The following is a 72,089-nucleotide window of genomic DNA, read 5'->3' as shown; positions in this document are numbered from 1 at the left end:
CCATTAACATTGTGTGATAATATTCATCTGAAAAATAAAGGACTTTAAAAAAGAATGCACTGAATATAACAATCTCTCCTCACATGGATCATACAATTTAGTGTGTTTTAATACTTGTTATGTGTCTGTTTATGCCACAGTGGGCTGAAATACCTTGTTTATTGAAATGTTACTTATCCATATGTTACTGAGTATGTAGTTTCAACTGGTACAACAAAGAGCCCCAAGAATGTGGTGCTCCAACAAGACCATTTACTTCTCAGTTAAATAATAGTAAAAAAGGAAATGAGCTATTCCCAGCAAGTAGATTTTGTTCCACAAAATTGTCCAGAGATCTGGGTTCTCTTCATATTGTTACCATAACAGTCTCTACAAAATGCTCATTAGAAATAAAATGCAAGCCAAACCAGAAATTTAAAAATTTCTACTAACTATACTAGAAGATAATATAATCTTAATTTATTTATCCCAATATTTCAGATCTTTTCAACATGAGATCAATATGATCAATTATTGAAATATTTTACCATTTTTCCTACTATATCTTAAAAGCATGTATATACTTTATATTTGCAACTCCTGTCAGTTTGGATTAGCCACTCAATTTGGACTAGTGTAGCTGTAATGTACTGCCCTTATGTAAATGGTGAAAATTGGCTCATGATCACTATAGTTAGTAGCACTCTTAGAGCTGGGCAGGAAGACCTGCTTCTTTGTATTCTGTGCTGCAAATGGTCCTGCTCATCACTCTGTGCTTCTCAGGATATGGCGGCAAGCCCAAGAGCAAGGGTTCATGTGTTACCAGAATTCTGTGCTTCTACCTTTAGACTACAGAGTACTTGGGAACTCCGTATTCCCTTCCAAAACTTTCTTGCTTACAGGGCCAAGACTGTCATTCTGAAAGTAAATATGCAGTGTGTGTACCCGTTAACCTAAAGGAGTACTATTTGGTTGGGGTATAGATGGGGCTTAGACATGAGATCTGGAGTATTCATGCATGTCTACAGCCAATCTTTGCAGAACAGTGCATGAGACAGGAGTAGTATGCTAATCAGTCAGGGACCTTGAGCTAGGGGCAAGGTTTCCAAGTATTCCTAAGTTGTTACACAGAAAGTGGATAAGTGGAAATTCTAGATTTAAACCTGGCCTTCCAGGTTAAGAAGATGAAATTACCAAGTGAGAAGGCTAGAGAATACTTTATATAACTGTTATAATCTCTTAAATATTTATACAGGTATGCAGGTCTCCATTTTTACTCTTACCTCAGTCCTTACAGATGTTAATGAAGTGTTTGACCGTATCTGTACCCCACATATAAGGGAGAGACTAAAAGAGGAAAACGTATCCCCACTCATATTAAGTGTAATATTCAGAAATTTCAGCCATGATCTCTACTTACAATCCATGATGAAAGCTTAATTACATAGATTCAATTAACTGTGAAAGAAGTGAGGATATAAAGTGTTGAGCTGAGAAGCCATGTGGCCAGTTAAAATATATCTGTAAATGTATTAAATGCATAAAAAGGAAAATGAATATTGGGAAACAAATTAGGTATACGGTAGGCTATAGCAGATACCTCTAACTTTCCCATCAGATTTCATGGTGCTTAGTAATCACCCATACCACCAAAAAGTTGAGTTTACTGTGGAACAACTGAGCTATCATATTGCAGTGTAATGAATCTTGTAATAGGGTGTTAAACATAACCCAAGTTGCTTTGAAGGGCTGATAAGAGCAGGAGCCAGTATGTTTTTTGGCAGAGGAAAACTTGTCTAATTATATTGTTTTATCATAAACACATGATGGTACTCCGTATTTGATGGATGAGTTAGCTTTCATTAAACCCATTAACAACCATGCCATAATTCTTTGCTTTTACACTGAGTCATTGAATCCTAGATCCTCAGAATCCGTAGAAAAAGTTACATCCATTCAGCTTCTTAACCAAAAGCTAATCCTTTATAATGATGGTTACATTTCCTCTAAGTTCTTTTAATTTCTTCAACTACTAACAATGTATTCTTAATTACTCTAAGCCCTGAGGACATTCTGTGTATTCCTCTTAGAGGCACATTATACCATGATACACTTAGCTCTTCTCATCTACGTTTCACTTGCTAGATTGTGGACAATTCAAGACTTGACTGTATCATATTCATCTTTATTTTCCTAGCAGATGTCCCAGAAGACAACACATAGTAAATACTTAGTAACTGAAAATGTTTAAACGGTTTGTAAAAGATATATCTTTCAAATATGTGAAAGATATAAAATGTTCTTCTGCTTTCAAACTAACAAATTAACCCAGACTTCTCTATAAGAGACCAGAGTTCACAAAGCAATCTAGCACCAGTTCCTCTAAATCTCCATGAAGCAACACGAGGGTTTAATATCACCTGCATGTACAGGAGTTGAACTCCATGTGAGGAACCCCAAAGTTATGAAACTCCAAGTTTATATAAGGTGGTCTGCTTATTTGTTCCTCTGCCCCTTAGGGGAGTTAAGAGAGAACTTTGTTCCAGAATATAAAGAAACTTCCTTTTTGCTCTCCATAGACCCTATTTTTAGCCTTCCTTCATCACCCTGAAATGTAAACCCATGGTTCCAAGGGCAAGACCCTCCAAAGCAATACACAGTATGACTTTCGTTTTTAATTTTTTTTAAATTTACATCCAAGTTAGCATATGGTGCAACAATGATTTCAGGAGTAGATTCCTTAATGTTTCTTATTTAGCCAATCCCCACGCCCATAACTCCTCCAGTAACCCTCTGTTCTCCATATTTAAGAGTCTCTTCTGTTTTGTCCCCCTCCCTGATTTTATCTTTGCTTCCCTTTCCCTTATGTTCATTTGTTTGTATCTTAAAGTCCTTAAAGTGAGTGAAGTCCATATATTTGTCTTTTTCTAATTTTGCTTAGTGTAATACCCTCTAGTTCCATCCAGTTAACTGCGAATGGCAAGATTTCATTCTTTTTGATTGCTGAGTAATACTCCATTGTGTATATATACCACATCTTTATCCATTCATCCATCGATGGGCATTTGGGCTCTTTCCATACTTTGGCTATTGTGGATAGTGCTGCTACATAAACATTGGGGTGCATGTGCCCCTTCAAAACAGCATACCTGTATCACTTGGATAAATACCTAGTAGTGCAATTGCTGGGTCTTAGGGTAGTTCTATTTTTAATTTTTTGAGGAACCTCCATACTGTTTTCCAGAGTGGCTGTACGAGTTTGTATTCCCTCCAGCAGTGGAAAAGGGTTCCTCTTACTCCACATCCTTGCCAACATCTGTTGTTGCCTGAGTTGTTAATGTTAGCCATTCTAACAGTGTAAGGTGGTATCTCATTGTAGTTTTGATCTGTATTTCCCTGATGCTGAGTGATGTTGAGCATTTTTTCATGTGTCGGTTGGGCATCTGGATGTCTTCTTTGGAGAAGTGTCTGTTCATGTATCTTGCCCATGTCTTCACTGGATTATTTGTTTTTTGGGGGTTGAGTTTGATAAGTTCTTTATAGATTTTGGGTACTAACCCTTTATCTGATATGTCGTTTGCAACTATCTTCTCGCATTCCGTTGGCTGCCTTTTAGTTTTGCTGATTGTTTCCTTTGCTGTGCAGAAGCTCTTTATTTTGATGAGGTCCCAGTACTTCATTTTTGCTTTCATCGCCCTGGCCTCCGGAGACTTCCTGAGTAAGAAGTTGCTGTGGCCAAGGCCAAAGAAGTTGTTGTCTGCTTTCTCCTCAGATTTTTATGGCTTCCTGTCTTATGTTGAGGTCTTTCATCGATTTTTGAGTTTTAGTGTATGGTGTAAGAAAGAGGTCCGGGTTCATTCTTCTGCATGGCGCTGTCCAGTTTTCCCAGCACCGTTTGCTAAAGAAACTTTTTCCCATTTGATATTCTTTCCTGCTTTGTCAAAGATTAGTTGGCCATACATTTGTGGGTCCATTTCTTGGTTCTCTATTCTGTTCCATTGATCTCGGTGTCTGTTCTTGTGCCAGTACAATGTAGTCTCGATTACAGCTTTGTAGTATGTAGTATAGCTTGAAGTCCAGGATTGTGATACCTCCTGCTTTGGTTTTCTTTTTAAAGATTGCTTTGGCTATTCAGGGTCTTTTCTGGTTCCATACAAGTTTTAGGATTATTTGTTCTAGCTCTGTGAAGAATTCTGGTGTTACTTTGATAGGGATTGCATTGAATATGTAGATTGCTTTGGGTAGTATTGACATCTTAACAATGTTTGTTCTTCTAATCCAGGAGCATGGAATATTTTTCCGTGTTTTTGTGTCTTCAATTTATTTCATAAGCTTTCTATAGATCTAAGTGTATAGAATTTTCACTTCTTTGGTTAGATTTATTCATAGGTATTTTATGGTTTTTGGTGCAAATTGTAAATGGGATTGATTCCTGGATTTCTCTTTATGTTGCTTCATTGTTAGTGTATAGGAATCAACGGATTGCTGTGCATTGATTTTAGATTGAGTCTTTGCTGAATTTATGGATCAGTTCCAGCAGTATTTTGTTGGAATCCTTTGGGTTTTCCATATAGAGCATCCTGTCCTCTGTGAAGAGTGAAAGTTTGACTTTCTCTTTGCTGATTTGGATGCCTTTTATTTGTGTTGTCTGATTGCTGAGGCTAAGACTTCCAATACTATGTTGAATAACAGTGGTGAGTGGGCATCCCTGTCTTGTTCCTGACCTTAGGGGGAAAGCTCTCAGTTTTTCCCCATTGAGGATGATATTAGTATTAGGTCTTTCATATATGGCTTTTATGGTCTTGATATATGATGCTTCTATCCCTACTTTTTTGAAGGTTTTTATCAGGAAAGGATGCTGTATTTTGCCAAATGCTTTCTCTGCATCTACTGAGAGAATCGTGTGGTTATTGTCCTTTCTTTTATTGATGCCTTGAATCTCATTGACTTACAGATATTGAACCAGCCCTGCATCCCAGGTATGGATCCCACTTGGTTGTGGTGAATAATTTTTTCAATGTATTGTTGGATCCGGTTGCCTAATATCTTGTTGAGGATTTTTGCATCCATGTTCATCAGGAAAATTGGTCTGTAGTTCTCCTTTTAAGTGGGGTCTCTGTATGGTTTTGGAATCAAGGTAATGCTGGCTTCATAGAAATAGTTTAGAAGGTTTCCTTCCATTTCTATTTTTTGGACCAGCTTCAAGACAACAGGTGTTAACTCTTCCTTAAATGTTTGGTAGAATTCCCCTGGAAAGCCAACTGGTCCTGGACTTTCGTTTTTTAGGAGATTTTTGATTACGAATTCAATTTCTTTACTGGCTATGGGTCTGTTCAAATTTTCTGTTTCTTCCTGTTCCAGTTTTGGTAGTGTATATGTTTCTAGTTATGTTGCTCATAATATTCTCTCATTATTGATTTATTTCTGCTGTGTTGGTTGTGATCTCTCCTCTGTCATTCTTGATTTTATTGGGTCCTTTCCTTTTTGATCAAACTAGCTAGGGGTTTATCAATTCTGTTAATTCTTTCAGAGAACCAGCTTCTGGTTTCGTTGATCTGTTTTTTTTTTTTTTTTTTTTTTTTTTTTTTGGTGTCCATATCCTTGATTTCTGCTCCAATCTTTATTGTTTCCTGTCTTCTGTTGGTTTGGGGTTTCATTTGCTGTTCTTTTTCCAGCTCTTTAAGGTGTAAGGTTAGGGTGTGTATCTAAGACCTTTCTTCCTTCTTCTAGGAAGGCCTGGGTTGCTAAATACTTCCTTCTTTGGACTGCCTTTGCTGCATCCCAGAGGTTTTAGACTGTGGTGTTATCATTTTCATTGGCTTCCATGAACTTTTTAATTTCCTCTTTAATGTCTTGGTTGGCCCATTCATTCTTTAGTAGGATGTTCTTTGATCTCCATATATTCATTGTCTATCCAATTTTTTTTTCATGTGGTTGATTTTTGAGTTTCATAGTGTTGTGGTCTGAAATTATGCGTGGTATGATCTCAATCATTTTGTACTTGTTGAGGGCTGCTTTGAGTCCCAGTATGTGATCTATTCTGGAGAATGTTCCATTTGCACTGGAGAAGAAGGTATATTCTTCTTTAGGATGAAATATTTTTTTTTACTTAAAAATTTTTACTTTTGAGAGATAGAGACAGCATGAACAGAGAAGGGGCAGAGAGGGAAACAGAATTGGAAGCAGGCTCCAGGCTCCAAGCTGTCAGCACAGAGCCTGATGCGAGGCTTAAACGCATGAACCATGAGATCATGACCTAAGCCGAAGTCAGATGCTCAACCAACTGAGCCACCCAGGCACCCCTAGGATGAAATGTTCTGAATATAGCTGTTAAGTTGATCTGATCCAGTATGGCATTCAAAGCCATTGTTTCCTTGATTTTCTGGTTAGATGTTCTGTCCATTGTTGTAAGTGGGGTGTTAAAGTACCCTTGTATTATGGTATTCTGTCAACGTATTTCTTTATGTCTGTGATTGTTTATATATTTGGGACACCATGTCAGGGGCATAAATGTTTACAACTGTTAAATATTCTTGGTGGATAGACCCTTAAATTTTATGATATAATGTCATTCTTAATCTCTTGTTACAGTCTTTATTTTAAAATCTAGATTTCTGATATAAGTATGGATACTCCAGGTTTGTTTTGGCAACCATTAGCATGATAGATGGCTCTCCATCCCCTTACTTTCAATCTCCAGGTTTCTTTAGGTCTAAAGTGGGTCTCTTGTAAACAGCATATAGATAGATCCTTCTTCTTATCCATTCTGTTACCCTATGTATTTTGATTGGAGCACTGAGTCCACTGATGTTTAGAGTGAGTACTGAAAGATGAATATATTGCCATTGTGTTACCTGTAGAAGTGGAGTTTCTGGTGATGTTCTCCGGTCCTTTCTAGCCTTTGTTACTTTCAGTCTTTTTTTTTTTTTTTTTTTAATCTTTTCTCCCCTCACAGTCCCCCTTAAAACTTCTTGCAGGGCTGGGTTAGTGGTCACAAATTCTTTTAGTTTTTGTTTGTCTGGGAAGCTGCTTATCGCCTTCTATTTTGAATGACAGCCTTGCTGGAAAAAGAATTCTTGGTTGAATATTTTTCTGATTCAGCACATCAAATATATACTGCCAATCCTTTCTTGCCTGCCAAGAATCTGTGGAAAGGTCTGCTGCGAACCTTATCTGCCTTCCTTTGTAGGTTAAGGACTATTTTTCCCTTGCTGCTTTCATGATTCTTTCCTTGCCTGAGTATTTTGTGAATCTGAGTATGATATGCCTTGCTAATGGTCGGTTTTTTGTTGAATCTTGTGGGAGTCCTCTGTGCTTCCTGGATTTGATGTTTGTGTCTTTCCCCAGGTTAGAAAAGTTGTCTGCTATGATTTGCTCACATATCCCTTCTACCCCTTTTTCTCTCCATCTTCTGGGACCCCTATGATTCTGATGTTTTTCCTTTTTCATGAGTCCCCGATTTCTCTAATTCTTAAATCATGCTCTTTTGCCTTAGTCTCCCTCTTTTTTTTTCTGCTTCATTATTCTCCATAAATTTGTCCTGTATATCATGGGTTTGGTGCTCTGTTTCATTCTTGCTGCCATGGTATCCATTTGAGATTACATCTCAGTTATAGCATTTTTCACTTCATCCCAACTAACTTTTACTTCTTTTTTCTGCACAGAAAGGGATTCTAATCTGTTTTCAATCCTAGCTACTGTTCGTATTCTAGGTAGTATTCTAGTGATTCTAAATTCTGGTTCAGACATCTTGCTTGTATCTGTGTTGGTTAAGTCCCTGGCTGTCCTTTCTTTCTGCTCTTTCTTTTGGGTTGAATTCCTTTGTTTCCTCATTTTGAAGGGAGAAAAGGTATTAATAAGGTAAAGTTAAAGGAAAAAAATCTAAAAACAACACATGCACATACACAAACACACACACACAAATGATAGATTCCAAATGTGTTTTTGTCTAGTTGAAAGGAGCTTAGTAGATTAGAGAAAGGGGGGGGGGAAGTTTTGAAAACTTGAAAAAAATTACAATGAAATAGAATAAAATGGAAGTAAAACAGAATTTGAAAAATTTATAAAGTAGAGAAAAATATTTTTAATAAAAATAAATGAAAATTTTGTCTTTCTGTATTCAAGAAAAAAATGAAAAAAATAGATGGGCCAGCAAACAGACCGAAATATGATTTGAAATTACATCGCTTGACCCCAGATGTCAAACTATATAGAACTTTATAGTCCATAAACTAGGCAGGCACAGAGACTTGTGGTGTTCCTGAAGAATGGTTGGTCCAGTTGGGCAGGGCTTAGTGTAACGGCTCCATTCTCCACTAGATGGAGCTGCTTGGTTTACTGGGCTGGATTGTTGTAGCGCTTGTAGGTGTGTATGCACGTGTGTGAGAGATGAAAATGGCATTACCCAGCTACCCAATCTCTAGTATCAGAACTCTGTTCTCCCCAATCAGCAATTGTGCACCTATCAGTTGTCTCTGGCTTCTGTCTACTCCCTGCTTTACACGGTCTGTGACCAAGTCCTCAGGTTGCCAGGTGGCACCTCCCTCCTGAGTTTTATCTCATGCTGCTGTGTTTTGTGACCCCTCACTTATGAGGGACTGTAGCTTGATCCACTTAGACCCAGAGGGTCTCACTGAACAATGGCCAGGTGCTTGCTGCACCCACGAATGTTCATAGGACCGTGTTGCTGCTGATGCCCAGAGGCTGCAGCTGGGCACCAGCCTGCCACAGAAAAATTTCATGCAATTGTGTAGCAGCAGTGTTTCAGGGATTATGGAGAATCAGAACACACATCTGGCACCAGGCTTTACCCTTAATGACCTTGTTCCGGCACCAGCGAATGTGGGACCAGGTGGCCACACAGCCTTTACCAAATGTCCTTCCAGCAGGGGAACTGCCTCTCCCTGTGTGGACCAAGGATTCCCAGATCTCACTGTGCTCTTGGGGATTCTCTCTTCCCACCAGAGCACCACCAGCTATTGAGCTGTGGAGTTTGACTCTGTGCTACCCCTGTTGATAGCCTTAATGGAATTTAAACCCTCTCCTTTCTCCTTTCTCCCTTTTTAGTTCAGTCCCTGTAGCTGTTTCCACGTTTCCACTTTCTCTCTAGCTGCTTTGGAGGGGGTATGCTTTTCCTATACTCTCCCCCGTCTCTGTCTTCTCTCCACAAGTAAAAACAGCTCCCTGCCCTCCACAACTTCTCTCTCACCCACTTCACCTCTGTGCTGCATACCTGCTGAATTCTGTGGTTCAGGTTGTGCAGATTGTTGTGTTAATCCTCAAATCAGTTTGCTAGGTGTGCAGATGGTTTAGTGTTGATCTGTCTGTATTTCATGGACACGGGACTCAAAACTATACAAACAACAAAAAACAAAAACCCTTCCATGCTGTTCCACCATCTTGGCTCTTCCACAATCTGACTTCTAAGAAAAGCTTATAATTTAGTCCTCCTTTAACCAAGAAGCCAAAATTCTTTGCTTAAGTCTTTACATGGGGGGATGTGAAAAATAGTAGTTTACCAACCTAGTTGATAATGGTCCTTAATTTTTTAGACTTATGTAAAGTGGCTTTGGTTTCTAATACTTCAGAAATAAAATCTAATATATATATTCTTAATTTGAAGATATGCTCATGTGTCTCATTTCCAGCTTAACGGCCTCCCAATTCCTTCCTCAACTTTCTCTTAATGTAGCATCCAGAGTTCTTTTATAGAACTTCTTGTGATTGAGGTGTCAGTATGTATTTTGTAAAGAAAGAATTTTCCCATAAACCTATTTAACCTGCAGACAAAATATAAAATCCCATGATATGGAAAAAATGGTATTAGAACAGACTGGTTTATGTGCATCAGGGATGTCTAGTTAGACTCCTTTTAACCTCTGTACTTTTTTTTCTTTTTTTGAGAGGGAGAGTCTTATCACACGTTTTCCCTCTTTATTTCCATTACTGCAAGTATGTCTTTTAAACATTTTACCATCTTACATACTTTTCTTCCCAGCCTTCATTTTTGAGTATACAGTTCAGCAGAGATGGAACTTGTAAGTTAATATTACATTACAATGTGACAAATGCTATTAAAACCTGGAAAATGGGCTTTCCTATCACACTACGAATTCAAGGATGATTTCCTAGCAAGAGTGATGCTTGAGTAGAGTTTGAAGGTAGACTAGGATTTAACACTAGAACACAAACCCAATCCAGTGAAGTTCTTTCCACAATCTCACAGGATAGACCTCTCTCCAGTGTACCATAACACACCTCACATTTTTATCTCCTGCGAATAGCCCTCACTGTCCACATTTCTAGCAATGTTCTGTTCACGGTTACTTAGGTATGTTCTAAAGTCCAAGGCTTTTCTCTATTTCTCTTCTTTTTTTCTTGACTCTCCCTAACATCATCCATAATGGTCCATTCACGGCAATGCAGGCTTTATCTAGCACACAGCTTGAAACTTTTTCAGCCTCTTCCCCCATCTACCCATCATCCAGTTCCAAAGCTGCTTCTACATTTTAGGTATTTGTTACAGCAGCATCCCCCCCCACACACACACATACTTCTCAGTACCAGTTTTTTAGTCCGTTCAAGTTGCTATAACAGAATACCATAGATTGGATGGTACAAAGAACTGACCTTTACTTCTGTTATGGAGGCTGGGAAGACTAAAACTAAGGTGCCAGTAGCAGATTGTGTCTGAGAGTCCACTTCCTCCTTCATAGATGGCTTCTCATTGTGTGAGAAGAAATGATAGAAGGAACAAGGGAGTTCTCTGGGACCTCTAATTCATTTTAGTTTTTTAAACTGTAATTTCAGCAGAGTTAACATACATTGTTGTACTTTCGGGTATGGAACATAATGATTCAACAATTCTATGCGTTGTTGAGTGCTTACCATGATGAGTGCACTCTTAACCCCTTCACCTATCTTACCCATCCTTAACTGACCTCCTCTCTAGTAACTATCAACTTGTTCTCTATAGTTAAGAGTCTGTTTTGGGGCACCTGGGTGGCTCAGTCAGTTGAGTGTCTGACTTCGGCTCAGGTCATGATCTAGTGGCTGATGAGTTTGAGCCCTACATTGAGCTCTGTGCTGACTGCTCAGAGCCTGGAGCCTGCTTTGAATTCTGTCTTTGTTTCTCTCTGCCCCTCCCCGACTTCTGTTCTGTCTCTTTCAAAAAAATAAACATTAAAAAAATTGAGTCTTTTTTTTTTTGGTTTCTTTTTTTCCCCTTTTGTTTCTTGAATCTTACATGTAGTGAAATCCTATGGTTGTCTTTCTGACTTATTTTACTTAACTGTATGGGTCTAGAGAGTATAATGCTATTTCAAATGACAAGATTTCATTCTTTTTATGGCTGTGTGTGTGTGTGTGTGTGTGTGTGTGTGTGATCTCACATTTTCTTTATCTGTTTATCTAACCATGGACACTTGGACTGCTTCCATAATTTGGTTGTTGTACATCATGCTGCATTAAACGTAGGGGTGCATACTTCTTTTTGAATTGGTGTTTTTGTATTGTTTGGGTAAGTACCTGGTAGTGGAATTCCCGGACCCTATGTTAATTAAAATTTTCATCATTTGAGGAACCTCCATACAGTCTTCCACAATGGCTACAACATTTTGCATTCCCACCAACACTGCATGAGAGTTCCTTTTTCTCCATATCCTTGCTAATGCTTATTTCTTGTGTTGTTTATTTTAGCCACTCTCATTTAAGGTGGTATCTCACTGTGATTTTGATTTGCATTTCACAGATGAGTGACATTGAGCATCCTTTCATGTGTCTGTTGGATATCTGTATGTTGTCTTTGGAGAAACGTCTACACATACTTTCTTCCCATATAAATTTTGTGTGCGTGTGTTGAGTTGTTTCAATTCTTTATATATCTTGGATCCTAACACTTTATTGGCTATGTCCTTTACAACCATCTTCTTCCATTCAGTTGGTTGCTTTCAGTTTTCTTGAATGTTTCCCTTGCTGTGCAGAAGCTTTTTATTTTGTAGTTCCAATAGTTTCTTTTTGTTTTTTTTCCCCCTCTTCCCATAGGAGACCAAGGTCAGAGACCTTATTGTTGTGTACTCTTTTCTAGAATGTTTATGGTTTCAGGTCTCACATTTAGGTCCTTAATCCATTTTCAGTTTATTTTTGTGTGCTATATGAAAATAGTCTAGTTTCCTCCTTTTGCATGTAGTTGGTCAGTTTTCCAAACACTGTTTCTTGAAGAAACTGTATTTTTCCCATTTCATATTCTTGGCTCCAGTGTTAAAGATTAATTGACTATATTATGGGTTTATTCCAGGGTTCTATGTTCTTTTTCATTGATCTAATTTGTTTGTATTTGTGGCAGTATGGTACTGTCTTGATTGCTATAGCTTTGTAGTATAGCTTGGTACTTGGGAGTGTGAAACCTTCAGTTTTGTTCTTTTTCAAGTTTGCTTTGGCTATTCAGGTATTGTATGGTTCTGTACAAACTTTAGAACTATTTGTTCTAGTTCTGTTAAAAAAATGCTATTGGTGTTTTAATAGGGATTGCATTAAATGTGTAGGTTGTTTTGGGAAGGTTAGACATTGTAACAATTTTCTCCCAATCCATGAACATGGAATATTTTCCATGTGTGTTTGTCCTCCTCAATTTATGTTACCAGTGTTTTATAGTTTTCAGAGTATAGGTTTTTTGCCTTTTTGGTTAGGTTTGTTCCTAGAGGTCTTTTTATTTTTGGTGCCGCTGGGAATGGAATGGTTTTCTTCTGCTGCTGTTTCATTATTAGTGTATAGATATGCAGTGGAGATTATACTTTTAAAAAATTCTGGGACCTTACTGAATTTATTAGTACTAGGAGGTTTTGGGTTGAGTCTTCAGGATTTTATATATATATATATATATATATATATATATATATATATATATATATATATATATATATATATAATATAGTATCAAGTTGTCTTCAAATAGTGAAAATTTTTCTTCTTCCTTACCAAGTTGGATGCCTTTTATTTCCTGTATGATTGCTGTGCCAAGAACTTCTAGTACTGTGTTGAATAAGGGTGGTGAACATGGACATCCTTGTCTTACTCCTGATATTAGGGGAGAGAGGCTCTGTTTTTCCCCAGTTAGGATGATGAAAGCTGAAGGTTTTTCATAGGTGGCCTTGGTTATGTTGAGGTATGTTCCCTATAAACCTACTTTGTTGAGGCTTTTAATCATGAGTGGATGTTGTACTTTTTCAAATGCATTTCTTGAATCTATTGAAATGATCATATTGCTTTTATTCTTCTTGTTGAGGTATCATGTTGATTTGTGAATATTGAACTACCCTGCATCCTGTGAATAAATTATACTTGATCATGGTAGATGACTTTTTTTTTTTTTATGTATTATGGATTCAGTTTGCTAATGTTTCAAGGATTTTTGCATCTATTTTCATTACAGATATTGTCCTGTAGGTGGTGTTGGTTAGTGTCTTTTACCTGGTTTTAGTATCAGGGTAATGCTGTCCTCATAGAATGAATTTAGAAGTTTTCCTTTCTCTATATTTTTGGAATAATTTAGAAAAAAGTTAATACCTATTATCAAATGTTTGATAGAATTCCCATGTGATGCTGTCTGATCATGGAATTTTGTTTGGGAGTTATTTTTAAATTTTGATTACTAATTACTGGTTCTTGGGTTTTGTTCTTTTTTCTAGCTCTTGTTTTGAAGTAGTTCTGTATTGCTCTAAACTTCTTAGAACAGCTTTTGCTGCATCACAAACATTTTGGACCATTGTGTTATCCTTTTCACGTAACTCTATGTATTTTATTTCTTAATTTCTTGGATGGCCCATTCATTGTTTAGTAGCATGTTATTTAACCTTCATATACTTCTGTCCTTTTCATATTTTTCCTTGTCGTAGATTTATAGTTTCATAGTATTGTAATAAGAAAAGGTATATGTTATGATTTCAATTTTTTAGTTGTTGAGACTTGTTTTGTGGTCTAATACATAATCCATTCTGGAGAATGTTCCCTGTGCACTTGAATAGAATGTGTATGCTGTTTTGGATGGTATGTGCAGAATAAGACGATTAGATCCCTCTGGTCCACTGTGTCATTCAAAGCCACTGTTTCTTTGTTGGTTTTTCTATTTGGATGATCTATCCAGTGATTTAAGTGGGGTGTTAAAGTCCCCTACTACTGTATTAATATTGGTCTATCTGATTACTAATGATGAGATGCTTTATGTATTGGGTGCTCACATACTGAGTACATAAATATTTACGATTGTTATCTTATTGGATATTCCTTTTATGTTTCTACATCCTCCTTCTTTGTCTCTTGTTAGTCATGGATGGTGCCTGAGATTTCACGAGATTTGGCCCTGGGTCACACAAGATGTGTCAAAATGGGAGCCAGGCTTCGTTTCAGGAGAGCAGTCTATTTTTTCTGACCTAAGTATTGTTACCCCAGCTTTCTTTTTTACTTCCATTTGCATAATAAATACTTTTCCTTCACTTTGTTTTTCTTTTTGAGAAAAAGAGGTGGGCAGTGGGTGACAGAGGGGTGGAGGGGAGAGAATCTTAGGTAGACTCCATGCTCAGCACAGAGCTCAGTCCCACGACCCCAGGATCATGACCTGAAATCTAGATATAATTTAGAAATAATCTAGAAATAATCAAAAATCTAGAATTGGATGCTCAACGAACTGAGCCACCCAGGTACCCTACCATCCCTTCACTTGTTATCTTGTGTCTCTAAGTCTGAAATGAGTCTCTTTTGGCAGTGCATAGATGGGTCTTTCTTTTCTGTCCTTTTCTTTTCTTTTTTTTTTTTTTTTTAAATCCATTCCATCCCTTTTATTTCTTTTGATTGGAGCATTTAGTCGATTTTGGTTCAAGTTAATAACTGATAAGTATTGCCATTTTTTTCTTATTCAGTTGTTTGCTTTGTATTTCTTCTCCGTTCTTTCTTCTCTCATGGTTTACTTTCTTTGGTGATATACTTGCATTCTCTTTATTTTTGCATATTTATTACTGGTTTTTGATTTTCGATTACCAGTAGGTTTGTATATAACTTCTTATGCATATAGAAGTCTATACTAAGTTGATGGTCACTTAAGTTTGAATCCATTCTTTACTCCTCTTCCCCCCACGCCATACATTTTATATATGAGGTGTCACACTTCACAATCTATTTTGTGAAACCCTTGGCTGAATATTGAAGATATACTTAATTCTACTGCTTTTGTGTTTCCTACTCCTGCTTATGGTCTTTCATTTCCACTGAAAGAATCCCCTTTAATATTTTTTAATATTTCTTGTAGGGCTGGCTTAATGGTCATGAATTCCTTTTAACTTTTGTTTTTTCTGGGAAACTATATATCCTTTTATTTTGAATGACAGCTTTGCTGGATAGGGTAGGGTATTGATTGCAGGTGTGTGGTGTTTTTTTTTGTTTTTTTGTTTTGTTTTGTTTTGTTTTTGCCAGCACTTTGAAAATATCATGCCATTTCCTTCTGGCCTGCAAAGTTTCTGCTGAAAAATCAGCTGATAGCTTTATGAGATTTCCATCGTAGGTAACTGTTTTCTCTTGTAAAATCCTCTTGATCACCACATTTTACTAGGTGTCTTGGTTTTGGACCTCCATGGGTTGATTGATTTTTATTTTATTTTTTATTTTTGGTAGGGGCTAAATGTGCCTCCTGAATTTGGATTTCTTTCCCCTGATTTGGGAATTTTTCAGCTATTATTCAAATAAACTTTATGCTCCCTTTCTTATTTTTCTGGGATCCCTATAATGTGAATATTACTATGCTTGATGGTGTTGTTGAGTTCCAAAAGTGTATTTTTTTTTCCTCCTGTTCAGCTTGATTGTTTTCCATTACCTGCCTTCCAGGTGCTCGTTCATTCTTCTAGTCTATTTTTTTCTATCTAGTGTATTTTTAATGTCTCTTACTGGGTGCAGTAAACTATAAGTGAGTTCTTTATGATTCTGTGTGTGTGTGTGTGTGTGTGTGTGTGTGTGTGTGTGTGTGTGTGTTAAGGGTCTCACTAAGATCCTCTGCTCTTAAGGCCAATGAGTGCTTTTTATGACCATTACTTTAAATTACTTTAAATTGTCAAGTATATTATCTCCATTTCGTTTAGCACTCCTGTGATTTTTGTCCTCTTCTTTCACTTGAGACCTGTTCTTCCATCTCCTCATTTTGTGTAACTCTGTGTCTATTTCTCTGTTAGGAAAGTCTCCTACATCGCCTGTTCTTGAAACTAATGGCCTTAGGAAGAAGATACCCTGTAGTGGCCTGCAGGACCATGTCCCCTGTCCACCAAGATCTGGTGCTTTAGGGGTGTCTCCTCTCTGGGTTGCATGTACCCTAGTGTAGTGACGGAGCTGCTTTTGCCTTCAGTCTGGTTGTCTGAAATGGCTATCTGCCTGTTGGTGTGGTTTGGTCTTTGTTTTGATAGTAGGCCAGTCTGGGGTCCTCTTGGTCTTAAGTTGAGTCAGACCAGGTATTTGGCAGAGATGGGAGATTTGGTGGCATGGGACTGCAGGGCCTTTTCCTTGTGTTGTCCCCTGAGAAGATTTTGTTGGGTAGGCCCTGCAGTCTGACCAGATGTCTGCCCCAGCCTACTGCTGGGGATGCAGTAGTACTGGCATGTGTGGTTCTGTTTCACTCTCCTTGGGTGGGGGTGGAGGGGAGGGCTCTTGGGAGTGGTGCTGGTCCCTGTCTAGGCTGCTTACACATTGTCATGCTTGTGACACTGCTTTGAATTTTCTGTAGCCATTCAAAGGGTGTATTAAAAGGGGTCAGGTTGACAGGAGAATAGGTGTGGTGTAGTGTTTTAGGCCTGTTGTGAGAGGGGAGCCGGTTCCACTTTCCAATAGGATTCCGGGGAGTTGAGGCATGTCTGCGTGGGAATGCAAGGGCAGTGTTGTGTGTTAACCAAATGGGTGGAAAGTGTTGACACTCTGTTTCCCACAGATATCTGTGTGCCTAGGCTGGGGAGTACGGGAGGGAGAGGGACACTCACCAGGTCCTCTGCTCCTGGAGAAATGTACTAAAGATCCCTGCCCCTGTAGCACATGCTCTGAGATTAGTAAATCTCCTTCCCATATATCCCAGGTATTTTTCAAACTACTGCTTCTATGATGTCTCTCCCAGGGCCTATTGTGCTAAGGGTGGAGACTTGGGTCCACTTGCCCTCCTGGCTCTCCAAGAGTGGAGCCTACTGATTTTTAATGTTCCAGATGTGAAGTGCCACGGACTGTGAGAACTTGGGAAACTATGCCCTTCTGCTTCTAATGTGGGTTCCCTGTGCCTGGGGTGCTTGGTATGAGGGTCGGTTTTATCCCTGCTGTTTGCTCCCATGGCTTCACTCTCTCCTGCAGACAGTCCCAAAAATCCATTTGACTCCAGACCAGGTCTTTGCCCTTTCAACTGTTAACTGCCTCTTCCCTACATTTTTAGCTGTGGAGAGGCTGTCCTGCCAGTCCTTGTATTATAGTCTAGGAAATTTACATTGATATTGGTGTTATGTAGTTGTATCCAGGAGTTGAGTTTAGGGTCCTCCTACTCTTTCACTTTCCCTGGAAGTCCAGGAATGCATTCTGTGGGTCCTCTTTATGAGGATGTGAATCCCATTCATCAGATTTCTGCCATTATGACCTAATCACCTCCCAAAGAGCCCACCTCAAATTCCATCACATTGGGGATTAGGTTTCAACATAGGAATTTGGGAGGAACACAAACATTCAGTCTATAGCAATCGCAAATTAGAACAGTTTTATATTTACACAAAGATTTTTGGTCGATTTTTTCCCCCTGCGTTAGAAACTTCCTAATGATAGTAATTATAGTATACTAGGTACAACGCTCCAATTATGTTGTATAGTTGCTATGTATGGAATTAGTAATATATCTTAAACAGTACATGTAGTATTTTACATCTGTATGTGTAGATCAAGAGGTCTAACTACACTTTAAAAATGGAACTACTTCAAAATGAGCTCTAAAATACATCAAAGGCTGTAGGAAGGTGGGGGAGATCGGCAAAATGGGGGAAGGAGAATGGGAGGTACAAGTGTCCAGTTACAGAATTAATAAGTCCTGAGGAAAAACACATTATAGGGAACATAGTCAATGATACAATAATAATGTTGTATGGTGATAGATGGCAGCTACACATGTGGTGAACATAGCATAACATGTAGAAATGTTGACCTGTTGTACACCTGAACCTAATGTTACTACTATACTCAAAAAACATTAGATAGATTTTCTAGGATACATTTAATTGCTAGACATAGATATTATATAATCTGTCACTTCAACAATGTTTCCAATATTTTTGTATTCCTTTTATCAATGCCAGTAAGTGGATTGACCACCCTATACAGAATATCATTTCTCACCTTTCAATATGCCGGTGTTTAAATTAATTGAACTTCAGGAATAACTTATGTTACATTTCCAGTTTAAGATAAATACATTGATATAACCTAATGTCTTACTATTTCGTTAGTTTAACAATACTAAATAATTGTCTAGGTTTTTAATGAGTAATATGTGGAACTATAGTTATTAATGGATTTCCTAAACGTTTTAGAATAATTATGAAGCATGCTTTCAATGCAAAATGTGATTTTATATGAAGATAAATATTTTTTAATTTAAACTGAAAATATTTGAAGATTGAGAGTCAATAAACCTTCAGGTAGCTCCAAAGTTAATGCCTAATAAGGAGGACTCTAAAACCTACCAATGTGGGGTGCCTGGATGACTCAGCCGGTTGAGCATCCAACTTTGGCTCAGGTCATGATCCCGCGGTTCGTGAGTTCAAGCCCCATGTCGGGCTCTGTGCTGACAGCTCAGAGCCTGGAGCCTGCTTCAGATTCTGTGTCCCCCTCTCTCTCTGCCCCACCCCTGCTTGTGCTCTGTGTCTCTTTCAAAAATGAATAAACATAAAAAATCTTAAAACATACCAATGCTATAAATCTTTTTGGTTAGTTTAGAAAGTATAGAAAAGGTTTCCTTTCACTTGTCTACCAGTTGTGGATTAGAAAAACTTGTGCAAATCCTTACTAGTTTTGTCATTGAGACCTCAGAAATCTAACTTAATCCCCATTTGACCAAGTGAGATGACATTTTCTAAGAAGTACATTAATTACACAAATATTTATTTTACTTTAGGGAAAAAATCCATTTGGTATATGTTTTATAAATAGCAGGGAAGAAGAAGAACCAGAACTCTACACAATCTTATGACCACTTTAAAAAGTTTCTGAATTCCATTGAGTTAGAAGAAAATACAAAGGATTTATATCTGTATGCACCATCCAAGCATCATTTCTCTATTGTATAGGTAGGATCTCATAAAATGGATTTTCCTACAGTAAGGGTGTATTTACATATGTTATGTGTGTTTTTACAAAGTTGAATGTGATTGAACTTATGTGTTTTGTAGAAAGAGTATGTACTTTGGAATTCAAAATTGTTAAAAAAAAATGGTAAATCTTCTAAATCTTTGGCAAACAGTTGAATTTGGGGACAACTCCATTTACCTTCGAAGGCCACTAAAAGATTATTATGGCTTTATTAAAAGTAATCAAAACAATAGTTTTTACTAATTCAGAAACAGATTCTGAGATTAAAGTTGAATTATTATCTAGGATACAGTCCACTCTGGTGACGGGTAGACGTTTTTTTGAATCCTTGCTAAACTATATTATCTTGAATTCTCCACTATGTGTCTAAGAGTGTGTGTGTGAGTGTGTGTGTGTATATAAAAATGCATATTTATCTCTTTCGCCCTCTGCACCCCTCCGCGCCCCTCCCCCTCAAACTTAAAAAAGTGTATATATTTATACTCAAAATACACAACATAAATGTAAATGAGAAAAGCATATGTATATATTTTAAGTTATTGAGGTTAGTTGACATACAAGGTTCTGTTACTTTCAGGTGCATAATATAGTGATTCCATAATTCTGTGCAGTATGTGATGTGCCCTGTAAGTATAGTTAATGTCTGTCACCATATATTACAATATTGACTATATTTGCTGTGCTGTACGTATTATCTTTATCACTTACAAGCAGAAATGTCTACCCATTAATCCCCTTCCTGTATTTTTTCCCATGCTCCAACCCTCTCTTCTCTGGTAGTTGCCAGTTTGATCTCTATTTCAGTCTGTTATTGCTGTTGTTCATTTGTTTTATTTTGGTTTTCTTTGGTTTCATTTATAAGTGAAATCATAAAGTGACCTATTCCACTCAGCATAATACACTCTAGGTCCATCCATATTGTCATATGGCAAGATTTCATTCTTTTTTTATGGCTCAGTAATATCCCATTGCATATGAATACCACATCTTTATTCACTCATCTGTTGGTGGGCACTTAAGTTGCCTCCATGTCTTGGCTGTTGTAAATAATGCTGCAGTGAACACAGGGGAGCATATATCTTTTGAATTAGTGTTTTTGTTTTCTTTGGGTAAATACCTAGCTGTGGAATAACTGAATTATGATCTTTTTAGTAGTAACTCTTTCTTAGGGATCACCATACTGTTTTCCACAGTACTTACACCAAAAAATAAGGGGCACACCTGGGTGGCTCATTTGGTTGAGGATCTGTTTCTTTTTTTTTTTTTTTTTTCTCAATGTTTGTTTTTTGAGAAGGGGGTAGGGACAGAGAGCGGGAGACAGAATCCCAAGCAGGCTCTGTTCTGTCCCCATAGTCTGATGAGAGGCTTAAACTCACAAACCACGAAATCATGACCTGAGCTCAAATCAAGAGTTGGAGGTTTAACCAAGTCACTCAGGTGCCACTGGTTGAATAGGACTCTTGATTTGGCTCTGGTCATGATCCCAGGGTTGTGGGATTGAACCCTGCCTCAGTCTTCATGCGGAGTGTGGAGACTGCTTAGGATTCCGCCCCCGCCCCCCGCCCCTCTCCCTCACTTGTGCAGGGGCTCCCCCTGGGGCAGTGGCTCCCAAAAGTGCTTGTTCCAGTTCACATTTTCACCAACATTGCCTGGTGGTTCCCTTTTCTCCACATCCTTGTCAACTCTTATTTCTTGTCTTTTTGATACTACCCATTTTAACAAACATGATGTCATTGTGGTTTTGCTTTGAATTTCCCTCATGGCTAGTGATGTTGAGCATCTTCTCATAGGTCTTTGGCCATCTGTATATCGTCTTTGAAAAAAATGTTTATTTAGGTCCTTTGCACATTTTTAAACTTTGTTCGTTTATCTGTGTGTTGAGGTATAGGAGTTCTTGATATATTTGGGACTTTAATCCCTTATAACGTCTATCATTTGCAAATATCTTTTCCCATTCAGGAAGTTGCCTTTTCATTGTTTCCTGTGTTTTGCAAAAGCTTTTTATTTTGATGAAATCCCAATAGCTTATTTTTGGTTTTGTTTGCCTTGCCTGAAGAGAGATCCATAAATAGGTTGCTAAGGGTGATGTCCAACAGATTACTGCCCAGGTTTTCTTTCAAAAGTTTTATAGTTTCAGGCCTCGCATTTAAGTTTCTAATTTTGAATTTTTCAATTTTTTTGAATGTTTATTTTTGAGAGACCAAATGAGCAGGGGAGGGACAGAGAGAGGGAGACAGACTCCAAGCTCTGAGCTGTCAGCACAGAGCCTGACAAGTGGCTTTAATCCACGAACCCCGAGATCATAACCTGAACTGAAGTCAGATACTTAACCATTGAGCCACCCAAGTGCCCCCTGTTTGGAGTTTATTTTTGTGTATGGCATAAGAAAATGGTCTAATGTCCTTCCTTTTCACATAGCTGTTCAGTTTTTCCAGCCCCGTTTACTGAAGAGATGGTCTTTTCCCCATCGTATATTACTGTCTACTTTGTCATAGATGAATGAACCATAAAGGTAGGAGTTTATTTCTGGGCACTCTATTCTGATCTTTTGATCTGTCTGTTTTTGTGCCAGTTACAATACTGTCTTGATTACTATAGCTTTACTACATGTATATTTTTGGAATCTGGGGTTGTGATACCTCTGGCTTTGCTCCTCTTAAGATTAGTTTGGTTATTTAGGGTTTTTTTTTTTTTTTTTTTTTTTTTTTTTTGTGGTTCTGTACAGACTTTAAGATTATTTTAGCTCTGTGAAAATATTATTGGTATTTTGATTTGGAATTAAATTCTAGATTTCTCTTGGTAGTATGGGCATTTTAACCATGTTTTTCCAATCTGATTGTAATACCTTTCTATTTATGTCCTCTTCAATTTCTTGGACTGTCCTATAGTTTTCAGAGTATAGCTCTTTCGCCTATTTAAAGTTATTTCTAGGGATTGTCTTTGATGAAATTGTAAAGGGGATTATTATCTTCCTCTTTCTGCCACTTTATTAGTGTATAGAAGTATCACAGATTTCTATATTAAAATTTTTTTCATCCTGCAACTTTACTGAACTCATTTATTTTCATAGATTTTTAGAGTCTCCAGGTTTTTTTTTTTAAATATGATATCCCGTCCTCTGCAAATAGTGACCATTCTTGTTTCATACTAACTTGGATAACTTTTTGTATTTTTTGCAGCTAGGACTTTCAGTAATATGTTGAATAAAATTGCAAGAGTGGATATCCTTGATTGTTAACGATCTTAGGGGAAAAGGCTTTCAGTTCAACATTGAGTAGGATGTCAGCTGTGGGTTTGTCCTATGCGGCCTTTATTATTTTGAGTTCTATATTCTCTCTAAACCCACTAATATTGAAAGTTCTGATCATGAATGGTTACTGAATTCTGTCAAATGCTTTTTCTGTGTCTATTAAGATGTGAATTGTATCCTTCATTTTGTTAGTGTGATACATCACATCATTTTTGTAAATATTGAACCATCATTGCATCCCTGGAATAAGTCTCTTGACTGTGCTGACTGATCCTTCTAATGTATTGTTGAATTCAGTTTGCTAATATTTTGTTGAGAATTTGTGCATTGTTCATACAGAGAGATTGGCCTGTAGTTTTCTCTCCTTCATTTCTAATTTTCAGGGCCTTTAAAAAAAAGTTTGGTAAAGTTTTAATCTATTTTATTTCCTTTTTAAAGCTTTTTTTTTTATCTTTTCTATTTTAATGTTTGATTTATTTCCACTCTGATCTTTATTGTTTTTCCCTCCATTATTTTGGGGCTTCATGGTTACTTTTCTAGTCCCTTTAGGTGGTAGGTTAGTGTGTTAGAGATTTTTCTCATTTCTGAAATTAGCTGTACCGCTATTAACTTCCAACTTTGTACTGTTTTTGTGTGTATGTGCGTCACAAAGATTTTATATTATGTTTTCATTTTCATTTGTAAGTTTAATTTTTCTCGTTGACTTCTTCCTTGACCCATTGTTATTTAGTAGCATGCTATTTAGTCTCCGTGTGTGTGTGTGTGTGTATGTGTGTGTGTGTTTCCCATATTTTTGTTGTAATTTCTAGTTTTACACAGTTGTGGTCAGAAATGATGTTTGATAAGATTTCAATCTTAAATTCATTGAGTGGCTTAACTCATTTTATGGCTTAACATGTGATCTATCTTGAAGAATGTTCATGTGCACTTGAAGAAAAGAATAAGCCTGTATTAAGGAAGGTTTTGTCTATATCTAGTCCAATATGTCCTTCAAAGCCACTATTTCCTCATTGGTTTTGTTTGGATGGCCTGTCCATTGATGTAAGTGGGATATATGTATAGCTTGTATATGTATTCTTGTTTGTCTCCTCGTGTGTGTGTTCTCACATAGTTTTTCTGTGTTTTTTCTGTGTTTTTAAATATGTAATGACCTATGGCAGTAAAGAGAGCAAGACAGAGTTAATACCTTTATGAAAAGAATCTTAAATGATGATTAAAAAAAATTTATCTTTGGGAAGGCAGGGGAAAAGTACAGGGTAAAGAAAAACCTGCAAGGGGATGTTCCTGGTATGTACTTAAAATGGCTGCAATTAAGCTCTCTAGAAAAAGCATAATATGAGAAAACAAAAATAGGCACTAAGGAGTTTGAAAATCGTGAAATCAGATATTCTGAAATTGGACTTCTTTTCCTTTTATCTTTTTAATATGTCAGATGTACTCCCTTGGACATTTGCCTGAAAGTGTTCAAGACTGTTTCTGAATATATACAATGAGGTTAATAGTGGTGCCAACAGCATTGCAATGTAGATAATTTAAATATCAGCAAAGTGTTCATGTGTTCACTCTTAATTTTATAGGGTAGCTTTTTTTGCCTTTATTTTTTATTTATTTATTTTGAGGATAGCCTCAGACAAGGAAATACTCACAGGTACACATGAGAGCTCATATGTACACATGCACATGGGCAGGTGTTGAGATTATGTCAATATGGAGGCTAAGCGTTTATCTTCTATACTACTTTCTTACAGATAGTTTTTAGTCAAGTGACTTTATTTTTTTTCAATATATGAAGTTTATTGTCAAATTGGTTTCCATACAACACCCAGTCTCATCCCAAAAGGTGCCCTCCTCGATACCCATCACCCACCCTCCCCTCCCTCCCACCCCCCATCAACCCTCAGTTTGTTCTCGGTTTTTAACAGTCTCTTATGCTTTGGCTCTCTCCCACTCTAACCTCTTTTTTTTTTTTTTTTTTTTTTTCCTCCTTCCCCTCCCCCATGGGTTTCTGTTAAGTTTCTCAGGATCCACATAAGAGTGAAACAATATGGTATCTGTCTTTCTCTGTATGGCTTATTTCACTTAGCATAACACTCTCCAGTTCCATCCACGTTGCTACAAAGGGCCATATTTCATTCTTTCCCATTGCCACGTAGTACTCCATTGTGTATATAAACCACAATTTCTTTATCCATTCATCAGTTGATGGACATTTAGGCTCTTTCCATAATTTGGCTATTGTTGAGAGTGCTGCTATAAACATTGGGGTACAAGTGCCCCTATGCATCAGCACTCCTGTATCCCTTGGGTAAATTCCTAGCAGTGCTATTGCTGGGTCATAGGGTAGGTCTATTTTTAATTTTCTGAGGAACCTCCACACTGTTGTCCAGAGTGGCTGTACCAGTTTGCATTCCCACCAACAGTGCAAGAGGGTTCCCGTTTCTCCACATCCTCTCCAGCATCTATAGTCTCCTGATTTGTTCATTTTGGCCACTCTGACTGGCGTGAGGTGGTATCTGAGTGTGGTTTTGATTTGTATTTCCCTGATGAGGAGCGACGTTGAGCATCTTTTCATGTGCCTGTTGGCCATCCGGATGTCTTCTTGAGAGAAGTGTCTATTCATGTTTTCTGCCTATTTCTTCACTGGGTTATTTGTTTTTCGGGTGTGGAGTTTGGTGAGCTCTTTATAGATTTTGGATACTAGCCCTTTGTCCGATATGTCATTTGCAAATATCTTTTCCCATTCCGTTGGTTGCCTTTTAGTTTTGTTGGTTGTTTCCTTTGCTGTGCAGAAGCTTTTTATCTTCATAAGGTCCCAGTAGTTCATTTTTGCTTTTAATTCCCTTGCCTTTGGGGATGTGTCGAGTAAGAGATTGCTACGGCTGAGGTCAGAGAGGTCTTTTCCTGCTTTCTCCTCTAGGGTTTTGATGGTTTCTTGTCTCACATTCAGGTCCTTTATCCATTTTGAGTTTATTTTTGTGAATGGTGTGAGAAGTGGTCTAGTTTCAATCTTATGCATGTTGCTGTGCAGTTCTCCCAGCACCATTTGTTAAAGAGACTGTCTTATTTCCATTGGATGTTCTTTCCCGCTTTGTCAAAGATGAGTTGGCCATACGTTTGTGGGTCTAGTTCTGGGGTTTCTATTCTATTCCATTGGTCTATGTGTCTGTTTTTGTGCCAATGCCATGCTCTTGATGATGACAGCTTTGTAGTAGAGGCTAAAGGCTGGGATTTTGATGCCTCCTGCTTTGGTCTTCTTCAAAATTACTTTGGCTATTCGAGGCCTTTTGTGGTTCCATATGAATTTTAGGATTGCTTGGTCTAGTTTCGAGAAGAATGCTGGTGCAATTTTGATTGGGATTGCATTGAATGTGTAGATAGCTTTGGGAAGTATTGACATTTTGACAATATTCTTCCAATCCATGAGCACGGAATGTTTTTCCATTTCTTTATATCTTATTCAATTTCCTTCATAAGCTTTCTATAGTTTTCAGCATACAGATCTTTTACATCTTTGGTTAGATTTATTCCTAGGTGTTTTATGCTTCTTGGTGCAATTGTGAATGGGATCAGTTTCTTTATTTGTCCCGCTGTTGCTTCATTATTAGTGTATAAGAATGCAACAGATTTCTGTACATTGATTTTGTATCCTGCAACTTTGATAAATTCATGTATCAGTTCTAGCAGACTTCTGGTGGGTCTATCGGATTTTCCATATGTAATATCATGCCATCTGCAAAAAGTGAAAGCTTGACTTCATCTTTGCCAATTTTGATGCCTTTGATTTCCTTTTGTTGTCTGATTGCTGATGCTAGAACTTCCAACACTGTGTAAAACAACAGCGGTGAGAGTGGGCATCCCTGTCGTGTTCCTGATCTCAGGGAAAAAGCTCTGTTTTTCCCCATTGAGGGTGATGTTAGCTGTGGGCTTTTCATAAATGGCTTTTATGATTATGTTCCATCCATCCCAACTTTCTCGAGAGTTCTTATTAAGAAAGGTTGCTGGATTTTGTCAAAGGCCTTTTCTGCATCGGTTAACAAGATCATATGGTTCTTATCTTTTCTTTTATTAATGTGATGTATCGCATTGATTTGTGAATGTTGAACCAGCCCTGCATCCCAGGAATGAATCCCACTTGATCATGGTGAATAATTCTTTTTATATGCTGTTGAATTCGATTTGCTAGTATCTTATTGAGAATTTTTGCATCCATATTCATCAGGGATACTGGCCTGTAGTTCTCTTTTTTTACTGGGTCTCTGTCTGGTTTGGGAATCAAAGTAATACTGGCTTCATAGAATGAGTCTGGAAGTTTTCCTTCCCTTTCTATTTTTTGGAATAGCTTGAGAAGGATAGGTATTATCTCTGCTTTAAACGTCTGGTAGAACTCCCCTGGGAAGCCATCTGGGCCTGGACTCTTATTTGTTGGGAGATTTTTGATGACTGATTCAATTTCTTTGCTGGTTATGGGTCTGTTCAAGCTTTCTATTTCCTCCTGATTGAGTTTTGGAAGAGTGTGGGTGTTTAGGAATTTGTCCACTTCTTCCAGGTTGTCCAATTTGTTGGCATATAATTTTTCATAGTATTCCCTGATCATTGCTTGTATCTCTGAGGGATTGGTTGTAATAATTCCATTTTCATTCATGATTTTATCTATTTGGGTCATCTCCCTTTTCTTTTTGAGAAGCCTGGCTAGAGGTTTGTCAATTTTGTTTATTTTTTCAAAAAACCAACTCTTGGTTTCGTTGATCTGCTCTACAGTTTTTTTTTCTATATTGTTTATTTCTGCTCTGATCTTTATTATTTCTCTTCTTCTGCTGGGTTTAGGCTGCCTTTTCTGTTCTGCTTCTATTTCCTTTAGGTGTGCTGTTAGATTTTGTATTTGGGATTTTTCTTGTTTCTTGAGATAGGCCTGGATTGCAATGTATTTTCCTCTCAGGACTGCCTTTGCTGCGTCCCAAAGCGTTTGGATTGTTGTATTTTCATTTTCGTTCATTTCCATATATTTTTAAAATTCTTCTCTAATTGCCTGGTTGACCCATTCAGTCTTTAGTAGGGTGTTCTTTAACCTCCATGCTTTTGGAGGTTTTCCAGACTTTCCTGTGGTTGATTTCAAGCTTCATAGCATTGTGGTCTGAAAGTATGCATGGTATGATTTCAATTCTTGTATACTTATGAAGGGCTGTTTTGTGACCCCGTATGTGATCTATCTTGGAGAATGTTCCATGTGCACTCGAGAAGAAAGTATATTCTGTTGCTTTGGGATGCAGAGTTCTAAATATATCTGTCAAGTCCATCTGATCCAATGTGTCATTCAGGGCCCTTGTTTCTTTATTGACCATGTGTCCAGATGATCTATCCATTTCTGTAAGTGGAGTGTTAAAGTCCCCTGCAATTACCACATTCTTATCAATAAGGTTGCTTATGTTTGTGAGTAATTGTTTTATATATTTGGGGGCTCTGGTATTCGGTGCATAGACATTTATATTGTTAGCTCTTCCTGATGGATAGAGTCTGTGATTATTATATAATGCCCTTCTTCATCTCTTGTTACAGCCTTTCAAGTCTAGTTTGTCTGATAAAAGTATGGCTACTCCAGCTTTCTTTTGACTTCCAGTGGCATGATAAATAGCTCTCCATCCCCTCACTCTCCATCTGAAGGTGTCCTCAGGTCTAAAATGAGTCTCTTGTAGACAGCAAATAGATGGGTCTTGTTTTTTTTTTTTTTTTTTTTTATCCATTCTGATACCCTATGTCTTTTGGTTGGCGCATTTAGTCTATTTACATTCAGTGTTATTATAGAAAGATATGGGCTTATAGTCATTGTGATATCCGTAGGTTTCATGCTTGTAGCGATGTCTCTGGTACTTTGTCTCACAGGATCCCCCTTAGGCTCTCTTGTAGGGCTGGTTTAGTGGTGACGATTTCCTTCAGTTTTTCTTTGGGAAGACCTTTATCTCTCCTTCTATTCTAAATGACAGACTTTAGTCAAGTGACTTTAAAGTGTTTGCAAAAGATTATAAATATGTTTCTTCTTTGAAGCTACTTTTGACCCCAATAGTCAAGATAATTGGGAAATCAAGACAGAATGAAGTTGCAAAGGCCAGAGAGCAAATGACAAAAGTTACTTTCAGTCAAAACAGGTGAATATGCCAACTGGTGAGGTGAATGTCATGGCTGATGGACTTTTCACAAGTCTAAGGGGGGAGAAAAAGATTTTCAATGTTTGCATCATTTTTAATAGTTTAAAAAATGAACAAAGTATTTTAAAAAGTAATACTTCCGGGGCGCCTGGGTTGCGCAGTCAGTTAAGCATCCGACTTCAGGCAGGTCACGATCTCGCGGTCCGTGAGTTCGAGCCCTGTGTCGGGCTCTGGGCTGATGGCTAGGAGCCTGGAGCCTGTTTCCGATTCTGTGTCTCCCTCTCTCTCTGCCCCTCCCCCGTTCATGCTCTGTCTCTCTCTGTCCCAAAAATAAATAAACGTTGAAAAAAAAAATTTAAAAAGTAATACTTCCCAAGTAACTTAATGACACTCCTCCCAAATGAGCTGCTTGCTTTTTTTTTTTTTTTTTTTTTTTTTTTGCTTTAGCATCCTATCCTTGGTTTTCAAATATGTCCTCAAGATACTTGAGTACAGTTTTTAAGCATTATGCTCTTGTTTCCATTTTAAGAATTGAAACATGGACATGACAAAGTTATTTTGCTTAGCTTGAAACTCCTGGCTTTATTTTCCCTTCTTGAAAGATAGAACTAAAATTATTGTTTTTTTTTTTTCCCCGTTGACAAAAATGTCTTAAATCAGCTCCACATATCCATACACAAATTGGATTAAACATTTTTTTACTCTTTATAGGTAGAACACATTTCATTCTTGCAGAATTGAAGGATGTTAACTTCTAAACAAGATTGCTGACATTAGTGGGAATGTACTGAACAGGTCTTGTCCCTTTCTACATTCTATTCTGTCAGAATATAATTAAGCAATTAGACATGACAGTGTGTATTGTAATGTAGGAATAACACCAATCCTTGGATATGTTGCGCAGTACAAGACTGAATTTCATTAGTTCTCCCAACCACCACCTTGTAGGTGTGTGTGCACGTGTGTGTACACACACACACACACACACACACACACACACACACACACTCTTACAAGAATAAACCTTACCCTTAACTGAGAACTTCAACAGAACAAGTCCATGTCAGGGGAGTTTTGGTGGATTATGGTAAAATGTAGCAAAGCAAAGGCTACATGGTGGGTGGTTATATTTTTATTTACAAAAATATGATATCTGTTCATATTTTACCTTCAGCTATTATGAAAGTCCATTGGTATACTAGAGCTGCTATTTTAATTCCATCCAAATGAATGAATTTTCTAGTGTCACAAATTTCCAAGCATACATTATAAATACAATGCAAATTTTAGTTCTTACATTTCAAGTCATTGTTTCATTTGAAGTTTTGATTCTTGTCCCTGCCTAAGTTAAAAATGGTATCAATGAATTTATCTGTTCTAAATATCATAACTAAAAGAGGTATATTTCCATATGGGTTTGTTTGAAATTTTAAATTTATAAAATGAGTATATGTTTTATAAATTTAAGATTTAGTTATATTTTTAAAGGTATGAATGTATGCATGTCCAAATTTGACCATACCTTCAAATATAACCATGTGAATGTTATGTAATATTAGAAAGAAAGATGACAGGAGCTTAAATTTTTAAGTCTTTAGAATTTTAAATTAAGTCATCTAGTTGCAATAGAAAAGTATGAACATTAACAAAATTTTAAAATTAGTTTCTCTTAAGGCAAAGACTCATCTTGAACTTCTAAAGAATATTTCATTTTACAAGATTTACTTACAAGGGTATTTACAAGAGTAAACTTACAACGGACTGTGAAACTACCAAACAAATTCTTTACAGGACAGTTTTGTGTGTATGTATTTGTTTAAATGTGTGTGTACATAAACATATACCTATCTGTATATTTATAGACATATATTCAAGTCTGTACATAAATTTACTTGAGACAGTGCATGAATGTATATACACGCACACCTGTATATACATAATGTGTATGTATGGGCACATGTATTACACTACAGGTAGAAAAAATAGACCTCTAGGCTAAATCAGATGGAATTCAAAAACATCTATTACTTGAGGTGAAAATTCTCTGAGAAGATTATTAACCACTTGTGAGACATTGAGCCAATTACTAAACCTCTCTATTAAATATGTGTTGTTGGCTCTGTTGGGATAGGTGTATCTAGAATATTGGCCAAATGTAATAAGAATAAAAGTTACTTCATGGGCATGAAATTATCACAGTCTGTCACAATGATTATTTAGGTATTTCAAGACCTAACTTGAGAAATCTCATTTTTGAATTTTTACTTTGAGTAAAGTGGGACAGTGGGGTATGGACAGGTTGAGGGGTTGGAGCCTTGGCTCAAGTACAACCCGTCTCTTTTGGCCTCTCAGGGGCGGAGGCAAGGGGGTATACCTGTTTCTCCTTTCATCATCCTGAGTGTGGTTTGTCTCTTTTGCTCGCTTGAGGCACCCTCTAGCAGTGGGCCCAAAGAAATAAGAATTGGGTCACGTTAGTAATTCTGCATATGAGTGAAATACTGATATTTCCCTTTAAAACTGTCACTGGACACTATAAAGACAAAAGGTAAAAATCCATGTCTATTTAAATTTAGTTCTTAAAACCATATTAAATAGGAAATAAGTTGAAAGAAGGAGGAAATGGGAGAGGAGTGAGGGACACAATAAGGAAAACAAGTTTTGTGTATACATCTTAATGACAACTTTTAAACAAGGAGTCAGACATATTTATTTTGCACAAGGGCCCAAAATTTGGGTTGCTGGCTTTAATAAGAACCCAAAATCTTGTGCGCATATTAATTTTTTTTTCTAATTGGAGAGAGAGCACACGTGGGAGGGGCAGAGGGAAGAGAGGGTGAGAGAGCATCCTAAGTAGGCTCCATTCTGTCAGTGTAGAGCCTGACACAGAGCTCAAACTCCGTGGGATCATGACCTGAGCTGGGATCAAGAGTCCTATGCTTAACTGAGCCACCCATCTGCCAGTATAAAGATTTTTTTTTTAATTAAAGTACATTATGTGACAGATTTGGGCTATAATGTATTTGATTTCACTTTATTATTTTCCCATTTGGATTTTTTTCAAAATTTTTTTCTCCTTATTTTTGTATGCATGCATTACATACACAAATGTTTGGTCAAAGTAATAGAATTTTCATTTATATATATTTTTTAATTTTTTAATTTATTTTTGAGATGGAGACAGAGCATGAACAGGGGAAGGGCAGAGAGAGAGGGAGACAGAATCTGAAGCAGGCTCCAGGCTCCGAGCTGTCGGCACAGAGCCCAACGTAGGGCTCGAACCCACCGGCCATGAGATCATTACCTGAGCTGAAGTTGGATGCTTAACCAACTGAGCCACCCAGGCACCCCAAGAATTTTCGTTTATATTTCTGACAAACACTGAATGTTTGTGATGAGAAAATAGAATATAAATATGAATAGTAAATTGGACACATTGGATTCTCAGGTGTAATAGTTTGAAAAGGAAAAAAAAAAGTCTTGGGGCACCTAGGTGGCTCAGTCAGTTTAGCGTCTGACTTTGGCTCAGGTCATGATCTTGTGGTTCGTGAGTTCAAGCCCCACATCGGGCTTTCTGCTGACAGCTTGGAGCCTAGAGTCTGCTTGAGATTCTGTGTGTGTGTGTGTCTCTCTCTGTCTTCCTGCCCTGTTTGCTTGATCACTCGCATGTGCTCGCTCGCTCCCTCTTTCTCAAATAAAGATTTTAAAAAGTCTCAACTAAGCTTTTGACAGGTGTTAAAGACACAACTGTTTTAAATGAGATTAAGTAATTGGCAGAGTATGCTATATGCACTTCTTATATTAAGTATATTACTGTTGACTTATATTGGTATGAAGACTACTTCAACTGAGAAATGAATTCTTAGTCGCTTTTCAAAAACTTGTCCAAATTCAGTACTAAATTCAAGGTTTATTACAATGTAATCTATATTTTGTAAGACTGGTAGCGTTGCATACTTCATAATAGCACAAATGCATTACTTTTAGGCTGAACATTTCATGCTATGCTGCTTCTGTATCTTAGTGTGGCCATTCAAAGGAATCCACAGTTTTGCTGCTTAGAACTTTAATATAACTATGATAGGAAGATACCTAGATAATGGGTTCAAAAGTCCCAAGTTCAAGTCACAACTCAGTTTTCCTGTCTGTGACTTTGGGCAGGAAATTAGCATTATTGAATCTCAATTTCATAATCTGTGAAATGAGTATAAGAACATTTTCTGTGTTTCATGCATAAAATGTAGAAACTTACAGAAGAAATTAATGCAAAAGCACTCTGTAAGCCTTGATGGACTACACAATTAAGAGTTTCATTAACAGTAATGGAGTGATTTCCACTATGGGCTCAACTTTTACTTATCCAGAGAATAACATTGATAACTCATTGTATTACTGTTTGCTGTGTACAAATAGTGTGTACAAAATTATATTCATTTATTTTTGGGGTCTAAGACTAATTGTTAATTATAGCAAGTGACACAACAAAAATAGTTGAGATATAAAATAACTGGAGAGAAGGGAATAGAGATTTATTTATCTTTTTATTTATTTAACAGAGGGTGAGTGAGAGGGGGTGGTGGCAGAGAGAAAAGGAGACAGACTCTGAAGCCGGCTCCAGGCTCTAAGCAAGTTGTCAGCACAGAGCCCAACGTGGGGCTTGAACCCACAAACGGTGAGATCATGACCTGAGCCGAGGTTGAATGCTCAACCAAGTGAGTCACCCAGGTGCCCCTAGAGTTCCTAATTTAAAATGAATGGTCTAATAGTACTGCTTTGGTGAGGGGGCATTTGAATTGAGTTCTTCTGGATTTAAAAGTTAACCAGAGAAAGTAAACTTAAGGTGGAAAGACAGTAAATGAAAAGAAAGGGACTTTGTATTTGAAATGAAATGGAAAACCATTTAAGGACTTTGACTAGGAAAATACAATGTACTGTATGCTCTTAAAGGATCACTTTCATTACAGTGTGGGCAATGATTGGGGAAGGAGCTTAATGAGAGAAGATGAAATAGGGGACTACTGCAGGAGTCCTAATGGGAGGATGTTGATGTGGGTATGAGGCTGCTGTGTGCAGTTGTGCAGTTTGGCACCACCTAGGGCTGTGCACTATATGTCCTCATAGACTGCAAAGTGAATGCCTGGCTGTAGAGTTCAATAAAAAATGTACAACTATACACGGTCATCCTGCTCAGAGAAGGCTTTTGGAGTATCGGGTATTGGAGATGCAAGAGTTGGTAGAAGCAAAACCTAGTTCAGAATAGAATAAATTATGCTTTTTAATTGTATGGGTCTGGGTAGACAGAAGTGGGACAATTACTAAGTTAGAATTTGACAGGTATTTGTTCTTGACCACTTCTATGCTTTTTTAATATTCATCATTATACACAATGGAATAATTCTTTAAATTTGTTAAAATGGTTCTTCTATTAGTCCAGGGGACTGAAAGTATTTGTGACATATATATATATATATATATGGTATGACATATGACATATATATATATGGTATGAATTTGGCTTGTCAACATGAAAACATTCTAGAAAAGATTAGCTTAACAAATTGGAAACATCATGATCTTTCAAAAACTCAAATAATACACAGTAAGTGATCAATAACTATTGATGATGATGCTGTCTGCCCTTTGAGGAGCTGTTAATAATACAATGCAAACCATATGCCTCTGAAATCTCTTGAATGGGATATTTAATAACATGATTAGACTAATTTGCTGCAAGATTGAAATTCTTATCTGGTATTAATGTAGACTATAGCGTAGGCATCTAAAAGTCACAGTTGTACACAATGCCACCTTTTTTTTTTTTTTTTTTTTTTGAAAATCTGCTTTTGTAGATTCACGTAATATGGCGTTGAGATTATTGATTTAACCTATTAAATTCAAAACACTGAGATTCCAGGCCTTTTCTCCTTTTCGTTCTACCCAACAAATCACAGCATGCTGATTCTTTATAGGGTTTAATACATTAACGTGGTCTTAGAGGATTGGTATTTAAAAGCAAACAAAAAACTTCATTGTAAGAAGAATCTTCAAGGCTCCCTTTTAGATGCTTGGCAATTGATTGAATATTTCAGTGCTGTCACTCTGTAATCTGTTGGTGTTCATAATTCCTCAGAGATATTGTAAAGATTAACCAAATAGTTTGTAAAGTACTTTATCTCTTCAAATGCAAGTTCTATGAGGTGAACATTTAGAAGCCTCATTATACCCAGGCTATACTCTGCCAGAACTCTTAAACTGTTAGTAAAACCACTTAAGTGTTGTACTTTATCACTGCTGTCTTGATAATGCAGGGCTGTGCCTGTCATATCAGTTTTTGTCTCTTCAAGACTGTTTAAGCATAGTACTATTTATATTTGACATTTATCAGAGTTGCAGTGATCCTTTTAAATTTGTAGAGTATAGAATTTTTACTTGATATATCACATACTATTACCTAACGTCAGGCTCTGTATGAGCACAACCCAGAATTACACAAAGAGCAATGCTGTTTAAAGTATAGCTTATGTATAAACCTTCCAAAGTTTTGCTCTATGACATAATGTGTTCTCCCAAAAGCTTCAAAGTACAGGAAACTTAAGATACCTAAAAAGTAGTGCCTTGTACCTCCTATCAACACATCCTGTATCATTACCATAAAATAACATTAATTCTAGAATGTAACTTCTAGAAAAGCCTTTAATTTCTAGAACGAAGGAAACATAAAGTTCTTCAGAATTTAGAATTACCTAATTCTACCTTGAGAAGGAAAGAGGTGATGAAATGGAAGATCTATTAAGAGAATTCTAGATTAACCCAAATTGTTATTTTGAGTGGTAGGGAAGTGGTTGGATCCTCATTCACAGAGCTCAAAAGGTTCTGAGAGCAGTCCTGCTCCACAAGGGACTACCACTGAACTTCTCAAAAGTCACTTATAGAATAGTATTTCTTTGGAAGAAAAAAACTTTAATCTGGTAAAACTTAGTTGTAAAAGGTTTTTTTTGCTATAGTTAGAGGAGTAGGGTCACAATGTGGGATAGTGAGGTTTCACATTTTGTTCTTCAATTCATCTAAATTATCTAGCTTAATGATATAAAAAGTGGAGATTGAGAATAGAGGACCTACATCCCCTTTCTGACTGGCTATATATTTGTCAAAGTATTTTGTAAGGTTAATAGTTTCTTATCTAAATATATCAAAACAAGTACTACCACTGAACTGAAGAAAAAGTAGTGAAGACAAATGAATGAAATAACAGATATATGAATATAGGAATGAAAAGTCTAGGTGTTATAATTATGCATTTAGAATATCTAATGCCTTGGGGCGCCTGGGTGGCTCCATGGGTTAAGTGTCCGACTTCGGCTCAGGTCATCATCCCACAATTTGTGAGTTCGCGCCCTGCATGGGGTTCTGTGCTGACAGCTCAGAGCCTGGAGCCTGCTTGGAATTCTGTGTCTCCCTCTCTCTCTCTCTGCCCCTCCCCCACTTGTGCTCTGTCTCTCTCAAAAATTAATAAACGTAAAAAAATAATTAAAAAAATGCCTTTGTCACTCAAATACTGGTTATTAATCAAGGTATAATTATTTCTTAAACATGAATGTTGGGATGCCTGGGTGGCTCAGTCAGTTAAGCCTCAGACTTCAGCTCAGGTCAAGATCTTGCAGTTCCTGGGTTCCAGCCCCACATCAGGCTCTATGCTGACAGCTCTTGGAGCCTGAAGCCTGCTTCAGATTCTGTGTCTCCCTTTGTTTGTCCCTCCCCTGCTCCAACTCTTACCTTTCTCTCTCTCTCTCTCTCTCTCTCTCTCTCTCTCTCTCTCGAAAATAGATATTAAAAAAAATTAAAGCATGATGTTACTTTAATCAAGAAGTGATCATGTTCCTCATAAGCTATTTTAAACCCACCTGTCACTTGGCGATCATCTTCAAATACCCTTTTATTGAAAGGAAAACATTTCATAGACCTGTATTTTTAGTGTGCATTTATAGAGTTTCTGAAAAATATTTTTACAAATCTGTTTCAAATTGTAAAAATTTATCCTCTACCACTGAGCATTTTAGATGGCCTGTGATCCTCAGGTTTAGTTTAAGACCCAGTTTATTTAAGAACTTGATTTCTTTCCACCATCTATGGGTGTTTCTTAAAGTGCATCTTTCCCTGAAAGTTTCTGCTTACAATTAATATTTGCTACATATTCAAGGTTCATTTTATAAGGTTTCTTTTTAACAAATATCCTAAATCATAACCTACATTTATGATAGTGATATTTTTAGATGCCCTATTTTTCAGGTATACCATAATGCTACCTTGCAGAAGTTTTCTATTCAGACATGTAGGGAATAATTTAAACAGTAAGAAACTGAGGGACAATCTATGAATGTCTTATGAGTAAAACAATAAGATTGCTCTCTCTTTAGGTATAATTGTTGGTAGCAAAGTTTGATGCCTTAGAAGACCATTTTTAAAAGCCTGAAATAATGTAAATCCTTATAAGCTTGTAAAAAATTAAGAAACTAATGTTAAACTATTTGGAGTATTTAGTATTTTGTAGGTAATATTGATAATTCATAACACTTGATAAAAAGTTAAACTCTACCAGAATTCTGTGATCAGAACCATGAGAAAGGGGAAAAGCGCCACCTATTGATGAGAATATGCAAATTATTTGGTGGTCTTTGAACTTAGTGTATGTAAGCTGCATTGGAGTAAAATAATTCACTAGGTTGAATATTTTTAGCTCCTCAATATAAAATTCTTTAAGTCCCTTTTTCTGAAAAACAGGGTATTTCCATTTAAGGATCTATTCAATTCATCTTGAAACATAGTCTTGGCCTTTTGTTTTCCATATTGTCTTTATGAGCAACAAATCACAATGCTCTCAATAGTACGATTGGATTATCTTCTGAAATAATGGAACATAAACCCCTCTCCATTCTATTCAACAATAAACTTTATAAGTAGAATAAGTGTTCATAATCCTGGGAAACTGGTGTTTAAAAAAATTCAAATGTTAACGAAAGAGTTATATTAAGGTCAAATATGAATTGTCTGACATGACATCATGCATGTAGCTTAATAAATGTGTTTAATGTATATAATTATAAATAGTCATTAGCTACATATTTAACTTTAAAATCTTAGGGCTTGATAATGAGTAGTTAATTCATTGAGTGACATTTCAACAAATTGTATTAAAATTCATGGACCATGTAGGCTGTGTGGAAAGGTAACTGTTAGTATTTTAAAATAAGCTTTTATGTCTTCATAGAATTCAGAAAGATTGACCTTCATGTGGGAGATCTCTGTTCTTTTGTTACATCCCCAATATCAATAGAAAAGTGTTCTTCCTCTATACTAGAGTGTCTTTTATCCTTTCGATGCATGGGAGATTATCAGACTTAAAGCCTAAATGTATCTAAAGGCAGAAACTGCCCTCAATCTCTGAAGTTATGGGGAAACAATTTGGAGTAAAAATTTAATGTAGTTCTCATTCAGTGAAATCACTTAGCCTTCAAAAAAGAAGCAATACTGTTACAGAGTTGAAGGAACCATATCATTGTAAATATGACTAATGAGATGAAAATGCACTAAAATTTTCTTAAACGTAATTTTAAATATACAGTGTTTAGAAAGAAGGAATTAAATATACAGATGTGCTTATTTTCTAAAGATGACCTAGGGTGTTTATAATTTGTGTCTCTGTTTTACTAAATGTGATTGTAATGCCTGCAATTTACTCGGCTCACTGTGAAACTTTACAGGTTATCTTTGTTCTCTTCCAGATCAATAAAGTAACAGCAGATAAGTATTAATATATTTCTTTGCATCTGCACAGTGAAAACTTTAAATATTAAAACGAAATATTGCAGCCCATATATCATCTACTCTTACAAGACAAGAATGACAGTATTAAGATGCACATTCAGGATAGCACTCTTTCTACTTTGAACGCTGTCAAGAACAAAGTGCTTTACAGACTTAAAATAAATCTAGGTACTAATCCATTGAATTTCTGACAACAGGAGCCCAAGGTTTCCATGCACTTAGCTGAGTACTGCATAAGAGCTTGTGCATTATTTATGTCCACTAATGGTGTTGCAATGTGCTTTGTGTGAAGCAGTGACAGTGCAATCTGCTAAGATAGCTGCTGCTGTGGACAAAGCCATACATTTTCTTGAGCTTGAATTTTTGACAGAATACTCTATTAATGCCAATTCTGCTTAAGTAAATGCTGAACAGGGGTCAGTTGTTCCTTTTTTTCCCCCTTCTCTTATTATTTAAGAAAACAGTGCCATAAAATTGAAAATGATGTTCTGAGGTTTGCTGAATTTTTCAGTACAATAGTAGCTGATAAAGGTCACTCTACTTTTTTTGTCTACTTTTATGATTTCGTGTGATGGTCCACAGACTCAATGGGAAAGCTCTTAGCACTAGGAAAGGGAGGTGCTATTAATTCTAGTTTCAGTGCCATTATACTCTTCAGTGGATCAATAGAATTAAATGAGCTGAGATATTAGGAAAATATTGAAAAAAGCAGGAGGGTTGTATTGTTTGACCAGGGTTGGGATGAGTTGAAAATAAAGAACCATCCACAGCAGCTGTCAATAAATCAGGAAGCCTATACTCTGCACCAAATAGAATACAGCATGAAGCCTCAAGTCTTAAATGCCTATAATATCTGTTGTGGTTTTTCTAATTAAACACTTTTTGAAATATCTGTTGCAGCTACCTTTTTAATCCATCAAGTAAATTTTAAAGTGCTCACGAAGGAAATATTTGTAAAATTACATAAATGAGGGCCGTTCCATTCACAAACTTAACGCTATTTTGGTGTATGAAGCACATCGGGAAAAGGAAGATGTTTCAGATTTAAAAATGCAAGATTGCGCTCATTTTTTGATATCTCTATACATATGTAGTATACAACTTTTCATGTTATAAATACAGGATTGATTTTTCTCCCCTGTATTGTGGTAATGTTTTGCCATTTGAACTGTAGGAAATCAATACATCTTAGTCTTCTCAATGACCAAAAATAACTTAACTGTTTCATCTTAGCTAATAAGAGATACATATTAGATTGAACATTAATGATATAATTACCCTTTGAACAAGAGCAGAAAATACTCTTCACACCCTGAAAGGGTGAAGTATAAAGCAGAATATAAAGTGGTCATAGATATGTGTTGAATTCTTCTGTCATTAAGCCTTATTACATTTGGCCACATCTTCAAATTGTCCTGCAGTAATGAGTTTAGGATTATTGTAATATCTTTATTTTCAAAGCAAACTTCAAAAATTTGAAGAAAAACATTTTTAATGTGTATCTAATATGGCTGAGATTGAAAATCGCTTGTCCAGAGGTATAGTCTCTTTAAAGGGCATACTTCTGGACAACATGTTCCTTTGCCTTTGCAGTATGGTCTGGGCATCTCTAGAAAAGAATGTGAAAGTGAATGGTATGTACCATTTCTAGGTTAGGATATTTCAGAATTGGCAGTGCAACCTCATCCCTTTTCTCTCCTCCATCTGAATGGATGTAAATGACAGTAGGAATAGTAGAGGCAAAAAAGGGAGACACAGGACTCTGGAATAGCTGTGCATTGGGACATAAGCTTGTTCTGTTACAAAAACAAGACTGATGATCAGTTGAGTCGCTGAGTCAGTTGTATTTGGCTTGTTGTCACTACTTAGGCTTCCCAAAATAAGAGTCAACATTAAAGGGTCAGCAATTGTTGACATATGATGGTTGTAACGAACAAACACATTGGTTAAATTATCTCAGAACTTGGCCATAACCCTTACACTATCTTAAATTTAAGACCGAATTTTAAGAGAACAGGCTGAACTTTATAAAGAATAATCAATTAGAAAACTTAGTTGTTTCAGCAATGTTTTTTTTTCTTTCCAATTTTAAAGAAATTGTAACTGTGTGGAAGTAAAAAGAACAAGTTCTGTCATCTATAATCTCTTTCCTCAAGCCCTAGGATTTTAGATTCCACAGTATGTTCTTTTTCCATGTATATCCTTGATATAGGTCTATATATGGTTCTTAAAAATAGAAGTAATCTTTAATATGTACCTATATAATTTATCAGATGCTACAGAGTTGTCTTTCAAGGTTCTAATAAGGATGCATTACATATTTGTAGAATAAATACATGCATTAATATGTAAAATATTCATGTCAACAGGTATACATGGGTCCAAAGAGATTGTGGTTTCCCAGGATCTATTTATAACTCTTAAAATTTCCTATCTCAAAGCATAGAAGCAGTTTAAGTTCTTATAAACCATAATTGTTAATCAAGTAAAAAACTTCCTAATAGTGCCTTCCTTAGTCTGAAACTGTACAACCGAGTAGAAAGCCAGTGATAGAAGAGTTACTGTGCTTCCCATAACTGTTAATATGGTATAGCACATGTCAGCCCACAGAATGAGGAAATACTGTTAACCTTTTTGTTTGTTTACTTTATCTGAATTTCCAGGCTTACAAATGTATTTGGCAGAATCAAAAGAAATGAGGAAAATTAGTGAGTCCTGAGAAGGATTAAGTTGGTTAAGATCTGATTTGTGGGCAGGAAAAGCAGGCTCTGACTGTCCTAAATTAAAAGTGAGACTTGTTGGGGGCATCTGGGTGGCTTAGTTAAGCTTCCACCTTCTACTCAGGTCATGGTCTCAAGATTCATGGGTTCAAGCCCTGTGAGCCTGGAGCCTGCTTCAGATTCTGTGTTTGCCTCTCTCTCTGCCCCTCCTCTGCTCCTGCTCTGCTTCTCTCTGTCTCAAAAATAAATCATTAATTTGTTGTTTTGTTGTTTTAAAGCAAAACTTGTTAGAAATATATGGGAATATTTTATTGTTGCAGGAAGCTTTGAGCAACAGATTTGCGAGGTGAAGCAGCCAGGGCTGAGCAGAGTTTCAGCAACAGGAATGCATGTGTTGTTCTTCAGAGTAATGTTGTGGGTCCTGTCCCATTAGTGACTTCTGCGTTCCACTTAGTAGGCCATCATCAGTACTTAGATTTTCCTATTTTGTATTATATTTTATGTTATAATACTTAGGCTAATGATTTTGTAAGACTTTTTTTCTTAATATTTTTAATACAGATTTGTCTTTACTAATTCTGTCCTATATTATTGTGATCCCAGTCGAAAAATTAAAAAAAAAAAACTGAGTTAAGTCTTCGCACTTCTTAGGAGAATCAATTTCAGTGTTTTTCCTTGCAACGTGGTATTTTGAATACATCTAATTATTTTATTCTGGGCCATATGTCTACTCAAGTGTATTCATTCAACTATGTGCCTGAATGCAAAGTCCGATAATATAGATGTGGGGCTGGCCCCTGGGCGACTGCCCAGGAAAGGTAGACTTTCTAGGAGATCTAATTTACTATATTCATTAAATTCATGGACCTTCTTCTGAAACTGATTTTTTTTTTTATTAAAATCAGAAATCTCATTGGAACACTGCATCTATGAAACAATGTGCTCTGTTCAAGTCTGTATCTAATAATTGAAAAAACAGAACCAGGGGTATATGGCAATGGTTACAGAGACTTATTCTAAAGTTACAGAAATCACACCCTTCTTGTATTAAGAGAAATGCAGTAAAACATACGCAAATATATAGCCTCTAGTTTGTTTTCTTGAAATGTCTTTTTGTTGAGAACATGCTGCAAAACTATGCTTCCACAAGCTATTTTAATGTGATGTCAAAATCGATTTCCTCTTCTATCAGTCTGTTTGTGGAAAATAGCCTATCCTGCTAGAACAATAGTGATGTTTTCCTTGGTACTTAAGTAATTTCAAAATACAGATTTGCAATTTTGGTTTCAGTTAATACTATATGCAGCTACTGCATATCACTGTCTTCTTTTCCCCCCAAAATCAAGTTTCTGAAATTCATATGTAAAAAAAAAAAAAAAAAAAAGTATTCCTACCTTCTCTAGACCTTTCCTTCAAAAAGTAGAATCCCATGTGTTTGTCTTTGGCAACAAATTACTGGAAGTGGTTATAGTTCAGAAATCTATCAGTAGGGAATTACCTACTGATTGGAGAATTTTCCATCAGTTTCTTAGAGGGACGACTTCTGAAATAAAGATGCAGACGATATTTTGGTACTTTCAAAGATTATTTTGAATTGTTTCTGCCCCTTGGTATTAATACACTTATAAAGTCTGTTTACAAAATTAATTGTATATGGTATTTTAAAGTTTGGCTTTAAATTCACCCTCTTCTCCTGAGCATTACTCATTTTTATCTGGACCAAAATTGTACATCTGGTTTCATATATATATATATATATATATATATATATATATATATATATATGATTTTTTTAACATAAACACATTTTTACATGTAAATGTCTTATACACAAATCGTTCGCTGACTCCTCCCCTTCCCCCCATTCCCATTCCAGCTGGAATAAAAGCACAAGGATATTTCACAATCAAGACCAGAAATACAGCTAAGGGTCAATAAAACCTAAAACAAGGCCCTTGGGTATTACCAAAAGTCTAGGTTCATTCCCTCCATCTCTCTCTCGGCACCTGCAAAGTGTGCCCGCGCGTGCGTGCGTGCGCACACACACACACACACACACACACACACACACACACACACACGGCTGCCACAGCCTGGGAGTTTTGCATCTCTCAGCTTCAGAGATCTTTTTCTGTGGTACTCACCTAGTCCTTTCTTAGTCCAGAACCTACATACCCAGTATAGGGCTTCTTGTCCTGTGTTAGGTCAGATATGCAAGCATCAACCAAGTAACTGTAGCCAGTGTCAAAGTCAGGAAGTTGTTGTGATTATTATAATTACTAATTTGGTGTTTTATAGGAGAAAATTTCTTGGTCTGGTTTAAAAACTATGGAATACATTCAGATGACCTAGGAGCTTAGAATGTGACTGAGTTCAGGATTATCTTGAACCATGTGGTTAGAGAAAAAGCAAAACCAAACTAAGCAGTGAAATGTGAACAAAAAAATCCTACCTATCCATTGGAAGATGATCAACTGGGAATTGGCTAAATTAGTGTGATGCCAGTGTTGGTTAAATCCGTATGATGGAATAAATGGCCATAAAAATTGTGTTTTAGAAGAATGCAGAAAATGTAGAAAGTTTATGACTTAGAAATTGAAATGAAGTTCAAGTGGTAGAATGATTTTTTAAAAGATCTGTGTATGTGTTGTGCAGAAATCTGACTCGTATGTGAAATCATGATTTCAAGTGAGATAATGTTTAAAACTTATTTTTCTTGTATAAAATTTGGTTAATATAGACCTAAATATCTACTTACTATAAGTATGTATTTTTATATACATATTTAAATTTTAGGGTTTATATATCCTGTAAGAGTTCATGCCTACATGTATATATACTCACATACATATAGTTAAAGCTAGAGTGGTTCTTAGAAACCACCTAATTCAGAGCTTCAAATGGAGAAACTTAAAGGATTTTCTCAAGGTCAAGGAGTCCAAAAGTGACAGATCTGGTGCGTCTTTACATTTAGATTCCAAGGCCTGCTTCTTTTCGATTGTACTACATAAATAATGTAAATTTTCATTAATTTTGCCATTGTGTGTATTTTTTCCTACAAAATGAAGTTGATAGGTACTGGAGGGTAAGAACTGAAAGAGTTTTTAAAACAGTAAAAGATTTTACTTCTTTGAAGTTTCGGTCTCCTTGCTAATTCCTTTCAGGGCTTGCTTTGTACCCAGTCTCTCTGAGTTCAGTGTGTTCTTGTAGCACTCTTCCTTAGGGTCGATTAAAATTCCTTTAAAGGAGCTATCAAGAGGAGTGACTAGTGGGTAGATTCAAACCCCAAAATAACACAACAACGTTATTTCAAAAACCCATTATATTGTTGTCTATTCTAAATGTTCAACTTAGCCTCTTAATTGAATCAGACTCCTAGTGAAATTCCCAGTGAAGTTCTTTATAATGCATTTATTCCTAACTCAGACATTATACCTCAGTGCAATACACAGGTCTGAGGAAGAAAGAAGGTAGAGCTGGAATTGTAACTTAAGAGTTGTTCATATGAACCAGTATCTCTAGTAAATATATAACAGATGTGCTAATGTGTCCTAAGGTAAATGCATAATGGACAAAGATAATATTTTCTTCACAATAACATTTTATTTCTTTCACCTGTTCATCTTTTATGCACCTGTGTCTTGTTGGCAGTTTGCTCTGTTGGAATTTGGAAGATCTAAGTATCAACAAAGTATAACTCCTTTTTTCTCTTGTGTGTTTTAAATTGCTCACAAAATGTTTATGTAGATTTTTGTATGCCCTTATACTGAGAGTCAAGCTTATAGGTATTTATAGTTTTGTTTTTTAACTTCCTTGATTTTTTCATAACTTTCCTCTTATTTTTATCAGAATACCTAATTTGAGCTAGTATGTATTTAATACTTCTCAAATGCTTTGCTTTTGGTGACTTTGCTTCGTCTCTAGATTTGTTCTTTTTTAATCTGGCTTGACCTCTGCAGCTATGATTTTTAGGACCTCCCCTTTTGTTCATAGGAAGGGGAAGAAGAGGTGTTTTATTTTGATTTTAAATCTCATTATTTATTCATGGTCACAATTGTTATGCTTATGAGTAACATTGTTGGTCTAGCAGCCTGTGTCTAAGTTACGTAACAAAGGAAAGAGTTTGGAAAAATCTATATTTTCTTGTCACCATAAGGCATGTTCACTTAGGGATAGATTAAACATTGCCATTGGGTATTACCTATTGCTCACTATTGTTCCTCAAAACATTAATATTCCTACCTAATCCAATAATAAAACTCTGCACAGATAAACTGTATTAACCATTTTTCTGATATGTCCTAATTTGAATTCTAGAAACTAAATAAAATAGAACTACCAAATCTACCAAACAGGAAGACTACAAGTAAGCCTCTAAGTAGAGCACAATAACTTGTGTTATTTATCATGGGAAAAGGAAGGCAGAAGATAACTTTATTATTCTCTACTGTAATAGGATATGTATGACACATGCATGAGTTATTTCCACATAGAATATGGAAAAGATGGAGTTGCATGATACTACACATGAAAGGATTCCTTTTGGTAGCCAATAATAACATAGTAAAGTATACAGAAGGAAGCAAATACTTCTTAATTTCTTTTTTAGACAGCCTAAATGTAGCATAGCCAAAGAGTAGGGATAATACTTGTAAGCTTTTAAAATCTCTTCTAAAGTTACTATTTCAGTTCAAAGGTGGCATCATAAACTTCCTATGTGAACTTGTGTACCAACTATACCATGTAAGTAATATCATTATTCAGATAGTTTTTACTTAAATTTTCATGTGTATTTCATAACGAGGATTTAAATTCTCAATAGCTACATGTCGCTAGTTGCTAGCGTTATCAGGCAGTGCCAAAATTGTCAATAAAGCTTGATGCATGTAATGGGACATCACTGCCTAGACTACTTAGATCCTTCTCATTGATGTTTGTACTTCAGAACAGTTTCTAAGCCCACCATTTATTTCATGCCTCCTATAGAAAAGAAGTAAACGTAAAACTACAGGGTATCAATATACTTAACAAGTATTAGTGCAATAGATAAGAGTTTGGTCTGCTTTTTATAACCTGAATAACTTTGGAAACTGGATAGAATTCAGTTTCAGTTTCTCTGTGTACAAAATGAGACTGAAAAAGCATCCTCAAATCATGAAGATTATATAACCTATATAAAGTATATAGGGCAGGGTCAGGTCAGCTACCTAGCAGCTTTCAGTCAATATTAGCTATTAACATGTTTATTGTATTAATCAGGAGTTCTGTCAGAAGATGTAATAACAAATGGTTATATAAATTATAATAATCTCTTTACCCTTCTATCATTAAATCTTTGGGGAGCATCAGCAGGTGCTGTGAAGGGAAGAATCTTCCCATTTCAGCACCTTTTGGGATCTGAACAATATCCTTCTTCTGTAAACCCATGGAAAGCATTTAAGCTAGATAAGCCAGTTAGAAAATTGAAACTAGTATTAAAGTATCATGGAATTATTAGTTGGTCTCCAGATTATTCAACAGAAGTTGTAGAAAGTAGGTGAGGGATTTCTAAACAGTCTTCTAGTGAATGCAAAGTCCTCTTAATCATATACCTGTTCAGCTTTTTACACCAGTGGCCTTTGATACACTGTGCTTACCATAAATACACAATAGATTTCTTTTTTATAATAATTTCTTGCTTGCTCACTTAGGCATTAGAGCTTCGCACCAGATGTGTGGCTCTTTTCATGTTGAATGTTTTATTGCTTTTCCACAAGCAGCAGTAGATTGGTTGTCTATAAATGGACTGAGTGTAATTTTCTATTTTGTCCGAAAGCAAAGCACTCTAATCATAGAAACTAGAATGAAGCATTTGCTTTTACTTCATTAAAGCTGTTAAATTCTAATGAATTACTTAGCAATTTAGGACGTGTTTAGTCTATATAGAAAGGATAAGTCTAGAAAGCTAATCTTATTCGGTTAGAGTAAGTATTAAACACTGGAGTTTGAATCATTCTACCACATTTAACTTCATGCCTAACGGAGGTAGAACTGAATTGACGGTACGTCATCTATGAAGAGCTGGTGTAGGAGCTCTCTACGTTCTTGATAATGTAGTTATCAAGACGTATGTAGCTACTATACGTTCTTGATAATGTAGTAAGCGAAAGCCAATTAAGTGAACATTTGTTAAAACTGAAAGACCCTTTGCAAAAACACGTTTAATCTTTGACATAACATTGTGTGTATGTATACATATATGCACGGATTAACATATACACACTACAACCTTATACGTCTCAATTCTATTATCTTGATCCAATTAGAAATTCGTGTTTGTTGTCTTTTTCTACTGTATCTTTTCCCTTTCCTTTGCTAGATATTCTCTCAGAATTGCTTGGACTTCCTCAGAGGTAAGCTGAAGATGTTGCTTCATTTTGTTCTGCTCAGGATCTCAGGATACTGCTTTGCAAATAAAAGATGGGTTTGAGTCCCAGAACTTCCTAGGCTATTCATGGGTCTCTGCTTTTTCATTCAAGATTCTTTCCAGAAATGCCAATATAGGAACACGTGATAATACATTCAACTCCCTTGCTACCCTGATGTCAGTCTCCTGTTAGCGTATCACAATTGAACAGTTTCTTTATGGGGAGATAGTTTGAAAATGGGACTTCTAGAGACTGATTCTCTTAAGGCATAAGGCTAGAAATGAAGGAGAATGAAAATTGAAGAACTTCTTACAGACTAGAAACCATCTATCTTTTGTCTAAGTAAAACAAATGTTGACTGAGTTCCAATGCCATGAAGTCCCAACTTGCATTTTTGTTTTCAAAAAAGTTCCAAGAGTAACCAATATACATATACAAGAACTTCAAACCTGAAACAATCATTATGGAAAATAACTTGTTCTTTCTGGATTTAACTTCTTAAGGCATGACAACGAGATGAGTGTAGTTCATATCTATCCTGAATGATTCTAATTCACTTAATTTTTTCGGTAGTAAATTTCCTAACACCTTACAGTAGAATTATAATAATCCATAGTTTTCAAAATCAGGATTTTGATTCAGGATTATGATCATAGGCTATTACTATTGTTCATGATCTTTCCACTTAAATTTTGAAAAAAATTTATTTTTGAGAGTGAGCATAAGCAGGGGAGGGGCAGAAAGGGGGGATGGAGAGAATCCCAAGCATGCTCCAAATGTCTGTTTAAACTGTCAGCACAGAGCCCAACACAGAAGCTTGAACCCACGAACCCGTGAGGTAATGACATGAACTGAAACCGAGAGTCAGATGCTTAACCAACTGAGCCACACAGGTACCCCTCCACTTAAATTTTACCAATAATCCAGATACATTTTTTCCTATCATGAAAAATTGTTAACTAAAGCGTGGATCAAGATATACCACGTGTCAAACGATCCTCCCCTTTTTTTGCACCCATTTCCTTTGTATTACTTATTAGCTCTAGATATTCATAGTTAAAATTTTCTAGTTGAAGGAAAAAACAGCAAGTTGCTTGGAGACGGTATTTAACCTTAAACCATCAACTAGAAAATCATCAGTATTTCACTAATAGTACCTAGCATAAGCTCATTTTCTGTTTCTGCCACATCTGCACATTTTTACTTTCACTACCCATCCTGCCTTTGGTGTTTTTGTTACCCTGTAAGCTGACTCCATGATTTCTGGTTTACTTTCTAGTCTCAAACTCCAGTATTTCTGCATCATGAATTCTTCCTGTCTTCTGCCAGTTCCTTGAAAGCATGAGTAGCATATTGGCATAACTAAGAATGTTTCCACCAGAGCCGGGACCTATTCTTTCTAGGATATGTTCTTTTGACTGGAGAGTCTACAACTCTGAATTTAGGTTCCTGTCTCTTGGGCTGCATGGATTTCGAATATCACTTTTTGCTTTCTTTCTCTAGACTATAAGCTCAGTGAAGGCATAGGTCTTGTATTTCTATCTGCCTGCCTCACTGTCATCAAGCCCCGAGACAAGCAAAACCTATCAAGAGAATCTAGACCATAGTTAGGCACTTCAGTTTTCCTATAATGTCATAACCTCTATGAAAAGCAATAATTGGTCATTCACTCCCTCTCATTCAACTAATAAGTGTCATGGCCAGAATTCAAACAAAACTCTAATGACTGATCTTCTCACTACATAACTTTTATTCAATCAGGAAGAAGAAATAAGACAATGTTTACAAATTTCTGAAGCATAGGTAATTGCCTATGTGAGCGAAATGACTGATTTCCCACTAGAGACATGCCATTGGTAGCTCTTATTATATTTAAGAGCTTGAACTTTGAGATCCAACACATCTGAGTTCAAATCCTGCCTCTTCCTTATACTTAAACCTGACTATTTTACCTTTTTTATGTTTTTTTCCTTTGTAAAGTTAAATGAATCAGATGATGATTGTAATATACTTGATACACTGTTTGGTATGTTAAGTATGTGAAAGCTCTTATTTCTGAGGCTTATATTTCTCCTATATGAAAAGAAACTGACCAATACGCAAACATGTTTTCTCTTCTCTCATTCATTGTATGTGTTTCTACCAGAAGGGAAGAATGTTATTTTTTATAGCCATTGACTCAGTTTCGAATAAAAAGGATTTGACAATTTTTATCAAGACATGATAGACCATTTTTGTCAAGATAGCATAAATCTATAAAATGAATTTCTAGGCTTATACCCCCTTCATCTTGTGAAGCAAATTTGGAGACTTCTATAACCCATTCACACACGTTTTTAGGCTTACGTGTTATAATCCATTGCCTATTCATGTCCATTTTGTATAATTCGAGATGGCCAAATAATAGAAAAGCAATGAAAAATCTCAGCACTTGGTTCTTCTCAGATTTACTTCTGGAAACACTCTAGCTTCAATAAAGTAAATACAGAAATCTAATTGTTCCCATAAGTGTAATATTTAATCCTATCACAACATGCTGTCTGTAACATTTCATACTCTACCTTGATAGAGTAAATTTGGCAAACAACTTTGTTAGAAGTGGTTTTGTGTTTATCATGTTCCTTTTTTTCATGAGGTTTCCAAGAAAAGAGGGCTTACAAGCTTGACTAACTCACAACCAGCAGAAATTTTATTGCCGTTCTTTTTTAGTAGTTTTAACTGGTACTTATCCCAGAGGGATATATACTAAAAGACAGATGTTGGTTGATTCTTTTTTCTTTCCTTGTCCTTAGGCTAGAAACTTTTCTATTTATTAATCATTAAGGGTAACATATATGCTGACTAATTACTACTAAGACTCTAAAATTATACATGTTTTTAAATTTATCTCTTTGAAATCCTTGAAAACAAGAAACAAGGGGCATGACTCTTAAGCATAAAATAGTTTGTGAATTCATTTGAACTAGCTGGCACATAATTTTTTCTTTTCAAATAGTTGCTTTCTTATTCTTAAGAGAAATGTTTTCTGAATGCATTTAACTTAATTCCCATTTGCTATCTTTTATATCCTGGAAAAAATTCTCTAGTAACTAGAGTATATAGAAATAAAGATAAAAAAGGCAGTAACAAAAAAGTTCCTTCCAAATACCTCTAGGTGAAGCAGAAAATTTCTTTGTTGGCAACCGTGTTTTTTGTTTCTTAGCCAAAGAGTTTCTAGTTCAACAAAAGCAACTTATACCCTTCCTTTATAGAATGAAACATTCACATTATAAAACACTAAACTGTGTTACATGAAAAGAGATCTAAGTTATTAGACAACTTAAATTTTAGAATGATAATGTCAGGCATTTCTCAATACATCTAAAGCTATTATAATTTACCAGTATAAAAGTTATTATTGAAAGCCTAAAATACCACCACCACACATAAAAAAATTTGTGCTTCACTTTAACAGAATCTCACTTTTTTTTTTAAGAATTTTTTATTTAGATTTTCTACCTTTTTTTTTTTTTTTTTTTTTTTTTACACTGTTTAGTTTTGTGAGCATGCGAGTGAGCACATGCGGGGAGAGGGTAGAGAGAGAGACACAGAATCTGAAGAGGGCTCTAGGGTCTGAGATGTCAACACAGAATCTGATGCAGGGCTCAAACTCATGAACTGTAAGATCATGACCTGAGTCGAAGTCAGACGCTTAACCAACTGAGCCACCCAGGCGCCCCTAACAAAATCTCACTTTTTTTTTTTGTTTTAAGTATATAGGCATGATAATGACTAGGATAATGAAAAATTCTTTTTGTTTGGACAAATATTTCTTTTAAAAGGGTTAATTTTAGAACCATTTCCTTGATTCTCCACTTAAAGCAAACAAAACTTCTCAGAATTGGATCTAGTCTGTGTATAAGTGTATTACATAATTAGGATCTGTTTTATTCAGTGTGTTCGAACTAAAATTTTACAAACTTTATTAATATCTGAAAGGAAGTATTGATCAAAAACTTCAGTATCACTCTTTAGAATATAAATCTGTGTTTGGACTGTAAACGATGTATACAACAGCTATATACTTATAAAGGGACATGTAATTTTAGAGATATAAAGTGTTTGACACTAGAAATCTGTAATCATATTCTACATTTGAAGTTTGCAGATTAAAAAAGTTTACAAAAGTGACCATATACAAACAGTATTTTCAACATGGGCTTAACATCTAGAGTTAAAGGAAGAAAACAGAATAAAATTTCATGAAATATATGGGAAGTTCAATGGAGTCTGGAAGGTCTCTGTGGATTCATTTACTGGAAGTTGGTTTTTTACACTCCCTTATTTTAACATTTACAAACCTTTGAGTTTACATTCCTTAAAAATATACTCGTTCACTGAGAACATGCCATGGACATTTTGTCTTGATTTGTTTTTAAAATCTTCTCTCCCTGCAGGCACCCCAAATATCCTATTTTTAGGATTAAACTTTATTTCCTAAAATTTCCAAAGTTTCTAAAAGTTGTGTTTTTACAGCTCTCCAAAGAGAGAGACCTATAGAATTGTGACACATACACAGAACCCTGTTTTGTTTTACTAACAAATCTATCTTCTGTGGCATTAAAAAAAAAAATAGGGCAGGTCTAGTTTAGGTTTTAATTCTAAGTACAGAAGTAGGAGAGGGGAAAAAAACAAGAGTACTTAAAAAATTTCTCCATGGGAAGCAGTATTTTGCTGAATAGCCAACAAATCAAAAGCACACACAAAGGGACTAGTCAAAAATCAATCACTAAGGTAGTCATGCACATCCTTACAGTCACGAGGAAGAACATACAGATGAGGAATATGCAAAATTTCAATTTGAAATTTCCTGTGATCATTGGGGAAGCTAATGTTTCCCAACCATTTAAGGAAAAGTCAGTGGTCTTCTGAGGCAAACAGCTACTGGGAAAAACCCCACCAAAATATGTAATAGGAGACAGAGCACCAGCAAAGGCTTGACGCTGTCCCCGGACGGCACCCAGGTTAATATCTCAAGCAGCTGTCCTGATCTCTGTGGTCTAAGCTTTTAACTAACTTTAATTAAATGGAACCTTTGGTGTGCAAGGGTACATATGCCTGGGATATGAATAAAAGAAACAAACAGCAGAGCCTGGCATATGGTTGCACACACATGCATCATTTGATTTTTTATTTTTTGCAAGGATATTTTAACATTCATGAGAGGTAAAAAAGATGAGCGCAGAAATAGAATCGTCTCTCTGGACTTTGACTTTTTGCCTACTATTCTTACCATCACAACTAGTATTAAAAAACACTAGGTCTTAATTGTCAGATGCACAGTCTGCAATGTTTAAATGGACCCTGTGGATTTTGGTCCAAAACCAAACCAATTGGTTGTAAGCTATTTTCCTCTTCCGTTAGATGTTCTGCTGCAATATTTGCATAAATGTAACCGTGCTGTCCGTCTTTTAACTTTCACTCAATTAATTATGCTTCCAGCCCCCTGCTGATGGACAAAAATGAGACTTCATCTGCAAATAGCTTCAGCAGTTTACAGCTTATTAAATGCCAAAATCTAGTTAAGACAGTTTGAGAATTCTCATGTCAGGCATTTCAACATGCCATTTTTAACACAAAATTCTTATTAAAAAAAATGAACCTACTACTTCAAGTCAGGGGGAAAAATCACTGGTATAAAGGTAATGAACAGATTAGAATTTTATACAAATTGTGTACTTAGCATATGTAGCTTACTCTGAGCACACTTAATTGGTTTGCCTAATAATGAAACGGCTATGAGCAAGACTACCAAGTTGACAAGAAAATGGTCTCTACAAATTACAAACAGCTTTCATCTATGGAACCACCCTTTATAATTTATATAAAAGTCTGTGTATAGTCTGAAAAAAAAAGAGATGAATAGGAGTTATATACTCAAATATTCTTTTAAAAATAACTTTTCTCTTACTTCCTGTGACAGGTTTTACATATTGCATCAGACATCTGGTGCATTCATGATCTAGTGTTCTTTATTCCATTTGGGGTTAGCTCTTTATCTAAGCCAGAAAGAGAAAGCAAGAAAAATATATCCATTAAAGCCATTAAAATGAATACATAAAACACACAGCATTTTGCATTCTATAAAATGATTGAAATAATTCTTTCCATAACTCGATGTGATAATTTGACTTCCTTCATCCCCATGAATATGGCTATGCAATTCGATAAAATCAAGATGTCCTTGAGAAATATGTATTTTTTCATCAGGTATCTGGGAGAAAACATTTTGTTTCTGTAGACACCTTATTAATTTCATCATATTTTTAGTAATATACATTGGATTAAATTTCCTTAGTTTGGGGAGAGGGGAAAAGCATTCTAATTATTCCACTGAAGGAATACTTAGTAAAATATGCTTGTATTTAAGTGGGCTTTAAGAATATTTTAGCTGTTGTCACAGAAAATTTCTTATGGCAGTTGGCCATCAGCCTCAAATCTGAGGCTGTTGATTTCATTCTCCAGTCTTATGGCATGTCATATGGTACTCTACTGTACTAGATTTTATTGACAAATTGTGTCATGTTTATGTTCTCCTCTTATAAACTACCATGATAGAGCTGAATGTGACATGATGATTTAGGACAGAAATGTCAGATTATTCTAAAAGCAATTTATGTCTGATCATATACCAATTAACAGCTTTCATAACAAATCCCCAAATATGTAGTTGGCATTTGATCAACAAATTTTATTGCTGATATTTGAATATTTGAGACCTATTAAGGAATTCATATTACCCCCTCCATGGCTGTGACGGTGGAAACCTGCGGTGGCTGCAGGTATCACTTTGACACACAGTGTCATTCGTTACTCCCAGCACCTGTTATATACCCCCTTCCTAGAGCTTCTGGTAAGGGCGGGGGGAGGTACAAAAAAGTCAAGTGTTTTCTCTAAGTTTGAATGAATCTTGCTTGATCTCTTATGTTATTAGCATCCAGAAGGGTAGACTTCTAGACCTAAAAGTAAGTGAGATAATGTTGCTGACCCAGAAGAAAGGAAACTTTAAGTTGCTTGAGCCTTATGTTAAATACAAAGTTTGGGAAGATGTAGAAATTGTGTGGTGGATATGATTAAACAGTTCTGGGATATCTTGGGATTTCTTTCAATGGGTAATTTAAATACAGCAAGTGGGAGATAGAACCAAGTGTTTGACTATTTTGTTTCTTAGTTAAAAATTAAGAATCTTTGACTTTTTCGGGGCACCTGGATGGCTCAGTCGGTTAAGTGTTTGACTTTGGCTCAGGTCATGATCTCGTGGTTCAGGGGTTCGAACCCTATATTGGGCTCTGTGCTGACAGCTCAGAGCCTGGAGCCTGCCTCGGATTCTGTTTCTCCCTCTCTCTCACCTCCCCCCAATATTTAAAAAAAAACACTTTAATTTTTCAGAAAGACTCAGTTGTGTGTTTTCAATTCTTGAGTTATTTTATGGTCATCTGTCTATTGGGACATAATAAAATCTAGAGCACTTCCTTTTCAGCAAGAGCATTGCAAGTTTGGTTTTTTGTTTTAGTTTTCTTTCTCTGCCTTTTTGTGCATTTCTGGGTTTCTGGTAGAGGATCGGCATTATTCATCAATTTGAAGTAGAGTTGAGAAATACTGCTCTAATTATGGAATGATTTTATATAAAATGGCCACAAAATCTATAACAAAAATTATAGCAAAAATAGTGTAGAGCAACTGCAAGTGATCTGCAAGGCAGGTGATTTGACTATTTTATCTGCTACAGTGAAATTCTGAAATAGTCCTACTAGGGGGTCCCAGATAACACAAATTTAGTGCCACAGATATAACCTAGGATTTGTTAGGGGGGAGAAACTTTAAAAGCAGAGGAGTCACAGCACCCATGCAATCCTGTGCATTTCCAATCTTGCATAGCATAGACCAGACATAGGTGTTTGGCATGTGTCAAGGCCAAGGTTCCAGCAGATGAGGCCTGCCTTAGGCTAGAGGTGGGACATATGATGGGGGATGGGGAGGGACCTTAAAGAGAGAACCAGCTTCTCCTAAACCCACCCCATTGCTTTACATATTTACAAGTTAGCCTGAGAGGTTGGGGGACACTTGAGTAAAAAAAAAAAAAAATCTATCCTCAAGGGGTCTTCATACCCAGAAACACCACTTACGATGATGCATACTCAGGGCCCTTGTCTGCCAGGAATGAGGAAGTCAGGCCAAGGCCTTCTCTGTCTGCATATTGTCTTAAAGCAACTGAGCCAGCTCCCTAAGAAATCGAATGCAGGAAGGAAATAGGGCCTAGGACCATCCAGACCTCTCTAATGAAATAGAAACTTTGTCTCAAGACTTTTAATGAATTTTAGAAGTTCTTTTACCTCCTCCTACTGGTCAGGAACTTCACATTATCAGTTATCTTTATGCTTAAAAAAACTGCACCTTGTCCTCTTACATTCTTCCAGCTTCATGTTTCCTTCCCTTCATAGCCAAGCTACTCTGAAGAATTGGCTACACTCACTGTCACGCTCAGTTCTCCAGCCTCTAAACAAAACTGGCTTCTAGACCCACTCCACTGAATCCGTTCTCACCAAGGCCACTAATTACTTTCAAAACTGCAAATCCAGTGTCCATGACTTAGGCTTCAACACTTTTTTGTAAAACACTCTTGGTTACTCTGTCACCACACTGTTTAGGCTTCACTAATTGCTTGTGGCCGCTACCTTTTACATTTCTTTGTAAACTCATTGTCACCTGACCAGTACATACTGGAGATCTGTAAGACTTGATTGTATCCCACATTTTCTCTTAGTTTCTGGCTAGGCAACTGCATCCATGCCTATACATTCAATTAGGATCTTAGACTCTAGGCTTCCAAAGCCATAGTCCCAACCAAGAGATCACCCTTGGGCTCCAGAAATGTGTATATTCTTGTGAAAAAATATTTGCACTTGGATTTTTCAAAGATATCTCAAACTAAATTCTGAGACAAAAACCCATGATTTTCATCCCAACAGTGGTTTTCTTGTGTTCTCAGAAACCGTGAGTGAAAACCCAAAACATCCAGCTGGAGTTAACTCCTGCCACATACCTCTCCCACTGTTATTCTAGCCATCTCTCAGTAAGCCCTGTCACTGTTACCATTTATATATCTCCTAAATTTATACATGTCTATCACCACATTCTTTACCCTAGTCTTACCTAATATTTGCTTAGATTATTTCTAAACCCTTGGCATTTCCTCCCTTCAAATAAGCACCTATGTTGCAGCTAGACTATATTTTCAAAATAAAATCTTACCATTAAAGCCTCTCAATGACTTTCCATTTTTTATAGAATAAATTCCTCAACCCAGGAAAGATTTTTGTGATCATAACCGTGTTTATCTGTTCAGTATCCTCTTGTACTACTTGTTGCTCTTTGCCCTCTAGCCTCTTTGAAATTCATTCTAACATCTAGAATTATATAGCACCTCCACTTCTCATCTCTTCCACCTACACCAAGGTTTTCCCATGTTGTGTGCTCACTTTGTCAGAATAGAAATCAAGTGCTAACAGCCAGTTTTGAGGCCATTCCTTTAGCTTTGTGGAAGCCTGTGAATTTTCTTTGACCTCATGCTCCTTGAAAGGGTGAAATCAGAGTCTATAGACAGGCATGGGATCCAAGATAAATGAGAGCCTGAAAATACTATATACAGAAGCCAAGCACCAGTTTTCATCATTAAGGTAACTTCTTGAGTAAGGAGCTACTGGTATTAATGAGATAACAGCTGCACTAGAGAAGAGGTTTTATTCACATATCTGAGGGATACAGAACTGTAAAGTCTAAAAGCCAAAGGGACGCACAGCTAATAGATTCCCTCTCATGAGGTGGTTTGCCCCATCCTACTCTTATGCTGTGGCATACTAGGCATCTCCAATGTAGCGGCTAGGAGGCCTCTACTATGCTTTTATCATGACTTTGTGTTCATACCTACCTGGTCACTTCCCTTAAAGCAAAATTAGTTGGTGCTGGGTGAAACTTACCTGCATTTTGTTATCAATCTGAACCCAAGAGCGCTGGTGCTGGATAAACAAAATAGATGTGCCACATGGAGGTACATTACTGTGTGTTATTTCTATTCCTCCTCCTCATCTCCTCTCCGTTATTCTGTGTAACATCCCTTAGTATGATTCTTCTGCCATCATTTTACCATCTTCCTTGATTTAAGTTCCAGAAGAGTGGGTACCATATAGGTTACATTATATCTCTGAGTATCCCCAACCCCTGACATTATGACCAGTGTGTAGGAGAGTTAGTAAGTACTTGTTACGTGAAAGAATGCAGAGCCAAGTTCTGTGCTATTTTACGTAAGAGGAGTTGGCTCCAGTCTACAGTTATTGCTTATTGGTACCCTGCTAGAAGAAGTAGCATTAAGCTATGACCTAGAATATTGTATCTCAGGCAGAAAAAAAAATCTGTTCAGGGAGGAGGGAGGATGGGGAATCTTGTCACATTAAAGAAATTAAAGAATTGTAGGGTCAGATTGTAGCTAATAAGAATGTTGACGTAAGGAGAGACTGTAGAGTTAATCAGGGGACGTATCAGGGAAGTTTTAATGGCCACTTTAAATATACTGTTGTACAACTTAGGTAATGGAACTCAGTGAAGGAAAGTCAAAAGATTTTATTTTTTCTTCCATACAACCTGAACCCTAATTATTAGCCTAATTCCTAACCCATTCTACCGGTACTACCCTTTGCAATTTCTTAGTCTCATTTCCATGTCTGTTATTGGTATGTATTACTTTAGGTAAGCTAACTTTTATAAGTCACAAAAAGCTCAGTAGCTTACTACAAAGGAAGCTTATCTTCCAGGTTACTTAATGGTTGAAATTGATGTAGCCGATGGGTCGCGATTTTTTTTCCCTAGCTTTCCTTCTCAGGAAGCTAGGACTCTTCCTTCTTGTGACTCTTCCACTGACTAAAGCTTTTGCCAAAATAGGCACACATTTCTTCCATTCATATTTCACTGGTAACATTATAGGCCACACTTAATACAGGGCGACTGGGAGATATTGAGCTGTGTACCCAAGAAGAAATTCTGTTCCTGGTAGATATTTGGGAACATCTTTGTTACCTACAAACATCTGTGCAAACCATACTTACCACAGACAGAAAATACTCCTCCTTTCCACAAAGTATATGATCTAAGATTGCATCGAGTCTGTGAATTTGGTTCAGTGACCAGCATCATCGTTTTCTCCTTCAGGTCTAATTATAGTTATTTTTGAGCTAGTCTAAAAGATTTGGTATCTCGTCCCATCCTCCAGGCCACAGTATGTTTCTCTCAAATACTCCATGTATGGTTGTCAAGCAGGGACAACAAAATACAGTTAAAATGTGCTCATGAAAGGGGAAGGTGTGAGACTCAAAGAAGTCAACTGTTAGCAATAGCAGAGATTTTCTGGGCGGGTGTTGTAAGGCACCTTCCCTTTAGTGTGTGTTTTCTCGATTACCTCCTTATGCCTATTAATGAATTTCTGCAGGTGCTGGATCCACAGATCCACGAATCACACATGTAGAAAACCTGCTTTCTTGTCCTAAATGCCCTTTTTGAATGGTTATAGGAGGAAAAAAAATAGTTGTGTTTGAGACCTACATTTTGGGAGTCTATTAGAGGAAATAACATTTCTCCAACGAATCCTGCATATTGCAAAAGCAATGCCAGTTTGGGACCAAGGCCATGTTTTAGGAGGGAGAAAGCCATTGCTGTATGGAGATGAAGTAGCAGGAAGAAGCAGGAATGCAAATGCTGTGACTAATTCTGTTGACCAGTTTGTAACAGATAATATGGGAAGTGATAAAGATTGTAATTTAACATATTTAAAGATTGCTGTGTGGTTTCGAAAGAGAAGAACAATTACTAACAACTAAAAGCTTTCTTTCCATTAAGGAGAATCTGAAGTGAGTTAATAAAAGTGATAAGCGTGCATTGATCCATTGGGGGAAGATGATTAATATAGGCCCTGAACCATAACGTTCTGAAGTTAAGTCTCAAAGTGACTGATTTGTGCATTTCTTGCATTAAGAAATAAGACTTTAAAAATGTAAGAGCATTTAAAGGAAAATTAAATCGTTGTAGGTAACAAAATTCCAAAGTCGTTTATTAGAAAATCCTATAATATTGCAAAGCGTTTTCCTGAATTAGTGCAAATTCTTTTTGTGCGTGTCACTGTAGATGACTTTTATCACAACAACTCTGGGAAAACGACCAAACATATTTTGGAGACAAGTTAAAATCAGACTCAAATACAATTTTAAAAATCTTATATTTGTCTTATTCCATCCTTTATTCCCAATTTTTAGATATTCAGAACCCACTGCCAACTTATGACAACCTACTGTCACCAGCCTTCATTCAATAGACCATTCTTAACCTCTTCTTTTCTCTTCCCAAACTATCTGTTCTGTGTCTCATTCCTTCAGAACCCTCTGTATTTTCTTGCGTAAGTCTTATTTTTTTTTAACGTTTATTTTTGAGAGAGTGACAGAGAAGGAGACAGAATCCAAAGCAGACTCCAGGGTCTGCGCTGTTAGCACAGAACCTGATGCAGGGCTTGAATTCAAGAACCTCAAGATGACGACCTGAGCCAAAGTTGAACGCTTGACTGAGCCACCCAGGTGCCCCAAGGCTTAATTTGATAAACATGCAGCGTTGATTTTGAGTGACCATATATTAAAGTGTCTTCTAGGTTTTTATGGGTAATATCTATCCTACAGAGTTTCCTGAAGACCTAGCATTATTCACATGAAGAACATGAAAGATAGGAGGAAAGTTATCTTCAGGGACTTCATGCTTCCCTTCTCTAGTCCACGTATTCATTTTTTTATTCTATGTCTTAGGTGTAGAAGTATGTAGTAATTTCAGTATTACCTGTTTACATTCTCCACTCTAGTCCGTACATATTTTGCAGGCTCTACAGTATGCCATGTTCTCTTACCTGTGAGGTTTTGGACGTGTATTTCCCCTAAACAGAGATTCTTTGAAATAACTCGTGTGCTTTATCTTCAGCAAAATTATTTAATACAATTAAGATTGCTTCTTCATGATGGGATCTTCCATTCCTGCCTCCTACCTATCAGAATATGCGCTAGCCCTGTCCTCTACTATATTGCTTACCAAATTTTATAACGGTTTTCTAATTTATGCATCTTCACACTAAACTTTATAAGTTTGAAGACTTTATCTTTGTAGAAACCAGCACTTTCCGTATCTTGGTAGTCAGGTTTAAAGTGGTGTTTGTGGAATGGGTGAATGAATGAATGAATGAATGCAAGAGTAAATATGTAGTGGGAACATTGTGGTGGATAAACTACAGTAAGACGGAGCCAATACATGAATTAGAGGTGACGTGCAAATTATGTTTGATCAATTGAAGGTATCTGAATTGTGGCAGACTACCTTTTCTTTCGTGATTATAAAGTGAAATATTACAAAGAACACCTTCCTTGTCATCCATAATCCTTTTGAAATTCACATTAACATTTTCCTCTTCAATAGAATCTTTCCAAGCCATCAGAATGACCCTATTTTTTGTTTTGTTTTACCAGTGGCATGAGGACTGTAAACTGACCTTAGACCAGTTCCAAGGATCTCCCAGTTCAAAGGAATCACTATTGGATCCACCAAATTATCCCTCCCTTGGGCACTAAAATGAGTCTCAAAGTTTTGTCGCTAGATCTAGCAGTGAGAGACATCACTCACACTTTCATCCCTTGTTACCTGTGTCTGGGACAGACATACATCCTATAATATACTGTCATATGGCACGTACTGTATGTCATAAGAAAGAACCTCAGCCTCGCAAGATATTTCCTTTCTGCTTTAGCAGTAGACAGATTTTCAACAGGTCTTCTATATGACCATTTGGTCCTGTATTAGATAACCAGGTGCAAATTATAAACCGTGAATTCCAAATGAGTTATCTCATTAGAAGTAAATTTGGATACTATGTTTTATATGATATCATTCAATGAGTATTTCTGGAAAGGATACGACAAAAGAACTTGAAATTAAGAACCTGTCTGTTATAGTGATGAAATATTGCTGTGTACGACTTCCCCCTGATGGAAGGGTCCAATATGACCAGTATGCTAAAGACTGGCAGTGTGGAGTAGTTATCAGGAGCTGTGGGCTCTTTAACAGTGGAGAACTCTGCAGTGAGTCTAGTGAGCTCATCCTTGGTAAGGCAATGTTAGTGTGTTTGACACCATGAAGATCCTTAACCATTGGAACGCAGTTTCCATGAGAACAAGCTTCTTTGTTGTTTGGTCTGTTTTAGTGCTTTCTTCACTGCTTCAGAGCCTGGAGTAGGGTTTGGCACACGATAGAAACTCAAATATTTGAATTAATATATTAATTTCTTTGTCCATGGATACTTTGTGTTTTAATCTATTTTTTTCATCCCAGTAGGCTAACCCCCCCCAAAAAAAAGGCAAATAACATCCTTAGTGTGGGTTATCCTATTTTATTAAAAAATACATCATCCCTGGGGTGCCTGGGTCGCTCACTCAGTTGAGCGTCTGACTTGATTTCAGCTCAGGTCATGATCCCATGTGGTGGGCTTGAGTCCCACATAGGGCTCCAGGCTGAGTGTGGAGCCTGCTTAAGATTCTCTCTCCCTCTGCCCCTCTCTCCCACTTGCACATGCATATGCTCCATCTCGCCCTCCTCCCCCACCCCCCCCTCCTCCCCCACCCCCCCCTCCTCCCCCACCCCCCCCCCTCCTCCCCCACCCCCCCCTCCTCCCCCACCCCCCCCTCCTCCCCCACCCCCCCCTCCTCCCCCACCCCCCCCCTCCTCCCCCACCCCCCCCCTCCTCCCCCACCCCCCCCTCCTCCCCCACCCCCCCCCCCTCCTCCCCCACCCCCCCCTCCTCTCTCCCCCTCCCTCCGTCTCCCCCTCCCTCCGTCTCCCCCTCCCTCCGTCTCCCCCTCCCTCCGTCTCCCCCTCCCTCCGTCTCCCCCTCCCTCCGTCTCCCCCTCCCTCCGTCTCCCCCTCCCTCCGTCTCCCCCTCCCTCCGTCTCCCCCTCCCTCCGTCTCCCCCTCCCTCCGTCTCCCCCTCCCAAATGGATTAAAAAAGGAAAAAAAAACCACAACACATCATTCCTGGTACATGTGTTTGAGAATTTGCAACAGAAATGGGTGTTCTCAGACTCTGGGATATTCCAGTGTACATCTATGAACCTCTTCCTCATCTTCCTTATCACTAATCATTGTACAACCTTAGCTACTGGCCAAGCATATGTATAGCTGTACCTCATCCTTTTTTTTTTTTTAATTGAGAACTGTAATACTTGCAATTATGTTTTATAAGATTTCTTTCTCCACTAGCCTATACAGGCTCCAGAATCAAGGCTCTAATTCTGGCTTTTTATTCAGAAGCTTGATTTTTGTTTTCATTATCAGACTCTTGGATAGGAGTAAATTCCCTATGTAGCATAGATTGGAGAGATAACTTCCAGACTAGTATCTTTGCTTTTCTTGCATGCCAGAGTAAAATCACCTGATAAGCTGGAATTGACGTGGTTTCTTTAATCTTAGTGGAGGAATGTGGTTGTCAGAGACCAAGTGGCACAATGGCAGCAAGACGGATATAACAATTAGATCTCTGGAAATGAATTGACACCGGGGTGCTTGATTATGGCCAATGGATTAGTGGATTCCCAGGAGTAAATGTGACAAAGTACCAAGGCCTCATTTGACTTCAGTAACTACCCAAACAAAAAACATCTAGTCTTGGCAGACAGAAGGTTCGGACACTGTATTAGAGATTCATGGCTCTTTCCTCAATTTTATATACTTGAGTCAGTTCATAGGGTTCTTGAAAGGAGGATAAGCAGGTGCCCTTGCACAAGGACTCCATAATGGTCTTCTGAACAAACAAGAAGAGCAGGTGCTTTTCCCTTTCTGTGTCTTGCACAACTTAGGCCTTTACCAGTAGCTCAGAAAATTTCAGCTCATCATTTCAGTATGATAAATAACTGTAATTTCATTTCACACTTCTCATGTTGAAATCTTCCATTTTAGAATTTATATTATTCCCTTGACACACAATTATGAAGTCTTAGAAAGCTATAATCAAGTTTCATTCATTTTTCCCCAACATCCCCTCTTTCCATATATTTGCTGCATTGCACTGAATGGAAAATGTAGTTCCTCCCAAAGTTTTATTCTACCTAAAAACAACCATGATAAAGCCTATTTTAGAAATGTTCTTTCTCTCCATTTCATCATTTTTTAGACTTACTGTGTCCCTAAACCCTGACTAAATGAAGGAAAAATACATGGGAAATTCCCACATCTTTGCATATGGTAAAATGCTATGTTACTTAAAAATGGAAACAAATGCACTTAAAAATATGGATAAGGGCAATGTCTACCTTCAGTATTAACGCTGTTGGACTTTGCAGACCAACTGGTACATTGGCCAGCTGACCATTGAGATCAGCTGTGTCAATGGTAGCAGAGAGGATGAGCAGAAAACCATTTGCATCAAAATAAAATGTAACATGACGAGATGGAAATTTGAAAGCATTTTCTCAGTTTTGATACCCTAGAATACATCAATGTTTTTTTTTAATTTTTAAAATGCAAATATATTGTATAATTTATTACTGAAATTAATCATTACCTTTCCAATAAAATCCAAATTCCATAGCATGATATATGAAACCTGTCATGATTTCGCCTCCATGTAAATTCTGTACCTTTATATCTCACTACAAGCCATCTCTGTTTCCAGCTTTTTTTTTTCTCTCTCATCCTTTGCCTTGATATGGGTTTTCTAGATGCAGATCCTTAGATGAAATTTAGGAAAAACTGGTAGGGAAGTGGGAAAGCGGGACAAAGTAAGAGACCAATTGTGTGCAAGTTAATATTGAGGGCAGCTGGAGCTGCATTCTGTAGGAACTCTGGCAACATGTAAAACAGGAGCCATGGACCTATCCTAAAAGAGTGACTGCACTAAGGTAATAATTCACGAGCTTCTGGCAGGCATTGTCTAGTCACTAATTCATTTCTAAAAGTTTGGTTCCCTGAATTTTCTATATTCTCCCATGAATATTTATTGCCAGGTTCCTTTTTGGCTTTTTGTTTTATTTTGTCTTGGGAACAAAAGCTCAAATTTCTGAAAATTGATAATTATGTTGTCAAAAAATAGAACCATCAAACTGAAAATGTGAATGAATACTTCCAAATCCTGGTTTTTATAGGGAAAAAAAACAACATATTCGTAAGGAGCATAATGAAAGTCTACATATCCAACCTTATTTCTTTCAGTCTTTTTCAAAGTTACTCTGGAAAATTAGAACAAAGTATGCAATTTTAGCAAAGGTGCTATGCAGGTTTATGTTTTGTTTGGGTTCTCGATGAGAATGGAGAAAACTCTTCATTATTTTGGTTTTCATTCGCTTTTTACTGTTATAATGTCAAATCATATACAGTATATCACAGTAAAAGCAAACATGTTAACCTTATGGTGCTTTTTTGAGTGTTAATGATGATGTTTTTCATTATTTGTTTTTGTAACAAAGCATTATAGCACCAATGGAAAAAAATAAACCTTGTAAAACATTTTATCACCTATTCATCTTAAACAAAAGTTTCATATATTTCAATATGGTGTGATATTGCACTACAGAATTATGCAAACTAAAAGGCATTTCCACCTGCAGAAAAACTGATTGTTATTATAGAAGCGGAGGAATGAAAGCAGATGAAGAAAGTCACCTGTGTTGTATTGAGGCAATCAGTTTTAAAACAGTCATAATCTAGTGATGTCAATAGCTCCGTTGTGATCAAATATATATATTTTCATTTTGTGTGGATGTGCTGGCCCATACTGCCAACAAGTAAGGTACCATCAATCATAAAGGGAGAAGATAAAGCTAAATTCAAGTGACACTACAATACTGAGTGTTATTCTATACTAAACAAAGTTTGTAAATCATTTTGAAAGATAGAAACAAGTCTTTGATTCCAGAAGAATGTATATAAAAATCTAAGATCCAAATACTAAATCCAAACCATGCTGAATAATATTTTGCCCATGTGGACTGTAATAATCCTATTTAGATTTCTGGGTTCCAACATTTAACTGGTATAAGTCTTAGCTCTCTGCACTCACTGTCTCATGTATAAAGTGTGAAAAATAAAGCCCCCTAGAAAGGTTGCTCTTCAGAGCATCATTTCTCAAGGTAGGCTTCCTGCCTCAATCACTCACCTGTATGCTGCAAGACCATGACTGTGTCTAGGTGAGACCTATTGAGTGAGACTCTGAAGGGGCCATTGGGAAAGGGGGAAACGTACATTTTAGCAAGCTCTACTGCTGATTTTTGAGACCTTACTCCTATACTAGGGAAGGGTCAGTTGGGACTTTGTTATAAATTTATTATATTCTGACATACTTTCTCAAGTATTTAAATACTGATGTCACAAAAGATGCTAACCGATTTTTTCCTAAGCCAAATAAAAGACATTTTGAAATACTAGAGTCAATAATAAACGTATTTTCCATAATATGTCAGCAAAAGAGACCATGTTTCAAAACTATCGGGAAAGAGAATTGAATTTCAAAGTATTTGAAGATGTCTCTAAGAAACGCTCATTGTTTTCCATCTGTATCTGTATATATTTATCTTTGTTTAGGATTGCTTACCTTTAAAATTTTGGTTCTAAAGTCTCATAACTGTTCCGGTTCAGGCATGGCTCTACTACAGGTGCACAATTTCAGGTCTGGCTGTAAAATAATATGATTAGGCGTTTAGTACTTTGGTACTCAGGAGAGTTATCTATTTATTCAGTCTTATTCCAGCAAGTACTTAAAATGTTACATAAACCTTCTAAATGAATGTTTTTAAAACTAGTACAAAGGGTAAATAAGAAAAATGTATTATACACAAGTGTGTTCTCTAAGTTACTTTGTAGACCCCAAATTCAACTTCCACCCAAAGCAAATAATAAAAGACAAAAGGATACTTTTGTTGGTGATAGATTTGTTAATGGCATAGATGGTAGTGGTGATTTCATGGATGTATATTTCCATATTTCCCAAATTGTGTATACTAAATATGTACAATTTTTGTATGTCATTCATACCTCAATGTTAGAGGCAATTGATGAATAAATTAGTAATGAAGTAGGAAAAAATGTGAGGTAACAAATTTTTCTCTCTGCTCCAAGTTGGATCACGTGACTCAGTTCATATGCCATCACACACAAAAATTAACAGTATAGAGTTCACAGGAAGTAAGCCAGCTTCCAAGATCTGTGGTCCTTGGACTGTCACTCATGGTTTGGATGCCACACCTACTGGCTCCCATAATCTGGGAATAACTCTGGAATACACAGTCTCGATCCAACATTTTAATTTTCTATGAATTGTCATCACCACTGGAATACAAACTCCCAGAGAGCAAGAAATGTTTTTCTTGGCATCCCCAACACCAATTTGAGTACTCAGTAAGTGTTAATTGAATATTCTAAATAAAGAAGCACTCCTTATACAAAAGTGGAAGCTACCTTTGTTTAATCTCGTCTTTGAAAGAAATAATTTCAGTGTCCCAGGTTCCACTCATTAGTGATGAACTCCTGTTTTGCTAAGAGATTCATTTTATCTGTATGCAAGTTAAACTCCTGGCAGTTTATCCCTATATGAACTAACAATTTAGGTATGCAGATTATCTTCTCCCAGGGACTTCCTTAAGTTCACAACAAGTAATAGATGTGGAACTTAGATCATTTAACTCCCCTAAAATAAATTACATGGTGGAGAGAGTGAAGTTAAACTCATCATTGTGAATTACAAACTTAAACCATTGCACGAACTTTTAAAATTTCATACCTTAATACATAATAAAGTCGTTATATAAATAGGAACTATTTTGGCCAAGAACATTTTCTTTTGATTACATGTATTTTATAGTTGTACCAAAGTTATAAGTATGATACCACATGAACTAGTAAAACTTCTGAAAAGTGCTAAAAATTAAAGCTGGCAAAGCTCGGTTGCAAAGAGAAAAAAAACTGAGGTAGCAATAAGGTTGATGTCACCATATTCTCTGAATCTTAGAACACCTGAGGACATTGATTCTTATATCATTAAACTTTAAGTGGGTTTTTTTTAGACGTGAGTTTTCATAGATAAATGAAGTTTGCTTATATTATGTTTTAGGTATTTTTTATCTGGTCCTTTGTAGAGGTCTCTGTTACAATCCCATACTTCCTTAGTAGTTTCTAGAGGGGAATTGCTTTTGCTGAAGTTATTGGGGGGCCCCTTCATCTGAACAATTGGGACCCTTTTCATCTCAGAAATGTTATGGATTTTTTGTCTCTGTTCTTATTTTTTCACAAGAAATATTACTTTACCTGCATGGTCTCTTCACTTTTTTGTTGTCCAGATCTATTGCTTTCTCATTTTTCCATCTGTTTTTACCATGGGTTGTTTGAATTCTATCAGTATTTCTCAAGTGTGAACTGTGTATCCATATTTTTCTACTTTATCAAGTTTGGCATTATAAATATGTCTTTTTTACAGGATTAATCCTCTCCCACCCACCCCCAGTATTTTTTTTTATCTGAAATTGTCATTTATTCTCCTCTGAGGCTTTTGTTGTTGATATTTTCTTTTATTTTGGTTCTTTTTTCATCTATTCTAATTTTACTTTTGAGGGAGGTTGTGAGTTCTCATCTATTGGAATCAGTGAATAATTTTTCAAGGACTGTATTTATTCTGATTTCTTTCAGCAACATCCCTTTGTTGTGCTATGGAAATTTCACATAGGACTGTTTTTCTCCTTTCACTTGATTTGATAATGCATTTTCTGCCCAACTCTGTATGTTGCCCTTAGCCCATTCCCTGTTCTTGTGATCCATGCAGGTGTAAGAGGAGAGCCTGTGAAGGAGACAGTCTCCCATCTTCACTGCACATCCTCTGTGAGAAGTATACAGACTGTTCCGAAGAACCAGAGGAGGTATGTAACTTTAGAAAGTAATACTTCTAATTACAGCAACCAGTATAATTTAACCTCTGTATGCTGGGAGCTATACTCATACTGTCATTCAGTTATGAACCCTAAAGCTAAGGTATTGTTATTACTGAATATTATAGATGAGAGAAATGGGGGTAGATTTAAATTGTTCTTTTCATGTGTTGAATTCTGATAGAAGAAAAATTATGGATAATCAAGCAATAATGGAAAGAACACAGCTTTCAGAAACAAACATGGGGTCAAATTATGTAGTTTTCAGTATTTGTTCCAAAATATTCTTATGAGAGTAAATGCAAATTAAAATGTGTTAGGATCACTAAACATGAGTGATTTGGTAATGTCTGTAAACTTAATCAGAAGTGATATTTACATAAGTGGATGTCAACTCCTGATCAACTTGTGCAGTTTTATTTCTCCAATGCTGTCTAAGGTAAGTGGACGTTTATGCAATAAAACTATTTTTAAACTATTGGTGTCAGAAAAAAAAGTATCGAACTTTTTTTGGCCATTTCGCCTGGTAAGTTTTTAGTTTCGTCTCCCATATACAAATGTCTTCTGAATTTCAGTTTATCTTGGGGAAATGTGCTATATAGTTCTGTTTAATAATGTTTGCTGTTTCTATTTAAGCTTCTTGAAAATAGGTTAAGGGCAGTTAAATGGATCGGGATTATGTTGTAATTAGTAAAATCTAATATTTCTTTGCCTAAATCATAGTATGCTTTTCCTCAATTTACTTTCATCAAAGTAAGTCATTATTCAAGAACATATAATTAGCTTGTTTTAATCTTATCATTTTCAGATACCTGCTAAAGTAATTAGCTTTCTCTTCTTTTTAGTTAAAAGATTGCTAAAGGATCAATGCACAATACATCGTTTTCTATTCCACAACACCAATTACTTTCACCCTTAGTGAAATTTATTGATTTTTCCTAATAGTACATTATCACCAGTTACTCACAGCATGGTGTTTATTAATTAGTAAGAGAAATATAGATTCATTTATGAAGAGTTATCCTTTTAAGTTTCTCGTCTAGAACACATGTGGTAGTATGGTTGCTACCTGCTAATAGCATGTAGAATTTAAGAATCAAGTTTGTCATTCCCAAGGTTTCCATATTTTTCGTTTTGAGATGCATTATAACTCAAAGTTAGAAATAAAAAAAACAGAACTTCTTACATAATTAACTTCTCATGAAGTTAATAAGTTTTTTTTTCTGGTCTTTGTTCTGAAACTAATTTCATTTTCTTATGGCCAAGAAATACAAAGCAGGTGCATTGAATACCTCTTTATATAATATTGGTTATTGCAATATCATATCAAATGGAAACAATAAAGATGAAGTATATATAGCTTGGTATAATGAAGGAATATACTTCTTGGTTATTTGTGCATTTATGTGCTTACTAGATTGAAACTTTCCGAACAGCTAAGAATGAAAATGAAAGATAATTTTGTATTTCCTCATCGACATTCAGGGCTTATTTTACCATTATTTCAGTTTTGCTTGCTTATCTGATGTTAAAAGAAGCATAGTTTTTGCCATAAAAGCCTTAGACAGTTCTTACTTAGTTTATTCTTAGATATCTTATTGATGTTATTGATAGCATTTATGGAATATGTTTGTACAATTGGCTATTTGTGTTATTTAATTCCTTTTAGTATTTTAGTAGATTTGAAGGGAGGAGAAAGTAAAATGTCTTTATATGCTAGTTCATTTTTATCTAAATGTGAATTTTAAAACCTCAAACTTGAGCTGCATAATTGCACACATATATAATAAAATTCATATTGCTTCAATAAGCTGCAGAAACTGTAATTCCATATTGAAGATGTTGTATGGCTTCAGCAGACTTCCATGAAGGAATTGAGTTTACATAGTAGAAATGTTAACATTAGGGTTACCAGTGTCTATATATTTTCTACATTGTTTTACTGAGTTTGCTAAGAGTTAGTTAGTTTGCTAAGAAGAGTTGTAAGTAGCTTTGAGGGTCAACATCCTCCATGTTGTTTTACATCTCTCATTACTTACACTATTGATCTTGAATAGGATTTTTATTTCCCCTGCTGTTTAAATCCATTATTATTGATGATTATGTAAAATGCAGTTGGAAGAACCATTGAATGAGTGAATACAGATGTACTCAGGCATTGCTGAAGATAGGATGAATTTTAGTTTTACATTTTGATTACCAGAAAAGTGTGCCTTGTATGTGTGTATAACAACAACATAGATATCTTTCATGGACTTAGTACCCTGAATATTTCTTTAGGGCTGGTGTTACCAGTTAACACTTTTGACTAGGTCACTGTTAACTCTTAGTTCTTAGTTTATGGAAAGTAATTTTGAAAGAAAAATCATCTAAATCCTATCATTCACATAGCAGGATACTAATATGTTGATTCAGTGATGACTGTTAACCTCTCTTTTATATGATCATTCCCTTCTTAAAAGCTCTAACTCGTATGAAGGGACTTCCTGTATCTCCATCTGTCTCTGAGCACTCCGTACCTTTCTCCTGTTTTGACAGCCTTGATGCTCCAGCCCATAAATAGAATTATTTCTCACAACTTTTCTTGGTATTGTTTCAGAATTTAGGCTCTCCAGCCAGACTTGGCATTTCATAGTATTACTGTGTACTAGTTTCCTAATCTTTATATAACAAAGTAGTAATTACCTCATTATTATATTTCTATCAGTAAATATATAATTTTGCATGTATTGACTAGTGTGATATCGGACATTCTTAGCAATTATATTGTGAATTTACACCCTTCCCATTGGGGCTTTCACTTTCTATATTGGTTCAGATTTTACTGTTAGAGGTAACTCCATCAAATGTCATGATCTTCTAAGTTTTATAGCTTTCAGATTTAATGATTCAGTGAAATTAATTGGATCAGTTTTTTTTCTAGTGTTGAGCTGTATAAGTTGATGTGAATTGGTTGAAATTTGTTAGAGTTCTCTTATTTTCATTTAAAGTCTATCACTGATTGTCCATAGTGAATATTAACATTTCTAGTAACTAGGGTTTAGTGGAATTGAAATGGATTTGTATAAATGTTTAAAATGTTAAAAATCCAGCTTAAAACAAGAATTTGAGGATTTTTTTTCTTTTATCATACATAGTTATTGGTATAAAATACTTTGACAATATCTCATTTTATTATACCTTTGAAATTTTTGTGTGCCTTCTCAGTGGAATGTATTTCTAAAGTGCAAAAATACTCTAAGTGATTACAATTTATCTGAGTTTAGGTATTTAAACTTAGTATGGGCCACTTAGGTTTTCACCAAAAACAATCAAAGTTGTAGAAATAACCAGACGAAAAATTAGCGTATAAACCAGGGAAGAAGGCACATATATGTAAAGGGAATGTGCTTAGTCTCTGA

Source organism: Leopardus geoffroyi, chromosome A1, assembly GCF_018350155.1.
Source record: "Leopardus geoffroyi isolate Oge1 chromosome A1, O.geoffroyi_Oge1_pat1.0, whole genome shotgun sequence".
NCBI lineage: Eukaryota > Metazoa > Chordata > Mammalia > Carnivora > Felidae > Leopardus > Leopardus geoffroyi.
Note: the sequence above shows the minus strand (reverse complement) of the source record.